This window comes from Protopterus annectens, chromosome 6.part0 (genome assembly GCF_019279795.1).
Source record: "Protopterus annectens isolate FY-2018-M chromosome 6.part0, PAN1.0, whole genome shotgun sequence".
NCBI classification, from domain to species: domain Eukaryota; kingdom Metazoa; phylum Chordata; order Ceratodontiformes; family Protopteridae; genus Protopterus; species Protopterus annectens.
The window spans coordinates 1,707,598,736-1,707,670,824 of record NC_056737.1 but is presented as its reverse complement, the minus strand read 5'-3'; positions in this window follow the sequence as shown (position 1 = coordinate 1,707,670,824).

Genomic DNA, 72,089 nt, shown 5'->3' with positions numbered 1-72,089 from the left:
TGCAACTTGGCTAATCATTTAAATTCCCGCTTAGCATCCCTCAGCAAACCTGTGATGGATGTCATTTTGGAGGCTATAAGATCTAGTACTAGAAAATCTTATGCTGACAAATGGAAAAGATTCTGTCTCTGGAATCAATCTCAAGGGATGAGCACAGCAGTGCCCAATTTACCTCAGAGTTTGCAATACGTAAATGAGATGCTTCACAAGGGCCTGTCTTTTTCCTACATTAAAATCCATGCCTCAGCCATTTCAGCTGATTACAACACAGACCCCCCCCCCTTCTCAGATCCTCTGCTAAAGCAGTATCTCAAAGGGGCCAAAAACTTGAGACTACCCAGGAGAGCTCTTGCCCCTACCTTGGACCTTAACTTTGTATTGGATAAACTCATTCTACCTCCTTTCGAGCCAGCTGCTACTGCAGACTTAAAATTCCTTTCATGGAAAACAGCCTTCCTTTTAGCAATCACTTCAGCTAGAAGGATATCTGAATTACAGGCCCTTATGGCAGTGGAGCCTTTCATCATTTTTCATGCGGACAGGGCGTCACTCAGGACCAATCCATCCTTCATGCCCAAGGTGGTATCCAGTGTGGCTCTTAATCAGTCCATTCATTTGCCAACTTTTCTTTCCCAATCCAGAGAACAAGGGGGAGCGATTCTGCATTTATTGGATGTACACAGACAATAAATTCTACCTGGACAGGACTAAATCTCGAAGAAAATCTGAACTGCTGGTAGCATTTGCTGCAGGGGCAGAGGGGAAGGCTATTTCTAAACAAACCATTTCTAAATGGATAAGCCATTGTATTCATTTCTGCTATAAGCACCATGGAAAACCTATCCCCCAGGGGATCAGATCTCATTCCACCAGGGCTGCATCTACTTCTACAGCCTTTCTCAGAGGTGTTCCTAATAGGGATATTCTAGAAGCTGCTACCTGGAGTTCAGTTCATACCGCATTACCACTTATCAATTTTCTCTAAATCCAGAGCTGGCTTTGCCACTGCTGTTTTGCAGGGCCTTATAGCTGGTCCTAATGCTGTATAAATCCATCCTCCCAACCATAGCTTTGGGAATCTACCCAAATGTAATGACTGCAGCAGTGAAACCCGAAGAACATAGTACAGTTGTGTACACTTACCATAAATGTAGATGTTCGAGTGTATTCACTGTTGCAGTCCTGGTTACCCTCCCTCCAGCTCCCTGGTTTTCTCTTACTATACCTCTGCTTTCTTTTACTATGCTTAAAAGCCTTTTTGGTGTATTTGCTTTTGTTTGGAGGTATATTTTTGTGTTTTTAATTACTTATATATATTTTGCTTCCCATTTGGGGGGCCACCTGACATCAGGGGTAAGACAAACTGATGTAATGGCGTCTGCATGTTTTATACCCCTGACGTCATGGAAGAAGGGACAACAACCGACGCAGAACCAAAGACTTTGTTAATCAGGCCAACTGAGGGCAACCTGCCAGCAGATTACCTAAATGTAATGACTGCAACAGTGAATGCACTTGAACATCTACATTTATGGTAAGTGTACACAACTGTACTTTTCCTTCCACCCTAGGGCCCTGGGCAAGGCAGTCTCCAAACCATCGCATGTTGGATTAGGAAAAGCTATTTTCCTCTGCTACTCGCACCATGGCAAAAAGCTCCCACAGGGAGTCGAAGCTCACTCCACCAGGGCAGTAGCAGCCTCCAAAGCCTTTATAAAAGGCCTGAACACCGCTTCCATACTGGAAGCAGCCCACATGGTCCACCATTCACACTTTCACCAAACACTATAAGGTCGACAATGTCTCCAGAGCATGGGCAGGATTTGCCAGGGCAATCCTGCAGGGCTTTGTGGAATCGGTCTCTTCAACCTCCATCCTTCCATCCAACTATGCTGTGGTACTCTCCCACACCAAGAATACTGCAACATAGGAATAGAAGGATATAGAATAGTTGTGTAAAATCTTACCATAACCATAGATGTCCTGATCCATGTTGCAGTATTCCTTCTCGCCACCAAAACCCCCTATTCTTTTCTCTTTCACTCAGTCACGCATATCATCAGGTCTCTGGGGTTCTACACCCTATCCTGTGACCAATGTAACCAAATAAGGGCTTCTTGACCCTATGACTGACATCACTGCCTACTCCTCCTGTGGGGCCTTCAAGTTCTGAGGTCTGTGTGTGCAGACATCACATTTAAGGTCCCCTGGTTTATGGCCCTATGTGTGATGTGCCATACAGCTACAACAGCCAAGCTGAAGCTTTTCTATAGGAGCCGATGTACGGGTCGCCTGAGGTGGAAAATTCCACACCAAGAATACTGCAACATGGAAGAGAAGGACATCTATGGTTATGGTAAGATTTTACACAACTATTCTTTCTTACTCATGGCTAAATCTTCGTGCAAAGATGTTAATACTTTTAGCCAGAACTTAGGTACTGCATCTCAGCCTGGAGTTTTCCAGTTGGAGGCTTTTCTTAACTTTGTCAATCTGTCTGGCTGTTACTTTATCCCATTTCATATCCTGTACCTTTGAACTTTTTATTCTTTCTTTTACTACTTCTATCCATTTAGCATCTTAAGTTATCTTCCATAGAATCTTCATAGATATTTCTCCAAAATGTATCTATTTCTTCTTTTTTAATTTCTTTCAGTTCTTTTTGCCTTGTTTCCTTATTCTCTATAGAATTTTTTGGTTCATCAATAAATTGCTTATTTGTACTTTTCCTTTATATATATATATATATATATATATATATATATATGTGTGTGTCTCCAAGTTTTTCGGTCTTTGCTGAGAGTTTGTTTATTTGCAATAGTGCAAGATAGATCCTGATCCATTATAATACTGCACATTGCTTTTATCATGTCTATCTGAGTTTTTTTGTTGATCTGTTCCCTCTTCTATAGTCTTCTAACAGTGACATTTCTCATCTTGTTTTATATTTTTTTCTATTCAATACTTCCCATGATGGCATTCAATTTATAGGTTCATAGGTTGGTACTAGGCTATCAGCCCTAGGGCCTATATAAGCCTAGCCATAACACTTCCCTGGCTATTTCTTCCCACACTATTTACTTCCCTGGACCCCTGTCTAGCAGGACGACTGACGTGATCCCCGGGGTGAATTTCCTTTCTCCCATCCAATCGTCAAGGTTCCTTTTGAAGAGGGCCAAAGAGGCACTCTGCTTGATATGTATGGGCAATCTATTCCAAAGTCTGGGGAGTCTCTTGGTCAGGAACCTATCCCTCCAGCATGTTTTGTTTATTGTGATGACAAGGTTTAGATCCCTGAAGCGTGTGGCTCTGAGGGATTGGGATTTCTTTAAGTGTAGCATGTCCAAAACCTCTGGGTTCGACATGGCCTTGTATGTTAAGCAGAGATCACCTCTGAGTAGATGATATGCGACAGATATTTCTCCCCTTCCTTTCCCTTACTACTCTGTGTTCTTGAGGTGGGATTTTATCTATTATTAAATAAAATAAAATAATAAATTTAGCTGCACAGTAATATATCCTGTTTACTTCTGTTATATCGCATGGATCTCTATGGACAGTCCTAATTACTGTGTTCATTTGTTTGATCAAACTTCTGACTTTTGGGGTTTTCTTGACCTTCTGCAGTCTATTTCTTTCATTGATCTTAATATATCTAACTCGTCTCGTAGCTCATTTTCTTGTAAACTGAGGGCACATTTTTTTGTTCTGCATTTCCTGCAGGCATTATATAGAGAGTGCTATAGCATCTTCCTGTGGCACATTCTCTTCAATTTTATCCTGTCATCCGTTGCTCTGCCATATGGGAACTCACTGTCAGAGTTGCCACGGTTTCCTGTTCTTTCCTTTGTTGTCCAGCTTCAAGTGAATGTTTGTATTGGTTTTCTGTGGAAGGCTCCAAAATATCTTCATATGGCAACTGCCCAGTTGCTTTCTACTGGTTTTTCCCTAATTTGCATGTCTGTTGTTCTGTCCTGCTGTGGTGCTTTCTGAGTTAGATTTTCTACGCCAAATCCTTCACTTCGCAAGTACTCCATAACCTCAGTTTCTATTTCTTTAACTTCTCCATTACTAATCTTCTTTTCTACTTTTCCTTTAAAATCTTATTTTTTGTATTGTAAAGTTTTCCATGTCCTCATTCCTTTGCCTGTATTTCTCTTCAAATATCTTTGGTGCTGCTCTTTATGTATTGAGTGATTTTGTTTTCTCCATTGCATAAATATTACACCATATTACATTTCTTTCCCATGTCCATATTTCTTCTTTAGATGTCTCCTGATCTTCCTGTTTCTCCTTAATTTGGGCACTCACTCCATCATGCAGTGATGTAACCTGTATTAGAAATTCTACACCAAGTCCTTCACTTCACAGGCACTCCATAACTTCAGCTTCTATTTTTTTAAATTCTACTTTACTGATCTTTTCTACATTCCCTCTGTCATCTTTTTTATTGTGAAAGCTTCCATATCTGGATGCATTTGCCTGTATTTCTCTGTGAATGTCTTTGGGGCTGCCTTTTTTTGTTTTGATTAATTTGGCTTTTGAGTTTGCATAAATATTGCACCATATCAAATCTCTTTTTCTTTCCCATGTCCATATTTCTTTTTTTATACTTTTAAAAACAATCTGTAGTTTTTGTTTATATTTTCTCACTTCCTGAGATGCTCCTTTTTCCAAACAGATCAAAGATGTCCTTCAAGGATGCATCTGCAGTCATCACATATGGGTTGTCCTGCCTCAGGCAGCCCTTCGGTCGGCCGGATTCCAAAGTTTGGGTCCGGCGTCGGCTGATGTCGCCCTTTCCCTGACGTCAGAGCGCCTGGGGTATAAAAGCGTCAGCCGACGCCATCTTCCTCAGTCTTTCTTGCCGCGTGGTGCCCAAAGCAGAAGCAGTTTGCAAGTGCCGGTCGGCCAGCTCCTGTAATTCAGCTACCGAAGACTTCAAAAGCTGAGTACCCCATTGGGGACTCTTTCTTGCCTCAGCCAATGTCAGATAAAATTAATAATTGCTTAACTTGTGGGAAACAAATACCTCATAAGGATTTCCACTCTTACTGCCTCCCCTGCCTAGGCCCTGACCATGACATCTCGGCCTGTGCAGCCTGTGCTTCCTTCAACCGACGCACTCTTAGACGTCGGGCGGAGTTTGCAGAGGAATTTTTTGGGGCTAGTTTTTCATACAGTATGCCGTCGGAGACTCCGACTTCTCATTTAACAAAGAAACGGAAGGACAAGGACCGACACGCGGGCCGCGGTTTTGGCTGAAACCACGGCCAGGCCTACTGCGAGTGTCTCGGTCTCGGCTGAAACCGAGTCCTTGGTACTTCCGACCCCCTGAAACCGCTCAACCGACACCCTCGGCCCCGGAGGCCCCTGCTGAGTTGGTTATTGAATTTCTTTCAGAAACTGGTGTCTTGGAAACTTCCGACACCATTCCTCTAGACAAAACTACACCAGCACATGGTGCAGCTAGGCCTCCTGCATCCATGTCCATAAAAGCATTCACCAGGGCTAAAGCTGCTAAACATATAAAAGCTATGCCTCCCAGGGTTATTCCTCAGGGACCCTCTACAAGTTCACATATTCTAACTTTAGCAGAGGACCTTATTTCCTTGATTAGGGGCTCTCAACCCCATCCGGACAGGGGCTGTCAACCTCCTCTAGACAAAAGGCCCAGGGTTGAGCCCTCTGATCCCCACTCCTCAGAGGAGGCCTCTGATGGCTCTGCTCTCTTGGACTACCAGGAGGAGGCTTTTTCGGCCTACGAGGACTCTGATGCAGAGGAATCAATCTCCTCGGCCTCCCCTCCTGAAGAACTGTCCTTCAGGGAGACCCTTCACACTATGAGAGAGCATTTCAAATGGCAGGGCCAGGAATTCTCTGATTCCAGGAAAAGATTAAGAACTTTTCTGCATTTACCTCAGCATAGACCTTTGGCTATTCCTCCTGTTTTGAATGTCATTGATGATGTGTACTCTGAGTCTAGCATAACCCCTGACACTCTTCCTCCGGCCCCTGTCAAACCCGATAGGTACTACAGGGTCCCAGACTCGCATCTTTTTCTTTACAAGGCCCACTCTGCTGATCCAGAAACTATTTCCCAGGGCCCTAAAGGGGTTGCAGCTGCCACTGCTAAAAATCCACTCCCCTCTGAAAGGGAGTCCAGGGCTTTAGAGAGATGGGGTAAAAAAGTGTATACTTCTGCTACTCTTTCTATGAGGGCATTAAATTGTCAATTTCATATGATACAGTACCAAGAGTATTTGTTAGATGAATTGCATAAGAAACTGTCTTCACCTGAACCCCTAGATCGCAAATCACTTCAGGATCTGGTGCATAACTCCCAGCAGGTTAGCAACCATTTCTTACAGTGTGGTTATGATGCATTGGAAGCTTCATGTAGGTCAGCTATGACAGGTGCAGTCATACGTAGGCATGCTTGGCTAAAGGAACAATCTGTGCCAGACCATGTTAAAGCTAAGCTTCTGGATGCTCCACTGGAAAAGCAAAGGTTATTTGGCTCCACTGCTCAGGAGGTCTTAAAGAAATTTGAGGAAAAGGCAAAATCTGTACAAACAGTCAAAGATTTTCTACAAGTCCAACCACCAAGATTCAGCAGAAATTGGCCTACCAAGAATTGGTCCTTTCCGGACACAGAAAGATATCAGAGAGTCAAGAACAGGCGTGCCAGAGGTAGAGGGCAAGCTAGAGGCTCCTACAGAGGACGTCAATGGCAGCCTCCCAACCAGAGAGGTAGTGCAGGACCCACAACTGCTGCACAAGGACAGACTCAATGACTTTGCTTTGACTCCGCCAACCAGGGCTCAATTAGAAGCACCTTTGGGCGGAAAGCTTTCTTTATTCTCAGAAAATTGGCACAGTATTACAAGAGACAAATGGACACTGCAAATAATAGACCAAGGATACAGGTTGCATTTTCACACATTGCCAAAAAGAAAAGGCATGCCAGACCTGCCACCAAATCAAAGGGCAGAGGCTTTGAAACAAATCTCCAACTTAATGCAAATGAAAGCTATAGAAAAGGTTCCTCTTTCAGAACAAGGCCAAGGATTTTATTCCAGACTATTCCTTGTTCCAAGAAAAGAAAATCAGTGGAGGCCTATTCTCAACTTGTTCACACTGAATACTTATCTCATTGTGCCAAAATTCAAAATGCTGACCCTACAGCAACTCCTTCCCATGCTGGGCAAGGGGTCTTGGCTGGTGACTCTAGACCTCAAGGAGGCATACCTGCATGTCCCTATCAGATAAAGTTGCAGAAGACACCTCAGATTTCTTGCAGGTTCAGAGCATTATCAATTCTCAGCATTGCCCTTTGGCTTATCTACTGCACCCAGAGTATTCACAAAATGCCTGGCATCAATAATTGCACACTGCAGACTTCAGGGGATTCAAATATACCCATATCTGGATGACTGCCTTATACAAGCGGACAGCCAACAAACTTTGGTAAAGGACTTGAATTATGCCATCCACCTACTGCAGACCTTGGGATATACAGTCAACATTCACAAATCAAGACTTGTTCCATCCCAAAGAATAACTTTTCTGGGTGCGGATCTAGACACAACCACCCAAATGGCTTTTCTCACAGAAGAAAAACAAAGACAACTACCGGATTACTTCAAGAATCTGACAAGACAAACTCAGCTGACTGCAAGGAAAATCCTGCAGGCCCTGGGTTACATGGCATCTTGCATTCTTCTGATTCCACAAGCAAGGTTGCATATGAGGAAACTACAATGGTACCTAAGGAGTTTATGGACTCTGCATAGTCACAGCTTAGAAATTTTCATCCCACTCATTCCATGCCTCCAAAAGGAATTTCTGTGGCGGGCTCAAGCAAGCCAGTCAAACAGGGGTCTGCCCTTCAGCAAGCCAATAGCCAGCCAAACCATTACAACGGACGCTTCAGACCACGGTTGGGGAGCACACATGGAGGGCAGATGTATTCAAGGTCTATGGTCACAAAGGGAGCTAAACATGCACATAAACCAAAAGGAAATGCTGGCAGTGATACATGCAATCGAGGCCTTCAAACCCTTTCTGCATCAAGGCCACCTGCTAATCAGGACAGACAACACCACAGTTATGTGGTACATAAACAAGCAAGGAGGCACCCATTCCTACCCTCTTTGCAGACTGGCAATGAATCTATGGGACCTTTCCTTGAAACTCAATATAGACCTGCAATCCCAGTTTGTGCCAGGAAAAGACAATATACTGGCGGACAGCTTAAGCAGAAATATCATGGATGCACACGAATGGATGCTGCACCCAGACATCTTCCTACAGATAACACAATCATGGGGAAGGCCAGACATAGATCTTTTTGCCTCCCCCCACAATCATCAGCTGAAGAAATTCTGCTCAAGGACATACCACCCACAAGCATGGAAAGTGGACGCCCTATCTTTCAGCTGGAGAACTCTAACAGTGTATGCATTTCCACCTCTTCCATTAATGACCAAGGTCTTACTGAAGATCAGGACAGAGCAGTCAAAAGCGATTCTGATAGCTCCAGACTGGCCAAGACAGCATTGGTGCCCACTGTTAAAGAGCATGTCACGCACGAAACCATGGCCTCTTCCTCAATGGCCACTTCTCCTGACACAGCACAATTACAAAACTCTGCATTCCAACCTGAAAACCTTGCAACTAACAGCCTGGAAAATACCTTGACTCCTCCTCAGGAGAAGCTATCCAAGAGAGTGAAGGATATCATCATGGAAGCTCGCCAGCCTTCCACAAGAAAGGCATATTCAGCAAAATGGAAAAGATTTCGCACTTGGAGCACCACAAAGGGCCTAGATGCGACAGTGATGAACATGGCACATATCCTGGAATACTTAGCAGAAATGCTCCACAATGGCCTGTCTTACTCTCCCATTAAAATTCATGCTTCAGCAATTTCAGCAGAGTACAATACTGATCCACCTATCTTTTCTCATCCTCTCCTAAGACAGTTTCTAAGAGGAATTAAAAACATCAATCCTCCAAGGAAACCTCCAGTGCCTACTTGGGACCTTAACTTCGTGTTGGAAAAACTAACTCTGCCTCCCTTTGAACCAGCAGCATCTGCAGAACTACAGTTCCTGTCTTGGAAGACCACCTTCCTTCTGGCCATAACCTCAGCAAGAAGAGTATCTGAGTTACAGGCCCTCATGGCAGTACAGCCATTTCTTATTTTTCATCAGGACCGAGTCTCATTGAGAACCAATCCTTCATTTATGCCAAAGGTGGTATCCAGGGTCTCATTAAACCAAGCTATTCACCTGCCTACCTTCTTTCCAAATCCACAAAACAAAGGGGAGAAACTTCTGCACACCCTGGACATACACAGACAGTTGCACTACTACTTGGACAGAACTAAAAGCTACAGAAAAACTGACCAGCTGTTGGTAGCATATGCTGCTGGTGCACAAGGAAAAGCAATTTCCAAACAGACAATTTCAAAATGGATAGGAATTGCATTCGTTTTGTTATTCCTTTCATGGAAAAACTGTGCCAGCTAACATTAGACCTCATTCCACCAGAGCCACAGCCACCTCCACAGCCTTCTTAAGAGGGGTGGCTACCAAGGACATTTTAGAAGCTGCTACATGGAGCTCAGTGCATACATTTTCCAAGCATTACAATTTACCTTTATATTCCAGATCCAGAGCAGGCTTTGCTACGGCAGTCCTGCAGGGCATTTTAGCTACACCATCCTTTTCATAGATCCTCCACCCCCAGATTGGCTATGGTATTCTACCCATATGTGATGACTGCAGATGCATCCTTGAAGGACATAGTACAGTTTTGTACCTACCATAAATGTAGATGTCCGATAGGTATGCATCTGCAGTCAGGTTTACCCTCCCTCCTTCCCCTCTTTGGTATTTATTGGGTACTTTTCCCTCTCATAGCTAGCTGGGGTTATCTATTATGGTGTATTTGTTTTATATATAGATATTTATATATATATATACATATATATTTCTGTGCATGTTTGGAATTTATTGCATTTCTCCAAATTTAGCCTTCCTTAGAGGGCACCTGGCATCTGGGGCAAGAAACACTGAGGAAGATGGCGTCGGCTGACGCTTTTATACCCCAGGCGCTCTGACGTCGGGGAAAGGGCGACATCAGCCGGACCCAGACTTTGGAATCCGGCCGACCGAAGGGCTGCCTGAGGCAGGACAACCCATATGTGATGACTGCAGATGCATACCTATCAGACATCTACATTTATGGTAGGTACAAAACTGTACTTTTCTTGGTCTGTGTAATGTTTTTCACAAATCTATTGTATTAATGAACACAAGTTTTTATATGAAGCTTCTGACAGTTTTTCGTGTGGAAGTATTTTTCTTTCCTCTAATTTCTCTCGGTCTTTTTGTATATCTAGTGTCTGGAAATTCTGGGCTTTTTGCATAATAGTAAAAATATATAATTTCTTTCTTATCCTCAATAGTCCACTCCATCGTCTTTATGGCTCTTCTTTGGCCTATCAGTTTTTGTGGACTGCTACTTCCTTCTACAACAGGGGGGCATCTTTCCCCTGGGCCTGGCTTGGCCCCATTGTAGCAATGTTTCCATATTTTGAGGATTCTGCACTGTCATTTTTTCCATTCCTGGCACCAGTGCGCCTACCAGGATTGGGTACTTTTGTATCCTGGGTCTTGTGCACCCAGCTGTTTTTTTTAATTTTTGACCTACTTGTGTCCATCATATACGTAGCATAAAATAGTGTATATATCCGTGTCATTTTGATGAGATTTTGTGAAAAACAGGGTCCACCTTGTGAAGGTACTCATCAAGACTTGAGAATTAATTCAGTTTCAGCAATAATACTCTCCCTTGCTTGCTGACTTAGCTGTCTGTTCAGACCCCGAATCTCCCTCTCCATGGTCTCCAAGGTCTTTCAAGAGCATGCCAGAAGTGGATCTAGACTGCCTGATTACCATTCTTAAGATGCAGATTGAGATGGGAGTTGTACATTCTCCTTTGGTCCAAAGGCAGTCTATTTCAGGCCATACCCCCCCCCCCCCCCCCACACACACACACACAAACACACACTTCCCAAGGTTCCATCCTCTGATCCAGTCATTTTGCCTTTGGGGGATTGGATCTGGTCTTTGGGGCCTAAAGTGATTTCTGACGGCTCCCTTTTGTTCAAGGCAACACTAGATCTGATGCTATCCATGTCATTATTCATCACAGATGGGTCTTGGATCCAACCCGGCAACTGATTGACAGATCCAGATGAGGGAGGCTAGGAAACCAAATACTAAGAAGTCCTACATAGCTAACTGAAAATCTTTCTCCCACTAGTGGCATGCCAAGAACTTTAACACAAATGAGGCTAAAATGGGAATAGTCCTGGAGTACCAGTCAAACCTGTAATAAATCTGTCCTAGTTTATATATCAGCTGGTTCATGCAACTGCCATTTCAGCCTGTCTAAACATGGATTCCCCTTGCACTCTAAACCCTCTAGTTTCTAAAATGGGTCTTCCGTCTCAGGCTGATTTGAAAGATTGCTCTGGCATATAATCTCAAGTACATGTTAAAAAAAAAAAAAAAAAAACTAACACTGACATTTTTAACCAGAGTCCGTGATAAAACAGGAAGTAGTGCTGGAAGACCAGAATGCTGTGGGTTTTATTCCCACTCTAGTTGATTGGATTAATTTTCAAATTGCTCACACTGCAGTGTAGCATTAGTAAGTGTTGTACTCATAGGTGTGCCATCCTTTGGAAGAGACTTTAAAAAGTCTCATCTGTTTGAGTTGTTGGTAGTTCAGGTGGATGTAAATGATCCCTCTGTACCAGGCTGTCGGAGAGAGTAAGTTTTTTATTGATATATACATTACATACTATTTACACCTATTTATAAAGCTCCATACATTACAAACTGCAATTTAAGCATTGCTCCCCACCTCTTATCCACAACCAAAACATTTTCTCCAGAATCTCTGTTAAAGTCCATTTTCCATTGTATTTAATTTCATTTAATCTCCCGTTCCATGTATTCCATGAAACATAAAATATTACTCTGTCCATTTTCTTCACTTTTTCCCGTTTTCATGCACCAAAATAACCATAATCCACATTTATTTGCTCAAATTTTAACAAACGTTTCACCCTATTATGTTTACATGTTTTTTTCCACAAATTAATAACTTTCACATTTCAAAAACACATGCTCACTAGTCTCAAACTCTCCACATTTATAACATATTCTATCTTACTTTTTCTTGTATGGTGTATTTGCCGTAACCAGCAATTTTCTAATAGACAATCTCCATAAGAAATCATTACATTCTTTTAACTTTGTATAGTTATATCTCATCATTATGACTTTTTTCTCATCTATTGCTACGTCTTTCTATGGATCAATGCAATAAAATGCTTTTATAATATATAAGTAACATTCCTGTCTATTTTTCTCGCATATATTCTTTATTTTCTCATAACACAACTTTGTTTTGGTACTCTTTCATTTCTTCATTCACAATGCTTTTACTTTTTTTTTTTTAAAACTTCCATTCCTTCCCACAGATGTTCTTCGTGTTTCACTGTTGCAGTCATCACATTTGAGTTATCTGCTTGCAGTAGCCCTCAGTCAGCCTGATTAACAAAGTCTTGGGTCCTGCGTCAGTTGCTGTCTCATCTTCCATGATCTCAGGTAGTCAGGGGTATAAAGCATGCAGCCGACGCCATTACATCAGTCTTTCTTGCCATGCGGTGCCTGAAGCAGAAGCAGTTTGCAAGTGCCGGTCGGCTAACTCCTGAAATTTCCATTTTCGAGTTTCAGAACCACAGTCTTCAACTAAGCTAAGTACCCCGTTGGGGAAACTTTTTCTTGCTGTAAACTGATGTCAGTAAAAGTCAATAATTGTATTTCTTGTGGAAAGCAAATACCTCATAAAGATTTTAATTTGTACTGTTTTCCTTGCTTAGGCCCTGACCATGACGTACCTCGCTGTCGGTTTTGTGCCTTATTTAAACAACAAACTTTTCGTCGTCGTTTTATTTATGCTTCTAAATATTTTGGTACTCTGTTCAATTATCCAGATATGGCTTCGGTAAGCCACCCAACTACCGACATTCAAAAAAAGCCCAAAGACAGAGACAGACCGCATAGGTCCAAAGCTGCCGATGAAGCTTCTCCTAAGCTAATCGCCAGTTCACCAGTACTCAGTGAGGTGCTTTCGCAGCCCCTGATACCCGCTACTTCACATTCGCAGGCCTCTACTGAGACCCATTCGGAGTACAGTATGCCGCGAGATGCTTCCACTGTGGAACCTGCGGATATCTCTACCCTGGATGGGTGCAGAGCCACTGTGCAGGCAACGGCTTCTGAGGGTGTATTCAGGCCTGCTGACTTGCATATTAAACTGATGCCATCTTCTTCTTCAAGGCCTAAAACTCGATCCATGCCCAGAAAACCGATGCCCAGACCACATGGTCAGACCTCTATGCCTAAAAAACAAATGATAAGAATGGCTGAAGACGTTATTACTTTAATCAGGGGAAGCCAACCTTCCCCCTCTAAGAGACCTAGGACCTGAGTTTGCTTATGATTCTCCTGATCAGGATTCTGAAATTTCTGTTTCCTCTGATGACCGGGATTTACCCTTATCTACCTATGAGGATTCTGATGCAGAGGACTCTATTCCCTCTGTTTCCCCTCCAGAGGATTTCTCTTTTGGTGAAACCTTGCATACTCTTAGGGAGCATTTCCACTGGGAAAGCCAGGATTACTCTGACTCTAAAAAAAGGCTTAGGGATTTCTTACTCCTGCCCCAACACAGGCCTTTAGCTATCCTCCCTGTACTGGACATTGTTGATGATGCCTTTTTGGAATTTAGCTTGGCCCCTGACTCTTTACCTCCTGCTCCCAGAAAACCTGATAGATATTACAGGGTTCCTCACTCTCACAAGTTTCTCTTTAAAGTCCTACTGCGGATCCTGAGACCATTTCACAGGGACCCAAGGGCATTAAGGCTACTACTGCCAAAAATCCTACCCCCTCTGATAGAGATTCCAGGGCGCTGGATAGATGGGGTAAGAAGGTATACACTTCTGCAACCTTGACCATTAGGGCCTTAAACTGCCAGTTTCATATGTTAAAATATCAGCAGCATATTATTGGATTGCTTAAACAGAAAATTATGTTGATTCCTGACTGCGCTGAAAAAGATTTACAGGATTTAATGCATTCTGCTGAACAAGTTGGAAAACATACTTTGCAATGTGGTTTTGATTCACTAGAGGCATCTTGCAGGGCTGCTGTCACTGGGTCTGTACTTAGAAGGCATGCTTGGCTTAAGGAGCAATCTTTGCCAGATCATGTTAAAGCTAAATTGCTGGATGCTCCCTTAAACCAAGAACACCTGTTTGGTAACAAAGCAGAAGTACTTAAAAAGATGAAGGAAAAAGCTAAATCTATGCAAACTGTTAAAGATTTCCTGCAAGTACAGCCTCCCAGATTTAGTAGGCATTGGCCCTCTAAAAAATAGGCCTTTCTTGCCTCTTCCAGGCCTTCTCAGTCCAAACCCAGGACCAGCAGAATACCCAGGCTTCAGTCCCAAGGTACTCACAGGGCTAAACAGCCTACTTCAAACTACTAGCCACAAAGACCCAGCTATCTTCAAGGAAAATACTGCAAGCCCTGGGGTTTATGGCCTCTTGCATTCTACTAATTCCATATGCAAGACTGCATATGAGTAAACTACAATGGTATCTAAAAAGCCTATGGTGTCAACATTTTCAGGATCTAGAAGCAATGATTCCTATCATTCCTTGTCTACAGATAGGCATCTGCCCACCAAAGGAACTCTGTCACTAAAACAAGGGACTGACATTAACTCTACCCCCTGCCGCCCAAACCCTAACAACAGACGCATCAGACTATGCATGGGGGGGGGGGTCTCACTTGGCAGGGAAGTGCATTCAGGGCAAATGGAACCCAAGTCAAATGCACCTGCACCTCAATCAAAAAGAAATGTTAGCTGTACAGAATGCTCTGACAGCCTTCAAGGACCACATCCTTCCAGGGCAATTAATGGTAAAGACGGACACCACTGTTAAGTGGTACATAAACAAGCAGGTGGGAACCCACTCATACCCTCTCTCTCTGCAGACTAGCCATGGCTCTGTGGAACACAGTCTTGAGCTACCAAGTGCACCTACAGGCTTAATTCCTGCCAGGAAAGCTAAACGCACTGGCAGACAACCTAAGCAGAAACCTCATGGAGCCACACGAGTGGAAACTGGAACCAAAGATATTCATCATGTTGAGAAACAAATGGGGAGCCCAAATATAGACCTGTTTGCCTCCCCCAAGAACTGCCAATTGGAAATATTCTGCACAAGGACTCCCCACAAACAAGCTTGGAAAGTGGATGCCCTATCCTTCACCTGGAAAAACCTATCCATGTATGCCTTTCCCCCTCTGCCTCTCCTATCCAAGGTACTACTAAAGATCAAACAGTACAGACCAAGGACGATACTGATTGCACCAGACTTGCCACACCAACACTGGTATCCCCTTTTGCGCACTGTGTCACTGCTGGCACCATGGCACCTGCCTCAGACCCCTGCCCTGCTGTCCCAGCAGGAGGGCCAGATTCTGCACCCGCAGTTTCAAACCGAGAACCTGGCAGCCTGGCTAATTACCTAATCTCTCCGTTACCATCCCTCGGTAAGCAAGTGTTGGATGTTATTCTGGAGGCAAGGAGGCCTATTACTAGAAAATCTTATGGTGAAAAATGGAAAAGATGCTGTTCCTGGAACCAAGCTCAGGGGATGGGGCACAGCAATGCTCAATTTACCTCAGATTCTTCAATACTTAACTGAGATGCTGCACAAGGGCCTTTCCTTTTTCTCCATCAAAATTCATGCCTCAGCCATTTCAGCTCATTACAACACAGAACCACCCCTCTTCTCTCATCCATTGCTGAAGCAGTTCCTCAGAGGGGCCAAAAACTTAATACCACCCAGGAGAGCCCCTACTCCACCCTGGAACCTTAGCTTTGTATTGGAAAAACTCACTCAACCTCCTTTTGAGCCAGCTGCAAATGCAGAATTGAAATTCCTTTCTTGGAAAACAGCCTTCCTTTTAGCCATCACTTCAGCAAGAAGGGTATCTGAATTACAGGCCCTCATATCAGTGGAGCCTTTCATCATTTTTCATGTGGACAGGGTGTCCCTCAAGACCAACCCCTCCTTCATGCCCAAGGTGGTATCCAGTGTGGCCCTTAATCAGTCCATTCATTTGCCAACCTTCTTTTCTAATCCACATAACAAAGGGGAGCAAATACTGCAGTCCTTAGATGTGCACAGACGACTTAGATTTTATTTGGATAGGACTAAACCTCTCAGGAAATCTGAACAACTGCTGGTTGCATTTGCTGCAGGGGCAGAGGGGAAGGTCGTTTCAAAGCAAACCATTTCTAAATGGATAGGCTATTGCATTCATTTCTGCTATAAGCACCATGGAAAACCTACCCCACACGTGATTAGACCACATTCAACCAAGGCTGCATCTACCTCTACAGCCTTTCTCAGAGGTGTGCCTACCCGAGACATCCTAGAAGCTGCTCCCTGGAGTTCTGTACATACCTTCACCAAGCATTATAATTTGCCAATTTTGTCTAAATCCAGAGCTGGCTTTGCCACTGCAGTCTTGCAGGACCTTTTAGCTGGTCCTAATGCTATCTAATTTCCTCCTCCCATTTTTAGCTTTGGGAATCTACCCAAATGTGATGACTGCAACAGTGAAACAATTAAGAACATAGTACAGTTGTGTACACTTACCATAAATGTAGATGTTCGAGGGTATTCGCTGTTGCAGTCCTAGTTACCCTCCCTCCCTCCAGCCCCCTGACTTCTATTGGCTATACCTCTATTCTTGCTTACTATATTTAAAGCTTTTTGGTGTATTTGCTTTTTTGTTGGAGGTGTAACCTTGTTTATATAATTGTTTTCCATTATGGGGGCACCTGACATCTGGGGCAAGAAAAACTGATGTAATAGCGTTGGCTGCATGCTTTATACCCCTGACTACCTGATGTCATGGAAGATGAGACGGCAACTGATGCAGGACCCAAGACTTTGCTAATCAGGCTGACCGAGGGCTACTGCAAGCAGATAACCCAAATGTGATGACTGCAGCAATGAATACACTCTAACATCTACATTTATGGTAAGTGTACACAACTGTATTTTCTTAGTATTTGTAATGTAGTATAATTGCTATTGAGTTTTCATTTTCCTTTATAATTCTTTTTAATACCCAAAATAAAATTAAAGATGCTATTTGTACTATTGGGTTTATTAAACCCAAGCCTCCTTGCTCTTCTTTCATATATAGAATCCCTGGATTCAGTCAAGAGCCCCACATAAAAGAAAATATAACAATAATTTGGTTCATTTCATACTTAATAAGAATCATTTCGATGTTAGCAACATAAGCAATTTTTCCTATTACCATGGTGTTCAACAAGTGTGCCTTTTTCTATTTGAAAATCTGTACGAGTTCCAAAAAAGTCATATGCTTTACTTCTTTGAGTACATTATCCCACTGTTGTCTGTATTCATTCCTTCCAAATATTATTCCTAATATATTTATATATTTTTCATTGAACCAAATACCTCTAATACTTTCAAAACCAAATCCTTTGCTTTTCTATTTATACTTAGACCATTCTTTTTTAAATTTATACTTAATTTTTCATGTACTTTTTCCATCCATACTTTATTTTTTTTTAACAATTAATACAATTTGATCGGCATAATTATACATTATCGGCAGTTGTACTTCCTTCATCATTTTGTATCCACCACTACTTGACATTTTATAAATTTCCTTCACTATTACTTTCATAACTAATGAGAAAATTACAGTACTAGCTGGGCAGCCCTGCTTTATTCCACATTCTATTTTTATTTATTCCCCAATCCAGCCATTTACATTTAGTTTCACATAGATGTTCTTCGTGTTTCACTGTTGCAGTCATCACATTTGAGTTATCTGCCTACAGGTAGCCCTCAGCCGGCCTGAATACCAGAGTCCTCGGATTTCTGCGTCGGATGCTGTCGCTTCTTCCTTGATGTCAGGTCATCAGGGGTATAAAATATGCAGCTGATGCCTTTACATCAGTCTTTCTTGCCATGCGGTACCCGAAGCAGAAGCAGTAGCAGTTTGCAGGTTCCAGTCGGCCATCTCCTGAAATTTTCGTTTTCGAGTTTCAGACCCAAAGTCTTCAAAAAAAATAAGTACCCCATTGGGGATCCTTTTTCTTGCTCCAACCGATGTCAGTAAAAGTTAACAATTGTCTTACCTGTGGAAAGCAAATACCTCATAGAGATTTTCATTCGTACTGCATATTCTGTTTAGGCCCAGACCACGACGTCCCTCGTTGGTTTTGTGCCTTTTTCAACGCCCGTACTATTCGTTGTCAGGCCATTTTTGCAGGCATTTACTCTTATACTCAATCTACGTACTCCAAAATGGCTTTAAGCCATCCGACTACCGAGCTTCCAAAAAAAGTAAGGATAAAGACAGACCGCATAAGTCCAAAACTGCCGAGAACGCTTCCGTGAAGTTAGTTGCCAGTCCACAGGTACTCAGTGAGGTGCTTTCGCAGCCCCTGATACACGCTACTTCAGATTTGCAGGCCTCTACTGAGACCCATTCGGAGTCCGGTATGCCACGAGATGCTTATTCGACTATGGAACCTGCGGATATCTCTATCTTGGATGGGTCCGGAGCTGCTGTGCAGGCACCAGCTTCTGAGGGTGTATTCAGGCCTACAGGCATTCATATCAAACCGACGCCATCATTTCCATCCAGAAGTTCCGAATTCCTCAGACCAAAAACTCACACTACGCCTAGAAAACCGACGACCAAACTGCAGGCTCAGGCTCATATGCCTCAAAAACAAATGCTTAGAATGGCTGAAGACCTTATTACCTTAATTAGGGGAAGCCAGCCTTCCCCCTCCAACAGACCTAGAACTGATTTTCTTTCTGATTCTTCTGATCAGGAATCTGATATTTCTGCTACATCTGATTACCAGGATTTGCCCTTATCTACTTATGAGGATTCTGGTGCAGAGGATTCCATTCCGTCTGCTTCCCCTCCAGAAGATTTCTCTTTCGGTGAAACCTTGCATACTCTTAGGGAGCATTTCCGCTGGGAAAGCCAGGATTACTCTGAGTCTAAAAAGAAACTTAGGGAATTCTTACTCCTGCCTCAACACCTCCTGTTCTGGAAATTGTAGATTATGCTTTCTTGGAATCTAGCCGTACCCCAGACACTTTGCCTCCAGCTCCCAGAAAACCTGACAGGTACTACAGAGTACCTGACTCTCACAAGTTCCTCTTCAGGAATCCTTCTGTGGATCCAGAGACCATTTCCCAAGGACAAAAAGGCATTAAGGTTACTGCTGCCAAAAATCCTACCCCTTCAGATAGAGATTCTAGAGCCTTAGACAGATGGGGTAAGAAGGTATACACTTCTGCTACTTTGGCCATTAGGGCTTTAAATTGCCAGTTTCATATGTTAAAGTATCAGCAGCATGTTATGGGACTGCTTAAACAGAAAATGATGCTGATTCCTGACTGTGCCGAACACAAAGAATTGCAAGATTTAATGCATTCTGCAGAACAAGTTGGTAAACATACTTTGCAATCTGGTTTTGACACTTTAGAAGCATCTTGCAGGGCTGCTGTCACTCTGTCTGTAGTTAGAAGGCATACTTGGATTAAGGAACAGAACTTGCCAAATCATGTTAAAACTAAATTACTGGATGCTCCCTTAAACTAAGACCACTTTTTTTGCAACAAAGCAGAAGTCCTCAAAAGGATGGAGGAAAAAGCTAAATCTATGCAAACTGTTAAAGATTTCCTACAAGTGCAGCCTCCTAGATTCAGTAGGCACTGGCATTCAAAGAACTGGTCCTTTCTAGTCCCTTCCAGGCCTTCAGTCCAAACCCAGGAACAGCAGACAACCTAGGCTACATTCTCAGACTACGCACAGATCTAAGCGGTGGGGGGCTCCTACTTCCAAAGCAGGGAGTAGTAAGCCACCTCCCTATGGAAAAATGGCATAATGACTTAGCCTTAACCCTTCCAAGCCCTGCTCAAACTACCTGCTCCTCTAGGAGGAAAGCTGGCCCTGCATGCAAAAATCTGGGAACTTACTACCCAAAACAAATGGGTTTTGAACATAGTTTCCCAGGGATACAGATTCCACTTCCACACACTACCAACCCCAAATGGTTGGCCAGACCTACCCCCAAATCAATGGGCAGAGGCCCAACAGCAGCTTCTCTCTGTTCTCAGTATCAGGGCTATTCAACCTGTCCCAGCAGAACAAAGGGGACAAGGATTTTATTCAAGACTTTTGCTGGTACCCAGAAAAGACAACTCCTGGCATCCTATCCTGGACCTCTCTATTCTCAACACCTTTCTGTTGGTTCCAAAATTCAAAATGCTAACTCTTCAACAGTTTCTTCCTATGCTAGCCAAGGATGCCTGGCTGGCAACCCTAGACTTAAAGGAAGCTTACCTACACATCCCAATAAGAAGATCCTGCAGACAATACCTATGTTTCAGGGCAAGCTTCATGCACTTTCAGTTCTCTGCACTTCCCTTTGGCTTATCTACTGCACCCAGGATGTTCACAAAGTGTCTAGCTCCAGCCATTGCATTTTGCAGGCAGAGAAATATTCAAATTTACCCATACATGGACGATTGTCTGATTCAGGCAGAAAGCCAAGACTTGCTATTACATCACCTGGCATTCATAAAGAAACTTCTAACCTCACTGGGGTACACCATCAACGAAACAAAATCTCACCTAGTACCCTGGCAACAGATTGTATTCCTGGGAGCAAGCTTGAACACAACTTCCCAGATGGCATTCCTCACTCTGGAGAAACAAGTTTATTAGACAACCTACTTCAAACTATTGGCCACAAAACCCCAGCTATCTGCAAGTAAAATACTGCAAGTTCTGGGAGTACATGGCCTCTTGCATTCTACTAATTCCATATGCAAACTCCATATGAGGAAACTCCAATGGTATCTAAAAAGCCTATGGTGTCAACATTCTCAGGACCTGGAAACGATTTCTATCATTCCTTGTATAAAGACAGTGTTCCTTTGGTGGGCAGAGGCCTGCTACAAAAACAAGGGACTCCCTTACACTCTACCCCCTACCGCCCAAATCCTAACAACAGATGTATCAGACAATGCATGGGGGGGCTCACATGGCAGGACAGTGCATTCAGGGCAAATGGAACCCGAGACAGATGCACCTGTATATCGGTCAAAAAGAAATGTTAGCTGTACAGAATGCTGTGACAGCCTTCAAAGACTATATTCTTCCAGGACAACTATTGGTAAAGACAGACAACACCTCAGTTATGTGGTACATAAACAAGCAGGGGGGAACCCACTCGTACCCTCTCTGCAGACTAGCCATGGATCGGTGGAACACAGCCTTGAGCTACCAAGTACACCTACAAGCACAATTCCTGCCAGGCAAACTAAATTCACTGGCAGACGACAAGCATAAATCTCATGGACCCACACGAATGGAAACTAGAGCCCAAAATATTCAACCTCTTGAGGAACAGATGGAGGACTCCAGAGGTAAACCTGTTTGCCTCCCCTCAGAACTACCAATTGAACAACTTCTTCACCAGAACTCCCCACAGTCAAGCTTGGAAAGTGGATGCCCTGTCCTTTGCTTGGGAAAGCCTCTCGGTTTATGCCTTTCCCCCTCTGCCTCTCATCTCGAAGGTTCTACTAAAGATCAAACAGGACAAGCCAAGGACAATACTGATTGCACCAGACTGGTATGACACTGCTACAACCATGGCACCTGCCTCAGACCCCTTCCCTGCTATCCCAGCAGGCGGGCCAGATTCTGCACCCTCAGCTTCAAATCCTGAACCTTACAGCCTGGCTAATTCCTTGAGCTCTCCTCTAGCGCATCCCTCAGTAAGCAGGTGCTGGATGTCATTCTGGAGGCAAGGAGGCCTAGTACTAGAAAATCCTATGCTGAAAAGTGGAAACGAGACTGTTCCTGGAGCCAGGCTCAGGGGATGGGCACAATGGTGCCCAGCTTAGCGCATATTCTACAGTACTTGACAGAAATGCTCCACAAGGGCCTATCCTTCTCGTCAATTAAAATTCATGCCTCTGCCATTTCAGCACATTATAATACTGAGCCACTCCTCTTCTCTCACCCCTTGCTGAAACAATTCCTTAGAGGGGCCAAAAAATTTAAGACCCTCCAGGAAAGCTCCCACTCCAGCCTGGGACCTTAGCTTTGTATTGGAAAAGCTCACTCTTCCTCCCTTTGAGCCAGCTGCAACAGCAGAGTTTAAATTCCCTTCTTGGAAAACAGCCTTTCTTCTAGCTATCACTTCAGCAAGAAGAGTGTCTGAATTACAGGCCGTCAAGGTAGTGGAACCCTTCATTATCTTTCATGCAGACAGGGTTTTCCTCAGGACTAATCCTTCCTTTATGCCCAAGGTGGTGTCTAGTGTGTCCCTAAATCAGTCCATTCATTTGCCTACCTTTTTCCCTAATCCACAAAACAAAGGGGAACGAATATTGTATTCTCCGGACGTGCACGGGTCTATATCAGCAAATCACAAAATATCGAACTGAAATGATCGAACTATTAAATTGTCGAATGCTGATACAAAAAAACAAAACAAAAACAAACTAATGGGTGTAGGCAGGGGGCAAGCCCCCCTGCACCCCCATACCCTCCGCTACTTAAATATACCAACTCCGAGACCACACTACATTGTAGTAAATGGAAATCTCCCCTTACAGAGATTTCCATTTACCCATTCGATGTTCTGCACTTTCGTCATTCTCACGTCGACAATATCGCATTCGATATTGTCAACATTCGAGATGCTGATAGGAACCCTGACATGCACAGACAGCTTAGATTCTATTTGGACAGGACTAAGCCTCTCAGAAAATCTGAACAGCTGCTAGTTGGCTTTGCTGCAGGGGCAAAGGGGAAGGCCATTTTAAAGCAAACCATTTCCAAATGGATAGCCCATTGCATTCATCTCTGCTACAAGCACCATGGAAAACCTAACCCCACAGGGGATAAGATCACATTCCACCAGGGCTGCATCTACCTCTGCGGCACTTCAGAGGAGTCCCTACCAGGGACATCCTAGAAGCTGCTACCTGGAGCTCTGTAATACCTTCACCAAGCATTACCACATTCCTATCTTTTCTAAATCCAGAGCTGGATTTGCCACTGCAGTCTTGCATGGCTTAATAGCTGGCCCTAATGCTCTTTAACTTCCTCCTCCCTTCCTTAGCTTTGGGAATCAACCCAAATGTGATGACTGCAACAGTGAAAGATGAAGAACATAGTACAGTTGTGTACACTTACCATAAATGTAGATGTTCAAGTGTATTCACTGTTACAGTCCTGGTTACCCTCCCACCAGCCCCCTAACTTCTCTTGGCTCTTCCTTTCCTTCTTGTTGGTATATTTTTTCTTCTTGTGTATTTGCTTTTGATGGAGGTGTACCATACCATATAATTGCTTCATATTGTGGGGGCACCTGACATCTGGGACACGGAAAACTGATGTAATGGTGTCGGCTGTATGTTTTATACCCCTGATGACCTGACGTCAGGGAAGAAGCTTCAGCATCCTATGCAGAAATCTGAAGACTCTGGTATTCAGGCCGGCTGAGAGCTGCTTGCAGGCAGATAACCCAAATGTGATGACTGCAACAGTGAATACACTCAAACATCTACATTTATGGTAAGTGTACACAACTGTACTTTCCTTTCATAAGCAGATTTTATTACTTGTAATATTTTTTTGCTTACATTATATACCTGTACAATTCCCCATAATGATTTATATTGAATATTATCATAGGCTTTACATATATCCCCTATCATAATATATCATCCGTTATTTCTCTTATTGTCCATAACAACGCTTGACTTCCTTTTCTTCCGAATACATTTGGTCATATATTCTATCTATTTTTTTTTGTAACCTTTGTGTTATTCTCATAAAAAAAATATAATCTGTATTGTTCAGTGTTCTAGGTCTCCAATTTTTTATCTCTTTATTTAATTTATTCAATATACATTTTATAACTCCTGTACATATCTCTTTCTCTCTAATTCCAGTTTCTAATCATTAACTCATAACTTCTATAAAAATTATTTGCCAGTCCATTTCTTTATACATACCATATTCAATTCTGTACAGTCCTGTTGCAGAATTCATGTTAATATCTTTTAGAATTTCATTCAATTATTTTCATAGTTATTTTTTGTTTTAAATACTTAACTATCACTGTTTAATTTTTTCAACTTTATAGATTTGTTCTGTTTTCTTCTCTTTTAACAAATAATTCCAGTACATATCCTTTAATTATTTTATCTATTCCTTCATGCTGTCTTATTTGCTTACATTGCTTATTTTTTTAATTCTCTCATCTTTCCTGCATTTATTATTTTACTCAAATGTGGTGCTACCTCTTCTTTCTTTCTTTGTAAACAATATTTTCTTTATATAACAGGTTAATTTTAATTTGATTCATTTTCTATATTTCTCTTTTTCATAAAAGGAATTTTTCTTCTCTAAGTCTCTGAATGTTTCTTGACTTAATGTCTTATATATCTCCTTTTCCTTTTCTTCTTTTCTTCCTTATACATTCTAAAAACATTTTTTATATTTATTGTTAAAATTAAGCCACCAAACAGTCCAGTTCTCATTTTATTTTTCCATAATCCCATAAATTATTTTTTTCTCTTCTAAATCTAATTCCTTTCGTTAATTCTCTTTATTCATTCCCCTATTCTTATATATTCTTTATTTTCCTGTACTTTAACCCATATAGCCTCATGATCTGAAAATCCAGCATGCTTGATTCCTTTTTTAAATTTTAAACTACCAGATATTAAAAAATAATCAATTTCTGTTCTAATTTCATTCCTTTTATAGGTCCAGTAGTTATTCTTCCATACACTTAACTTTCTACTTCTCATAATTTCTTTAACCACTTTGATGTCAAAAGTGTTTATTTTTACTTAAACTACAGTTAAAATAACCCACCACTATAATGCCCTTAGTTACACAAACATATTTGAGAATAGTTTTTTAAATTCATTTCTCTTTTTTTCTTACATATGCGTCTAAAGGTATAATTCTATACATACATTTTTTTTCCTTCTCAAGTGTATTACCATAATTCATCCTAGTCCCACTATGGTTGCATCTAATATTTTAATGCTTTCTTGACATAATATATATATATATATATATATATATATATGCCCGAGCACGTTTTTCCCCATCTTCCAAACTACCACACTATTCCAAAGTTTTTCAGTTTGTTCGTTCTTTCTCTCGCTCTGCAACCAAAGAGATAAGAGTTCAAATAAATAATTAATAAAAATCACTTTTAATAATGTATTAAAACAGCACTAAAGGAAAAAAATCCAATTTAAATCCAACAGTTCATCAAGCACTTTTGTCTCTGTAATCAAAGACTTTATCAAGATAAGGACAGTGAGTAAAGGAGTTAGTTTAAATAGCATGCCCAGAATCATTAGCCAATCACAGGTGGTCCTCACTAATGTTATTAAACAGTCCATGAAATATTTAAAGCTACAACCATTCACATCAATAATATAGCAGCAATTCATACAATTATTAAAGCCTTTCTATGAAAAAACTCTTTAAAAATCTTTTTAAAACATATATGAAAAGATACATTAATAAGTAATTTTACGTTCATAGGTAAGTACTAGGCTATCTGCCTGAACGCATTTATAAGCCTAGCCAGAATGTTGGTTTTCTCCGCCCCCTTATTTTAGTTCCCTGTGCCTCTGTCCAGCAGAGCCACTGAAGTGATTCCCGGGGTAAACTATTTCCCATCCACTCGTCAAGGTTTCTCTTGAGTGTTAGTGAGGAGCTCTGCCTAATGTAGATTGGAATCTTTTTCCAAAGCATGGGAAGTCTCTGAGACAGGAATCTATCCCTCCAGCACGTCCTATTCATTGTTGTGGTGAGGTTTAGACCCCTAGAACATGTGGCTCGAGGGGATAAGGTTTTCTTTAGGTTGGAGCATGTCCATCAATTCTGGCTTGGACATGGCCTTGTATGTCAGGCAGAGAACACCTCTGAGTAGGCGGTATGCAACCAAGTACAGCTGGAGTTTCTTCAGTCTAGCTGCATAAGGCATCGGTTTGAGGCCAGTGATCCTCTTGGTGATGTTCTTCTGTGATCTTTCCAGCTGTTGCAGGTGTCTTGTAAGGTACATCCCAAATGGGGCATTGTACTCTATGATGGGTCTGATGAGTGATGAGTAGAGGGGCACAATGACCTCTCTTGATCTGGATGTGAACCCTTTTGTGAGAAGGTGGGCCACGTAGAAGGATTTTCTAACCACTTTGGCAATGTGATTGTCAAAGGAGAGATTACTATCTACTTGGGTCCCCAGATCCCATATTATGTCTTCCGTATTTAGGGGACTACCACCTATGTGGTAGTTTGTGGGTACTTTGTTTTTTCCAAAAGGGTTGACTATGCACTTTTTGGCATTTAGCTTGAGGCCATGATTTTGACACCAGGTATCCGTCTCAGTGAGACCCTTTTGGAGGATGTCTGTCAGCCAGAGAGTCAATTATAGCCCCTAGTTTGCAGTCGTCTGCGAACTTGGTCAGCCATAGTCCTCCTGTGCTTGCCTGTACCTCTAAGAAGTATATGCCGAACAGGAGGGGTCTTAGGATTGAGCCCTGGGGAACGCCACTTGTAACCAGTTTAGAGTCAGACCTAGCTCCTGCAACTCTTACCATGTGGTTTCTGTCCATGAGCCAGTTGGCAACCCATCTTGTGACGTGTAGGGGTTTATGTTCAGGCTGGTGAGCTTGTCTATAATACCAGAATGAGGAATGGTGTTGAAGGCCTTTGTGAGGTCTAGGTAGGTTGTGTGTACCAACTTTCCCTCATCTATAGCCTTGGTAACTGTCTCAAAGAAGTCCACCTGGTTTAGGAGGCATGATCTGCCCTTAACAAAGCCGAACTAGGTAGGGTCCAGTGTTTGGAGTTTCCCAATGTGTCTGTTGATGAGTTCCATGATGATGCACTTCATAGCCTTGCAAACCAAGCTAGTCAGGCTTATAGGGCGATAGTTCCCGGGGTCTGTTGTGGCTCCACCTTTGTGGAGCAGAATAACTGTTGCTCTGCGCCACTCTTTGGGTACATAACCTGTGGAGAGGCTGAGTCTGAACAGTGTGTTAAGTGAGGGGTTAGTTCATCTTTGAGCTCATGTAGGACGCAGCCTGGCACACAGTCCGGTCCCATTAATGTTGTGTTTTTGGCTTTGGAGAGGACTGTTTTAACCTGAGTGTCTGTGATTTCAGGGGCTCTACATTCTTCTGGTATGGATATGGGCCCTTTTGGGGGTGAGAGGGGGTGAAGTTTGCGCTGAACCTGTCTGCCAGGATGTTGACGATATCTGTCGGTTCAGTGTATTTTGTGCCATTCTGCACTAACTTCGAGCAGATCTGAACATTGCCACTTAGATTCTTGACATAGCTAACGAATGCCTTTTGGTTATCTTTGGAGTCCTTGGCAATTTTTCTTTCGAAGCTCGCCTTGGATGATTTTATGAGGGATTGTAGATTCTTGCTGATACTGATCAGGGATGTCTTCTTTTCTTGGGATTTTACTCTTTTCTGTACTAGTTTCTTCCTTCTATTGTATAGCTTGTTTATGGCAGGAGTCCACCAGACTGGTTTCCTTTCCTTGGCGAGTGAGTCTTAGTTTTGCTTGGGATGGCACGATCCATGCATTCTTGTAGGTGCCCATAGAATGCATTAGTAAAGGATTTTGCAGCTTGTAAAGCGTTATCATTTAGCATGGGGGCTTTGAAACTTTCCACCTTGGTCTTAAGTAATGTGAAGTTTGCTTTTGAAAAGTTTTTCACGGTGGTTTCCTTGTTCAGGGGTGGGGGTGGAATGTGGATATCCAAAGTGATTTCTTTATGGTCAGATCTAACCAGCGAGGGGTTGACTTTTGGTGTGGAGCACTGGTCGCCCATGTTGGCAATGACCAGGTCCAATATGTTGCCATCTCTGGTGGGAGTGTTGACCAGTTGATCCAGAGTATTTGAGTTTATAAATTCTAGGAAATGTTGGGCAAAGGAGTTAGTACTTGAGGAGTTCTCCCAGTTAATGTTTGGGTAATTGAAATCACCCAATATTAGGGTGTTTGGTAGGACCTTTATATTTCCCAGTGTTTCCAGAAATGCGGAATGGGGGTCCTGGGACATGGTGGGTGATCTGTAGCAAGCTACAATTTGAATTGCAGTTTTGCCCGTTGTTAGTTGCACGTGGATGATCTCTGAAGCATCGTGCTGTGCCACTAACCTGGAGGTGTGGGTATCCTTGATGAATATGGATATGCCCCTGCCTTTTGTATTTCGGTCCGGGTTCTTTGGCCGAAATATATGGTATGAGTTGTAGCTTGGTAGTGCTGGGGTACTCTCTGGAGCCTTAAGCCAGGTTTCTGTTACTGCACATGTACTGATTTTTTCCATACTGAGGAGTGCCTAGAGTGCGTGCATTTTGAGGTTTAGACTTCTGGCATTGAGTAGCATTACCCTCAGTTTTTTGTTACTTGTGCTGTTTATGGTGGTGGGTTTGTCTTTTGAGCCTTGCCTGAAAAAGACACTATGGGGGTGACAAGAGCCTTGGCCAGTATTCAAAAGGCTAAGGGTGATTGGTACAAGGCTTCTCTAGCGAAGAAGCGTGGCTTGTCGAACATGTCATCCCAGGCGGACAGACACTGGATCCTCTTTGAATGGCACCAGAAACTTAGCCAATTGTTGAAATTGATCATTTTTTCTTTATACCGTGGTATCATTCTTGGTGAGGGCAGGATGCTACTCAGGATCATACCGGCCTGGGCTATGTGATCAGAGAGCTCTTTCTTGTCTCTTTTGATATAATCCAGGGAGGTATGGCTCAGGTCATTCACACCAACATGGACAATGACAGAGTCATATTTGTACTTGTTCTGGAGTGACCTGAGTGTTTGTGTTATGTGGCGGATCCGATAGGCAGCAAAAAGTAACCTTCTCCTTATTCAGCCTAGTGAGTGGGACGTCAGTGTGCCTGACTATAGAGTCACCTATTACTAGAATGTTGGGTATGTTATTTTACCTTAACGGCTGTGATTGCATGGCACATTGGTTTTGTGAAGTATGTGTTTCACAAAACCAGTGACCCCTTGGATCAACTTGTAGGGGTTCAATCACAGTAAATTTAAGAGTGTGCTGGTGCTTCATTGCAATGTTTTGCTAGTGCATTAGTGTCCTTTTTTATTCTAATGTCCCTCAGGTGTTCATAAATACAGTTTTTTAACCTTCTCTCTGTCTTCCCAATATAAAAACAGGGACATTTTGTGCAGAGAGCACAATAAATAACTTTGTCTGTATAACAGGAACATGTTTTATTAAGGCTAACTTTCATAACCCCATTTATATTGAAGGTTGATCCTTCCATTATGTAGACACAATAATTACAAAGGCCACATTTTTTCATATGGCCATTCATATGCCTATTACTGCTACTTTCAAAAATATTTTTAAGACATTGCCCTCTCCTGCAGACAATGATAGGTTTCTCCCTATACATTGTCTAAGCTCACCGCAAGAAGACAAAATAGTCCAATTTTTAAATAAAATGTCATTTGTTTACATGCTAAATTATAAGTTGTTATAAAAGTTGATCGAAAATTGATTTTTTTCTGGACCATTACTATTCCGTACCTCAAAAACTTTATTTAATATAGTACTCGCTTTATTTAGCGGGCCATCAATCCCACTTATCACCCTCACCTATTCTGACGCATTACAATTGTAGGACAAAATCTACTTTTTTAGATCAAGAAAATTGTCCTCCATTGAGGAAGTCCGAGAGACTGAGGGACGGTTGCAATCGAGCTGTTCACGGACTAGGGGCACGTCCCACGAACAGAGGCCAAGGGGGCCAAGTAACCTATCAGGAGTAGCAGTAATAGGCATATGAAGGTCCATATGAAAAAATGTGGCCTTTGTAATTATTGTGACTACATAATGGAAGGATCAACCTTCAATATAAATGGGGTGAAGGTTAGCCTTAATAAAACATGTTCCTGTTATAGGGACAAAGTTATTTATTATGCTCTCTGCACAAAATGTCCCTGTTTTTATATTGGGAAGACAGAGAGAAGGTTAAAAAATGTATTTATGAACACCTGAGGGACATTAGATTAAAGGAGGACACTAATGCCCTGGCAAAACATTGCAATGAAGCACCAGCACACACTCTTAAATTTACTGTGATTGAACCCTAGAAGTTGATCCGAGGGGTGGCCCATGGCCACTACGCCTTGAAAGACAGGAAGCCCTATGGCAACTTCGGACAAATGCAACCCAGTGGCCTGGTCTAAATTAATCTTTTTCGATCGCTTGCTTTTTGAAGTTAAAGGCACTGGATAGATAATGTGATTTTAGTATTGAATGTCCTTTTAGTTGTTCTTTTTAGGGTTATTTTAGGGATAGTTATTGTAGTATTTTATCTGTAGTGTATTTATATATTTATATTTGCATTTCTAAAATTACTTATTAATGTATATTTTCATATATGTTTTAAAAAGATTGTTTTCATAGAAAGGTTGTTTTAATTGTATGAATTGCTGCTATATTATTGATGTGAATGGTTGTAGCTGTAAATATTTCATGGACTGTTTAATAACATTAGTGAGGACAACCTGTGATTGGCTAATGATTCTGGGCATGCTATTTAAACTAACTCCTTTACTCACTGTCCTTATCTTGATAAAGTCTCTGATTACAGAGACAAAAGCGCTTGAACTGTTGGATTTAAATTTGATTTTTTCCTTTAGTGTTTTAAAAGTGATTTTTATTAATTATTTATTTGGACTCATCTCTTTGGTTGCGGATATTTTGATTTAGTTTATTGGATTTTTTCATTTCTTTCTCTGTTAATAATCTGATATCTTCTAAAACAGTATGTGTATCTACTGCAGCACACCTTTATAATATACCTTTTCTCCTCTTAAGATTTATCATACTGTTCACATTTAAAGCTAATTCTTTCAGCTCTTAAGAACAGTTAAGAAATAAAAGGTTTATCCATTTCCTTTCTTATTTTCTCTAATCGTTATATTTTTGAATTTTCTTTCCTTTCTTTAACCTTTTCCCTATCAATTTCTTTTTATTTCTTACTGTGTGCCAGCCAGCTTCTTCCTCACTAGTCTCTGTTTCGTTTTGCTTGTAGCTATGAATGAACATTATTGTCACATTTTTTGCACTTTAAATCACATTTTGTTTTTGCATTATGTCCTGTTTTACCACATAACACCTTTTTATCACATTCATTGATTAAATAATCATTTTTCCACAAAAAACAAGTCTTTGGTTGACCCCTGTATTTCACAAAAACACCTATTACCATGATCATTAATAATACTAGGTACATGCATAACATTATCATTATTACTCCACATTCCCATCCCCCAGTCCATAGTCCTCTTTCATCATATATTTTTGTAGTGTCTATTAGTTCGTTACATATAGTTAAATGCTCTTTCAGTTCTTTTGCGTCAACTTCAGTTCTAAACTGGGTCATTATTCTTTTTTTTTTTCAGTAAAAAGCTTGTACCACATATTCCGACAATGGATAAATATTTTTCTTTTGTTCATATGCACCCAAAAAATTTCCATGGCCTCCAAGTCTCAAATTTCAAATCACAGAAAGTTTCTATTAATTAAAATAAATGTGCTTACCTCTTTTGCTTTGACACCCAGAGGTGCTATGACAGAGTCCCAAACCTCATACCTTTTCAAACTTCCTTCTTCTTCTTTACTGCTCACATGTACTGTATACTTCTTTCTTGTATTTCTTCTTTCTTTTTTATTCTTTCTCCAGTAGTTTGTGAATAAGTTTTTGTCTCTGGATTTTTTTTTTTGGCAGTCTCTTTTTGTTCATGATGTCACTCCATGCAATTGCTGTTCCACTTTCTGGCTCACTTTGGTTTACCATTTCTTCCAGATAATATTCCAGCACTCCCCCCAGATTGGAAGGTTGTAATTATGCATTTTTCAGAGGTAGTCTGTCTCTCCTTCAAACAATCTCCTCTGAAAGTTTTCCTCTGAATTCATCTCTGTTTCAGCTATAGTCTGCTTTTTCTCCAACGCCACTGTTTTTTCTGCATCCACGCTGGTAGCGATTCTACCATTTCAACTACATTTTCAGCAACTTTCTTTCCAGTTTCAGCACAAGCTGAATCAACCATGTTATTTCCCTGTTTCTCTAGGCTACCTCCTTGCCTGGAACAGGAAGCCTGTTGTGTCATACACAAATTCTTCCCCCTACTACCAAGAGTAGGGAAAGTTCCCTGATGCTCTGGCCAAATTTCCTCTAGTAATACAAATACCACCTCAGGTCTCTCCTTAGAAAAGGCCATTAAACTATTGGGACTAACCTGGTCAGCAAAAAGTAAATATATGTTTGAACCATATGCTTCTGTCACATTCCTTGCACATTTTATTATAGCTATATATATATATATATATATATATATATATATGTGTGTGTGTGTGTGTGTGTGTGTGTGTGTGTGTGTTTATGTTTATAACGCATCAAAGACACTTCATCTAATCTAAAAAAATAATCTAACACACACTTAATCTAAAGCAAATTTAGTCAAATCATATATGTAAAACTTCATATACAGCAAATACTTCAATTTTTTTTTTTTTTTTTTTTTTGCAAGGGGGAAAAGCCATCCTGCAATACCCCTTGATTAAATATTGTAACTCCACAGTTGCACAGCAGTGGTGAAGAGAGAACTGTGGATCACTGCAGGCCCATGAACACAAATGTCTAGAGATTAGAGATATAGCATAACTGGATCTTAGTGAGACACAATTACTTAATATTAATTTGCACTGTGATTTCTATAATCAAAAACTACACCAACATTTTCTAAATTTTGGAGATGTAGTCTTTAAATGTACAAAGAACTTTTTGATGTTCATCATATTGCTCACTTCTGCAGTAACCTTAGCTATACGAGTTGTATCCTGCCAAGGATATAACAGCCGTCAGCTTCCAAAGTTTTAGGGTGCCTTACACGTACCCAAACTGTATGGCAGCTCAAGCTGAGCTGACTAAAAGACAAGTTTGGATGTCACATCCTTCAAACCTTTACTGACACTGAAGAGTACACTCCTCTGAGGCTTTGGATGATTGACAGCTTGTTAAATAAAGAAATAAAAACAATGAAAAACTCCACTTTAATATCTCAAACTCCAGTAAATGCTTTCATCTTGGACAAAGACGACTTCAGACTGAAGTAATTTAAAAATACACCAACATTTGTATGGTTACAAGTCACGTGACAGTATGATCAATGTTTTAACCCTTTGCGTTTAAAAAATCTTATAAAATCTTCCCTGTTTAAACCAGAGGGATAACAAGCATTTAGTTTCACTTGCCACCTGTGCTCTAGCCATCCCAATTCTTCTTCAGGGTTAAGAAATAATTCAACATCTTTAAAAGCTTCTATTACTAAAAACTTCAAATCAATTTTGCAAGACCCATGTTTGTAATGCTTTGCTAGTGCATTTTTCTCATCACCTATAGAGATGGCATATTTGTCCATTGTTAATTGATGTGGAAACTGTGGCGCAAGAAGAACGAGTCATAGCGGACTGATTTGCTGAAATAATATCTGTTTTTGTTTTCCCTTGAAACCTTTGCTTCTGTGACAAATGCTCCGATCTTCGTGGTGCGTTTGTCTCAGTGCTGTTGCTCCCTTCACTTCTTGTTTCTGCATAACCCGTTTCTTCTTCCTGCAGTGAAACACTGAACTGAGGCCACCCCCCCTTCATAATCTTGCCGATCCCTTTTAAACATTTTGTTTTTTCTTTTTAAGAGCACATCATTCAATTTGATTAAATGATTTTAAATCAAACACATTTTTGATTCAAAGTTATCAACTGATGTGCTTTCTTTCAATCTATTAAAGTCAGGACGAATTTTGTCATTAAAAAAGGGTTAAAAGCTTTAAAAACGTTTTTCAGGAAAAGCTATATGTGCCCAGGGTTAGGGCAGATAAAAGGGGAATGATCAAGTGTTACAACATTAATATGTGCAATCATTTGTACACTGATGAAATGTTTATGGTAATTAATAATGTCAAAATTAACATAAATGAGACTTTCACTTGCAAATCAAAGTTTATGATATACTTTGCTTTTTTTGTAGCCTGTAAATCCTTTTATATAGGGAGAGCTACTCATGAATGAAACAAGAGAATATAGGAGCACAAATATGCCATCTCTATAGGTGATGAGAAAAATGCACTAGCGAAGCATTACAAACATGGGTCTTGCAAAATTGATTTTAAGGTTTTGCTAATAGAAGATTTAAAATATGTTGAATTATTTCTTAACCCTGAAAAAGAATTGGGATGGCTAGAGTACAAGATTTAAAAGATGTTGAATTATTTCTTAACCCTGAAGAATAATTGGGATGGCTAGAGTACAGGTGGCAAGTGAAACTAAATACTTGTTATCCCCCTGGTTTAAACAACAGGGAAGATTTTATAATGTTTTTGAAATGCTTTGCATCATACTATGATGTGACTTGTAACAATACAAATGTTGGTGTATTTTTAAATTACTTCAGTCTGAAAAAGTCTTTGTCCAAGACGAAGGCGCTTACAGAAGTTTGTGATATTAAAGTGTTTTTTCATTGGTTTTATTCCTTTATTTAGTTTTTGGTTTAAGCCATTATTTTTGCTCACTGTTTTAACATCATTGATAGCATGTGCTGTTCATTTTTGCTGGGGAGATAAATTCCCTTATGGGGAAAAAAGCTTCAATTTAATATTTTTTGTTTATTATTAATGCATTCTTCCTTAGGAAAGTTAGCTAAGCGTTTGTTTTAATGGAGTGTAATGAAACTGTACTGTACTTTTAAATGGAAGCAGTCTTTTTTTCCTGTCATTTTAAAAGTTGATTAAAATAACTGAAAACCATTTTTTTTCCTGTGGAGGAACTGTATTAATTTTACTTTGTGTGGCTGGCAAAATGCTTTAAAGTGCAACTTACTACATTTGCCTTTGAAACAATGACTTTTAAAGACTTTTAATTTTTACCAGCATTTGCTGCTTATTTTCCTTGGGAAAGAGAAGCCGTTCTTTTTTTGGATTGACCATAGAAGAATCTGTCAACCCCAAAGATGGTCTTTCTTCCATCCACAAAATGAAGTTGTTAAGCAAGCAGTCTTTGCAATCTCAGCATGCTAGCAATTTGCCTCAGCTGCAGGTGGATATGTCTGCTGTCACCATTAGTTGTACCTCAGGTTGCTCATCTTTTACCCCGGATCCCATTGTTGTAACACACACAGCCACTATGGACTAGGGATTAGCCATTTCCTCTGTGATGTTTGGGTCCTTTCAGTGGGCAAGGGAAGAGTCAGTCTTGGGAGAGGGAACAGGGAAGACTTTCCCGTTTTGCCAGAATGTTGTGCCCATTCCTGTGGTAGGTGTTGTTGTTGCCATTAATACTGTTGGTCCCAGTTTTCCTGTCAAAAAGAAACAGAAAACTAAACCTGTATCTACTCAATTTTCTTCAGACAGCAGTAGTTTTTTTAGGGGGGTTTGACTCCAGGTTTAGTACAGGCTACTGATCCTCCTTGTAAAGTTGTTTCCCATAAGAGGAGGAGGATACCTCTTTTCCTGAAGAGTCAAGACTAAATCTGGACAGGAGGATGAAGGGTCATATACAGGGATTTCTCCTTTGATTTCTGATACAGACTCTGAAAGCTCAGTTTCTGACTGTTACTTTTGGGAGGTTGGGGTGTCTCTGAGACTATTTCTAGAATATACCAGTGTTTTCACTGGGAGATCACTGAGGTTTCTCAGTCCCTCAGAAAGTGCTATAAGCTGTTACAGAAGGAATTTCCAGAACCTGCACCCATTTCTCCAGTTCTGTCAGCTTTGGAGGATGTGTTATAGGTTCATAGGAAATTGTTTTGCTAACAGCTTTAAGAGCACTTACAAGCCTAGCCAATATAACCTGATTTTACCCTACATATGACCCATAGAGGCAAGATGAAGGCATTTGCATATTGCCCCTGTCCAAAAGGGACATAGGCACTACCCCAGGTGTAAATTTGCAATTCCCCATCCGTTGATCCAGATTGCATTTGAAGAGGGCCATGGGAAGGCTCTGCTTAATGTGAATACAAAGCCTGTCGAAAGAAGTGGTAATCTCTGAGACGCATATCTGACTCTCCAGCATGTTTTGTTTGAGTCCCTGACTAAGTTTAGATCCCTAGATTGGGTAACCCTCATGCTGTCTGACTTGCGGATGTGTAGCAGCTCCATCAGGGCTGTATTTGTGAATGCCTTAGAGGTCAAACATAGGTCACCCCTCAATATTTGGTAGGAGACGAGAGTAAAGGTTTAGGGGTTTTAGTCTATCCACACTGGGCATGTTTACACCCTTTATTTTCTTTATGAGGAACCTCTGCAGTCACTCCAGCTGCTTTTTGCCAAGTCAGATATATGCCAAATGGTGCATTGTACTCAGTTATTGTTCTAATGATGGGTTGAGTACAGCAGTACTATAATTTACTTGGATCTGGATACCATACCTTTACTTATAAGGTGTGCCATATAGAAGGACTTCCTCACCACTGTGGACACATGGTCAAAATTCAGGCTGTTTTTTATCTGTGTACCTAGATCTGTCACCTCTGACTCTACTCTTAGGGGTGTGATATTGATGATGTAATTTGCAGGGGTATTTTACTTCCCAAAGGGTATGATGTATTTTTTTCACACTTAGTTGTAGGCCATGGTTCTGGCACCAACCATTTGTCTGATCTAGACCCTTCTGAAGGAGGTCTACATCTCTGGGGGATTGATTATTTCCCCCAGCCTGTAGTCAGCAAACTTTGTCACCCAGAGGTCTTCCACATTAGCCTTCATTTCAGAATGGTCTCAGCACTGGGCCCTGTGGCACACCACTGGTAACTGGGTTCTTGTTTGTTCTAGATTCACCTGCTTTAATCACGTGTCCTGTGAGCCAATTGTCTATCCATCTGGTGATGTAGGGATTTATGATCAGTTTGCAAATTTATTTATAATATCCCAGTGGGGAATTTGTCAAATGCTTTTAGGTGGTATGTACTGTTTTACCCTCATCCATGGCCTTAGTGACTTTCTCAAAGAAATCCACCAGATTAAGTAGGCATGACCTGCCCTTGACAAAGCCGAATTGGGTCAGGTCCAGTGTTTGGAGGTTTCCTATGTCATAATTTATCAGGTCCATTATTATTCTTTCCATGGCCTTACATGTAAGACTAGTCAGACTTGTGTCTGTAATTTCTTGGGTCAGTAGATGGTCCCCCTTTATGCAGAGGGGGATGACTGTTGCTGTCCTCTACTCTACTTGAGACAAAGCCAGTTGGGAGGATGTAGTTAAATAGATATCCTAATAAACCTGATAAGTCCTGATTTAAGCTGTTTAAGAGGCAACTTGTTATATTGTCAGACCCCACTGAAGCTGTGTTTTTATATTTAGAGAGCATAGTGTTAATCTGTTCTTTACTGATAATTGGTGGCGGACGGTATTTCTTGGAGGAGAATTGTGGATGATGGGGAGGTGAAATTTGAGCTGAATTTGTCCACAAGCAGATTTTCTATATCTTCTGGCTGAATATAGGTGATGCCATCTACAACTAATTCTGCACATTGTTGGGTATTGCTGTTGCTGGGGTGCCTTCTGTGCGGAGTCTGCATGTCCTCCCTGTGGTCGCGTGGGTTTCCTCCGGGTGCTCCAGTTTCCTCCCACATCCCAAAGACATGCTGTAGGTGGATTGGGCACAGTAGAAAATTGGCCCCAAGTGTGCGTGCGTGCGTGTGCCTTCTGTGGAAAGTTGGGCGCCGGGCTTCCAACTCGACACCATATAAACTCCACTGCCAATCATGAGCAGACAGGTGATCTGCTGTGGTGACCCCTAACTGGGAAAAGCCGAAAGATGAAGAAGAAGTTGGGTATTGCTGTTAAGATTTTGGACATAACAAAAATGCCTTATGGTTGTCCTTAACTTTGGAAGCTAGTTTTATCTCAAAGTCTGCTTTCAGAGACTTGATTAGTTCCCCTGATTCACTTGTTTAGACTAATGAAGGACTTTTTGCTGTGTTGTGCACATTCCCTCTTATTTCTCAACAGGATTTTTCCTTCTTTTATACAACTTAATACCAGGGGGTCCACCAGGGTGGCTTGTTTTTGCAGTTTGACATGGGTTTATTTTGGTCTGGTACTACTGTTTCTATGCAGTTGTTTATATGGCCATACAGGGCTTTTGTTTATGCCTCTTTGTTTTCTAGATTTGGGGAAGGTTGAAACTAGCTATGCCATCCCTTAATAGGGGTAATTTACTTTTGAGAAGTTCTTACAATTTTTGGGGTTAGGTGGGGGGACTAGTTTTGCTTTTATTTCAAGGGAGGCCACTTTGTAATCTGATCTTGTCAGTGAGAACATCACATTTGTGTGGAGGGGAGGGGTACAACGCTGTCCAATATTTGTGAGTACTAGATTTAGGATGTATAAAGTTCCTCAATCTTTTAAGTTTTTATGCACTCTTCCCAAACCTGATCCGGCAGCTATAACTTTAGTTAGTCTTTCTGCTGCTAACACTTTAATTACAATCCTACTCTCTCTGATATGGATAGGAAGAGTATTGATAAGTCTGGATAAAGTGTGCAGGCTTCTGCAACTCTGATTTTCAGTATTTTGAATTGTCAGGATTATATGTTAAGAGTTGTTCTGACTGTGAAAGTATGAGGAATAAACAAATTAATAAAATAAATGCTTTATCTGCCGTTTCTTGTGAGGAAAAATCTACATTACATTTAATTTATTCTATTCAAGTCACTACTCATTATACACGGTATGTGTATGACTGATTGTTCAAGGGCCATGGCCACTGATGCTGTTTTGAGAAGGTTTGCATTCTCAGAACCACCCAGATGACGTTAAAAATTAAATTTAAATTCTCCTTTAGATCATTTTTGGCCCCTCTGCCGCAGAGGTGATCAAAAAGTATTTTGAAAGGGGTAAGCTGACACATGGAATCTCTTAAGATTTTTCAGCCCTCCTTTTCCAAGTTTTCCAAGGGATTTTCTAATGGGTCATCCAGTTACGAAACTAAATAAACAGTGTCTAGAAAATACAGGTAAACAGACATTTAAGGAAAAATGTCAAGGGGGTTCCAAACAGAATTCTGGTAACTCCCAAAACCAAGGACAGTCCCAGTAAGTCAGAATGATTAAGACACCTTGTCCCCTTCCACCCTGGCAGCCCCTTTTTTCTTCCAGAAAGGCTGAATCTCCACCTTTTTTCTTTGGCAACAGTTTAAGACAAATGGATTCTGAAGATAATTCATCAAGGTTACAGATTACTGTGTGAGGAAATTTCTCCTTTCTAGGGGTTAATTCCTCATCCTCCAGAACAGATTCTTGTTTCCTCCTGCCCATTACATGCAGTCCCAGGGAGTGATATAATCTGTTTCCCCTTCCCACGTGGAAAAGACATTTTATTACAGGATGTTTTAATGCCATAGACAGTTACCACACGCTTCCTTATAGACTAGATATACTCGCATGAGAACAGGACTGTTTGATATACCCCAGCAATAATCAACTTCAAGTGACTGCCTGGATAAAAGGATATTAATTCCCTTTAGGCACCTGTTTACTGAGCACAGCAGGTACTAATGGCAGCAAGAAAGCCTGCTACTAGAAAATCATATATTAGCAAATAGAAAAGTTTTTTTTTTTTTTTTTTTAGTTGAACTAAACAAACAACATGACTAGCACCCATTAAGGGCTAGTTGTTCTCCAGTTTTACATTTTTTGTGTCAGTTGCTATCCTATGGCTTTTCTTACTCTTCAGCATATCTAACCATTGATCCCCCTCTTTCAGTGCAGTGTCTTGTCAAAAATGTTTTTGAAAGGGTTTTGCATAAGAGGCCTCAAAGAAAACTGGTGGCCCCTCCTTGGGAATCATAATTTTGTGTTAGAGAAGCTAACACTTGCTACATTTGACTCTGCTAACCTTTCTGACTTGCGGTTCTTAACATGGAAAACAGTTTTACTGATTGTTCTGACCTCTGCAAGAAGGGTGTCAGAGTTGCAAGCTGTTATGAGTCAACCCTACCATATTTTTCACATGGACAGGGTTTCTTTGAGAACTAATCCTTTTATGCCTAAAATGGTATCAGAGTTTACTTTAAGCCAAACTATTCATCTCTGCATTTTATTTCCTGAACCTAAAATGAGGGAGAAGTGGTACTCCATACCTTGGATATCTACAGACAACTCGGGTACTATCTTGACATAATTAAATTAGATTACTTGCTCATTTCTTTTAAGAAGTGACAACTTGGGCCAAAGCAGACTATTTCCAAATGGTTGTTTGAGGCTATTGCCTTTTGTTATAGTCACCAAACAAAACTCCAAGCAAGATCAAGGCTCACTATATCAGGGCCTTGGCTTCATTTATGGCTTTTTGCAGAGGGTTGAATTCTAGAAGCTGTAACTTGGTCATCTGTGCATAGTTTTCAAAGCATTATAAGCTTGATTCCATCCCTAGGTCTAAATCAGGCTTTGCAAGGACCATTCTCCAGAGTATCCTGGACTTTTCTCCTTCCACCTCCAAAATGTGGGAAACTCTGGTAATCTATCCATATAGCCAAAACTAATGTAGCAGTGATCAATATGATGAATGTAGTACAGTTGTGTAAGTAAACTTATCATAACAGTAGATGTTCAAATGATCACTGCTGCAGTAGCTGCCCCCTCCCTCCATTCTCCATTGTTTTTGTTGTGTTTATGCTAGGGTGAGGTTATTTATTTTTTGTTCTTCTTGGCATTATCCTTTTGGAACTCAGCCTCCCTCTTTCTGTTGGTAGGAAAGCTCTGAAAGACTTCACACTTAAGCTTGTCTTTTAGTCAGCTCAGCTTCAACTGCTAGCCCATTTATTTGCATGGAAGGTGCCCAGAAGCTTTGGAATCTGGCTGGCTGGCTGTTATACCATTGGTAGGATATAGCCCCATATAGTTAAGGCTACTGCAGCAATGATGATTCTAACATCTACTGATATAGGTTTACTTACACCACTGTATGTACTTTTTCATCATGATGCAGTATTACTTCTCACTGGTTTCTGATATGTTTCTTAACCAAGCCTTTAATTTACTTGTCTTCTTTCCAAAGTCTCAGAACAGAGAGGAAATTACCCTACATTCCTTAAGTTTGCACAGAACCAAATCAGAAAGTCTGATCAGATGTTTGTCTCCTTTGCAAAATGAAGAGGGAGTAAATTAATAAACAAACAGACCCTTTCCCAATGATGTGCTAAATGTACCCTTTCCTGTTACTCAGTCCATGGGAATGCTATCCCAGGACACATCAAAGGACATTTCAGTAGAGGCACTACAGCCAACACAGCCTTCTTCAGGGGCATCACCCAACACAGCAGATTCATAAAGCAGCAACCTGGACTTGTGTCCACTTTTTTTTTTTTTTTTTTACAAACACTCCAATTTAGTAGTAGCTGTCAAGGCAGTATTTTCCTCTGCTATCTTGCAGGGCCTTATGCCTTATTTGCTGGTGTCTACCTCACATTCTGCCCCAGCTTTGGGAATCTTTCCTAAAGTGAGGACTGTGACAGTGAATATTATGCAAGTATACTGCATTTGTATTATGAACTTAACATAACCATAGCCAAGTAGCTTCACTGTTGCACATCAGATACCCCCCCTTCTCAGGATTGTTTGAATAATAGGTTCATAAGTAGATTCAAGGCTTTTGTAACCCAGAAGACCATTGAAGTGTGTAGTACAGTTTCCCCGAAATATCGTCTGGTTAAGCGACTTGCTCAGGGGCACACAGCAGGCAAATTGAGGATGAAGGAATCAAATAATATCACCAGTTGTCCAGTGCTCTGATCAGTTATTCCTTGTAGTTTTGGTTGGAGTGGCACACTAGTCCCTTCTGTACCTTTCCTCTTGCTTTCCTATTTGGCTTCCTTTTCTCATTATTTCTCGGAGTAGTGAAATTGGGGACATCTAGGGTGGGTGTGGGTTACACAGGACTGTTCCACTGGAGTAGTGGTGATGAGATCTTCTGCCTGACTTATTTGCCAGCAAAAAAGATCAGATGGTGGCATCCACCAATGCACCTCATATCACTGATGTCTTTCCCTCTGGTTGAGGGGCTCCCCCCAAGCCCTTGGGGATGGTAACACTTTGAAGTCAAGCTAGCCAGTTGGGCTGCATGTACACAGACTATTCCAGACATGAAGATTGCAGCAGTGAATCTACTGGACATCTAGATTTATAGTAAATTCTTAAGTCAACTGTATTTTTTGAAGCATTCTTCATAAATAAGCATTTGTTTGGTTTTTATAGTTATATGTTGTACACTTGTGTAGAGTAATAGTATTGAAATTAGAGTTACTGAAAACACAATGGTATTCAATTTAATTTCCACCAAAACCTACAAAAGTTCCTGTTAGAATGCAGCAATTTAAACCATCTCTATCTGAATTTCTACGCACTCACTATCTGAATACCAACATATGTAAAGATAGTCCCTTTCCCTGAACTGGCATTGACATTAGCCCTGTTTCTTTCTTGTCCTGTTAAAAAAAACAGCAATAATTCAATGCAGTAGCCTTCCGTTACAAGATGGTATGGTAATACATCTGCCTTTCTTCAGGAAATGATATATTAAGATTGAATAACAAATACTGCTGTTTATAAAGAGAACTGTAGCTGGACTCCTCAGAGTACCTACAGCTAGCTTGACTTCTGAGTTTGGTCATTAAAACTGTGAGCGGAGAAGAACTTGCAGGTTCAGAACATTCTCAATAGTATTAAAGGATACATTCTGATAGCCCACGTTTAATATTGAAACCATTAATTTCTTTAAATAATGATTTGACCAAAAAGAGGACTTGTGTGTAAAATATAAGTACATATGACTAGTGCTATTGCCTGCTGAAATGGTGAATAAGGGTCACTTGATGAATTACTTTGCACTATCCCGATTGCACTGGTGTATAATTTCTGTTTAACTAGCAGGGTATTTTATATAAAATTTTCTAAGTGAGCTTAAGCCTAAACACTCACATTATAACTGCTTTAAGGTATTGGTAGTATATGTATAAAATGAAGTTTTTTTCATCTGTGATGGGATGAAATTCATTATACTGGAGTGGTGTTCCAGGTGTTTTTTTTTTTTTAATATAGTGTTCTCTGATTGTAAAGCACACACATCTGTGACAATTGTCTAGTAAAATATTAGACCATAAGTAAAATATAAGTAAATGACATCACAACTGATTTAGCATCCTTCCTTGGTGTGTGTGAAATATACTTGGGCCAGGATGACTCAGGGTGCTGTCTGCTGGGATGCAGCCCCCCCCCAAAAATCATTACTATGGATATGTATTTATTTGATCACTGGTATATATCCAAGATGTTAGAAGAAATCTAGTGTGGTTGTATTTGGTGGGCATGTCTGCTTGCGCATAGGATGCTGAAATTTATGTGACAAGTTATTTGTATTATATTACAGTGTGATATCTGACATGAACACAAATTACTGCCAGGGTACTGGGACTCTGAATGGAAATGAGCCAGACTAATACTGCTGTCATTTGCTTATGCTGAGCAGTCATCATTCTAGCTTTGCAGGATGACTAATGTGAATTTGTGTGAAGCAAGTTGGAATACTTACTGTGGCTCTATGTATATGAAACTAAGTTGAAATACATTATGGTGGCCACTGTTCTGTCACATACAGACATCTGAAATGTACACATTAAACTAAGTGGTAATTGATGAATATGGGAGTTCTTTATGGATGAAAGTGCCATTACTGTTTTTTTTGCTAATACTGAACATCTATTCAAACTTTACTAGACTAATGTGTATTTGTGTAAAGAAAGTTGAGTACTTTGCTGTGGGTACTGTTTGTGTGAAATAAAAAACTATTGTTGCCCATTTTTCTTCACAGTCTGACATCAGAGGGGTGCACAGCTGGCACTGTTTATTTGCTGAATTCCTTGGATAGAAGTGGGTTGGCTCTGTTAACATTTGTTAAATAAACTCTCATTATTCTGGTTTTGAAGAACTATTGTGCATTTATGTGAATTCAGCTGGGAATACTTTACTGTGTCCATTGTAACACAATCAGACAAATGAGGTTTTTATAAAGTGGTTATAATTGATTGGTACTGAGGCAGTCTGTGGATGAACATGAATGCGTGCATGTGTGGAGGTGGTATGGCATTGCATATAAAAATAAGTTGCCCATAATTACTTTCACAGTCAGACTTTAGCAGTGTACAAAATAAGTGGGTGTATTTTAGAGGTTGGGGCAGTATGTATTTGATAGCAACTGATCATTAACACAGGTGCTACAAGTATCACTCCCACCTATTTGTTTAAATCTATGTTGAAGCCAAAATGGGTGGGGAGCAGGGAAGGGACACTGGGATGCAGGGTGCAACTTTGGGGAATGTCATGGAGTCCATTATTTAGGAATCTAGTTCCCTATGGCCAGCCTGGTTGATCACAGTCTGACATCTGAGGTGTATATAATCAATCAAGTGGCTGACCCATTCTGTGGAAGAAAGTCCCTGACTTAAGGTGTCGTATGATCACAGGTCAATGGTCACTGACCTACTGTATTATATCCCACACATTCCATTTAGCCCTACCATTTCAGTTACTTCCTTTACTTTGACGCCATGAGCTGTCACTGATTTGGATGTTTGTAGCAAGATATTATTCATGTTTTTTCAGAGTTTTACAGTAATGCATACAAAATGTTTTGAACCAAATGACTGGGCCACATTCATAGCAACATGACATTATTTCACTGCATAGAGGTGGTGTAGTTTACCGCGATAGACAGTGCCATTCAAACTGGGTTTTGCCACTTGTTCAAAAAGTTATTACAGAAGTTAGAGGAGAAGTGTATAACTTTTTCCAGAACAGAAAGATTTCATTTGATAGACTATATACATTTATTAATTTGGAATACTTGGTTCATTTATTTATTAATGCACATGGTGTCAAATAGATCTGCATTATGAAGAAAAGTCAGTAAATTTAGGTGAACCAATGCTACACCCCCCTAGGCAGTCCTTTATTTTATACAGGACCTCTCTGCCACACCAATTTTATTTCCTGTTCATTTCTCTGTCTGCAATTTCTGTTTCCCGTACTTCTTTTGGTAGCTGATGCTTTCCTTCTGCTATCCTATTCCATAAAATTGATTCTAATTAGTCCCTCCACACACTCATCCCAAAAGGTGTTTGTGAATTCCTGTTTTCCTCTTCTTGCACTATACAACATACAACTTAATAGACCAAACTCTGAATTATGTCTTCTCTATGCTTTCTTATTATACCCCTATAGCGCCTTCTCTCACACACACACACAAACAACACTCCATTAAAAAGAATTCTGTAGATTCTTCAAATCCACATATTCATTAATAGCCTCATTGAGGAAGATACATGCTGTACAAGTGTTCTTTTTCATTTTTTTCCCCTGGGGCCAAGCCTCTTGCACCCATTGTATTAGCACTGTAATCACAGAATACCAGGGAAAAGGGGAAACTCCATTAAATCCGATTAATAAAGCCACAACCTGTGTACTAACTGTGCACAACATCCATACAGTCTAACCTAATATCTTATTCCCTTAGTGCAGTCCCTGCCTTTTTCATAACAAACCTCAGAGAACTGGACATTACTGCAAATTCATAGTTTCTGTTAATAAAATCATCTGTCTTATACAGGCTAACAAATTAAGAATTATAACTTGTTTTCCTTCTAAGGATTTAACTAATATCTGTTGTATTGCAATTTATGCCAGAGCAGTCCCTGGATTAATAAAGCCACAACCTATGTACTAACTGTGCATAGTATCCATACAGTCTAACCTAATATCTTATTCCCTTGGTGCAGTCCCTGCCTTTTTCATAACAAACCTCAGAGAACTGGACATTATTGCAAATTCATAGTTTCTGTTAATAAAATCATCTGTCTTATACAGGCTGCTTGTTTAGACAGGCTAACAAATTATGAATTATAACTTGTTTTCCTTCTAAGGATTTAAGTAATATCTATTGTATTGCAATTTATTTTCTGAGCCCCTTTTAGTTTCTCCATATGTGTCAGAGCAGTCTCTGGAACTGTTATCTTTGCTACTAAATGAAGAGTGACTCTAATGCAACATGCAGTGGCAATCTTTAGATATTCATTTTTACCATTGCAATACTAAGTTTTTGGAATTTACTGCTTTGGAAGCCTCAGCGGGCCCAAATTCCAGAGATCTCCTCCAAGTTTGGCAGATAACCCACCCCTCTGACATAAAGACGTTGAAGTATGAGTCATCTGGTGCCAATTCTTCAATACTTTCTTGCCATTGGACCCCAATGAAGTCTTTCTCTAGTCTATTGTTCAGTCAGAAGCAAAAAATAGAGCATCTAAAGCTAAGTACCCTATTGGGAAATTCTTTTTGTATTACAGTCTTCTGCTTTTCTTGTTAGATGTCTGTTGCTAACACTAATGTTTGCTTAGAGTATGGGAAACAGACTCCTCAATGGGATTTCCACTTCTCTGTTTATTCAACTTGGACCTGGAGCACTGTATACCCAACTGTCCCCAGTGTATTCATTGTAATTCTAGTGCCATTAAATTCAGAACTGAGTTACTAGAGAAATTCTTAGAGAGGGAAAGCGTGTTGGTGTCTTTTTCATGCCATGGTAATCAGTAGGCATGCTGAGTCAGAACTTCATCAAAAAAGAAAGAGCATCTAAAGGCAGACAAGGTGCTGGATGACATCTTAAAAGTATCATTCTTCCAAGGTCCATTATAGTCCAAGAGGGACAAACTTGTTCTCAGTCTCCTCCAACAACTCAGTGTACATCTGAGGCAGCCTCTGAAAAGACCCTTAAGCAGTCTGTTATGCTGCCAGCCCTCTCAACATCCACACGTGCCAAAGTTCTTTACGCATCTGATGACTCTCGAGTTGCACATATTCCAGTTCCTGACTTCTGCTTTAGACCTACCTATGGGAGGGACATTTTTCTCCATGGCATGAGAGGAGTCTGAATGCAGGCTGCTGTCACCTGCACAGGGCCTGGGTTTACCACAGCAGGTGCCATACCCAAGACCATATCAAAGACCAAGCACTAAAAGGCTACTGGTACCTTACCCCAGCCTAGGCCTTTTGGGTCTTAGTCCCTTCAGGCCTACCCACAGGATCTGGTCAGAGTAGCTGAGGATTTAATGTATTTCGTCAGATCTAGACAGCTGAGCCCTGGCAGGACCCCTGCTCCAAGAAGAGAGATCTTTCTCCACATTAATCATCTGATTCCTGTGACTCTGATGAAGATGAGGTGGCATTTGTTGACCAAATTCCCTAAGGGACATATGCCAACTCTGAGTCAGATGAAACACTTGCATTTGTCTCACTCCTGAGGACTCTTCTTTTGGAGTCTCTCATACAATGAGCATGACTTTCCATTGGGAAGCTCAGGATTTGCCTCCAGTCTAAAAAAAAGAATGAATTTTATATGTTTTCTGAGCACAAACCTCTGGCCATTCCTGAAGCCTTAGAGGTTGTAAATGTTATTTAGGACACACTCTTGCAGACTGCTTTCCTCAGGAAACCTGACTGTTTCTACAAGGTTCTGGATAAACACAAACATCTCTTTAGAAGTCCTGAAGTGGTTTCCTCGGGTCCCAAGGGAGATAAACACATCACCAGTGATGGTCCATTACCTAATGACAGAGAGGGGGGAGAAAGCTAAACAGATTTGGCAAGAAATTTCCACATCAGCTACCCTGGACAAGAGAGCTTTGAATTGCCAGTTTCTTATGATAAAATGTCAGGAGTCTCTCTTTGACCAAATTAAACAAAAGTGGGTGGAGGATAAGGCTGTCCAGATGGAGCTGATGGACCTCTGCAACTCTTGTTCTCAAGTTGCTGAACACTCCTTACATTGTGGCTGTTGCCCTGAAAGCATCTAGCAGAGCAGCTGCTTCAGGTTCTGTTATTAGTTAACACTCGTGGGTTAGAAGAGCAGTCTTGCTTGATCATATCAAAACTGAAATTCTTGATAGACACAAAGCACAGAATGTATTTAAAAAACTGGAGGAGAAGGCTTAGTCCTGGCAAACTGTCAAAAGACTTTCTGCAGGTGCAACCCTCAAGGTTTAGTAGGAACTTTCCTACTAAATCCTGATCCTTTCCCAGCCTCTCAAACATAACAAAGGAGCAGAAGAACCGGGAGATGGAGGCAATTGAGACAACATGAAGGTGGCAAGCTGATCAGGAATACAAGCCTATAGGACCTCATACCCGCAGGACTACCAGGGTGCAACTATGACTCAGCACCTCTGTAGCCACACCAACCCTCCCTCTTGTCCACAAAGCTAGGAGGCACACTTTTCTCCCTCTTAGATCAGTGGTTAAACATCACCCAAGACAAATGGGTGCTACTAATTATAAGAACATTGTATAGGATATAGTTTGCATCTCTTCCAGGGCTTCTTGGGATTCCCACCATTCCCAAAGCAACTCAGGCTCAAATAAGATGTCTGCTGGCACAAATGTCCACAGAACCAGTGCCCCTGAAAGACTGGACAGCAGGGCTCTATTCAAGACTTTTCCAAATTAAAAGAAAAGGATGGAGACCAGTCGTAGCTCTTTCAAGGCTAAGCAAGTTTTTGATTATTTCAAAAGGCAAGATGGTTAATCTTCTAAAGCTTTTACTCTGTGATTTCCCATCAGGCTTTCATGGCCACTGTATATCTAAATGATGTGTCCCTCCATATCCCCATAGTGAAGTAGCACAGAAAATACCTCTGCTTCAGGGCAGGTAGGAATCACTTTCAATTTATATGCATTGCCAGTTGGTTTATCTACTGCTTTTAGAGTATTTACAAACTATCTGTTTCCAGTACTTGCCTTTTACAGAACTAAGGACAAGATTTACTCTTAACTACAGAATTGTCTGATCCAAGCAAACACTGTAGAGGAACTTACATCTGTCAATTTGCCCATGGCTTGCCTGTCTCTCAACCTAAAGTCTAGTCTGACACCTACAAACAAAATAGTGTTTTCAGGGACTCTGATAGACTCAGACTCAGAAAAACAAATGGCCTTCCTCTCACTGGGAAATATTGTGTTTCAGAGTAAGTACTTCAGGGCCGTTGCTTAGGAAGAAACCGTCTCTATCAGGGAACTTCTTCAGAGCCCTGGATTACATAGCCTCCTGCATTTTAATAGTTCCCTTAGCAAAGCTCCACATGAGGAAAGTACAATGGTGTGTGAAAAGTATGTGGTCCCAGCGCAGCCATCCCATCAGGTTTAAATTAAAACTGCTTCACTGACTAAAAAGTGAGCTGTGTTGGTGAATAGAGGTTTGCAACCAAAACATGGGCGTACTTTTTCAATTGGGTAACTAAGCGACAACAACAGATGCCTCAGACCTAGGGTGGTGAACCCATTCATGCAATCTGCAGGTTCAGGGCAGATGGGAGAAAGCTTTCATAAATACTCACATGAGCCTAAAAAGAAATAATGTTAGTCCTCAGAGGCATGACAACTTTCAAACAGAATTGAAACCAGGAACTTTGCTGATCAAGACAAACAATGCCATAGTTACATGGCACATAAAGAAGAGGGTACCTACTCTTACTTGCTCTGCCTCTTAGTCATGAAATTTTGGGAGGTAGCACAGATGATAAGGTTACATTTGCTGGTACATTACCTACCATAGGTAAATAGTACTCTGGAGACTACCAAGATCTGCAACAAACTCTCACTAGCAGATGCTAAAAAAAAAAAAAGTCCATTTTAAAGAAATCACAAATGGGTATGCCAGAAGTAGACCTTTTTGCCTCAAAACCAGCCAACAAATAAAGCACTGTTCAAGGGCACCAGGGCACAGGGCCTGGAGGATGGATGCCTTCTTCTTCCAGTAGACATGTCTATTTCTCTATGCTTTCATCATCACCAGGTTACTTGTGAAGATCAGGGAAGAAGGGGTGACAGTGATACTGATATAACTTTTCTGGCCAACGCAACATTGGCTTCCCACTGTTACATAGTATGAGCAGGGAAAAAAAACCTTGAATGCTGCAACAGGAGATAGGCCACTTAACTCAGAATCAAGAAGCCCCCATTAACTTCATTTTGGGCACTCTGTAGTTGGCAGCCTGGATGATATGATTCTTATTCCATAGGGCTAGCTGTTGAATAAAGACATCTCATAGAATCCAGAAGACTAGTACTAGAAAATCATACATCTCAAAATAGGAAAAAAATTATCAATATATTGCTATGCTAAAGGTCAGCAACCATTGTTAGCCAATGTCCCTTTGGTACTTTATCTGGCAGAACTGTTCCTTAAATGCTTCTTTTACTCCTCCATTAAAATCTTTGCCTCTGAACCATCTCTACCTGGCTGCCTGCATTAAGTAAAGTAAGTGATGTATCAGTGGAAAACCCCAGAACTTCTTTGCTGCCAGTCCGGACACAGTGTTTCATATTCGGTCTATAGGTAATACGTCTAGGTGTAGATAACCAAGCCTTGGGCAGGTAAGTACCCCCACTAGGGACTCTTCTTGTTTCTTTTAGCTTACTTCATTGATGTACATGATATCCATAAAGGGGAAATGTGAATGTGGGAGGCAAATTCCCCATAAGGACAGGAACAATAAGTACTTTTTTGTTTGTGTGTGGAACACAGCCATGAAGAGGGTTCTATTTGCCAGGACTTCTTTCCTAAGATCCTACTCAACCATATTTCCTGCCTATTGGTCTAGCTGGAAAATGAGTGTGTTAAACACCTTGCTTAAGGAACCATGGTTTTGGGATCTTCCTGATGGATGTCCAGCTGACTTTGAAGAAGTTGAAATTAAAAATGGAGACTTCTGTTGTCTAGCCTCTGCTAGACATATCCATCTGATGAAGAGACCACAGACTGTCTGGTTCAGATGCCTGAATTCCTTCTACTTCTTCAAAAATGACTGAGGATACTACTGCTTCTGAAGAAGATTTAGATTTTTGGGAAAGACTTTAGCTGATGCTTCCCAGATACATTTGTACTCTTGTTTGTGTTCTGATGAGAAGAACTGTCTTTCCCCTGATTCCCCAGTGGAAGAACTTTCTTTTGTGGATACTATCCTTAAAGTGATGGAACATTTTAAGTGGAAAACTCTCAGATGCCTAAGGTTCAAAAAAGGTATGATCTCCATCAGATGGATTCCCCTTGACCTACTGCAGTGCCTACTGATGTTCTTCGTGTTTCACTGTTGCAGTCATTACATTTGGGTAATCTGCTGGCAGGTTGCCCTCACTCAGCCTGATTAACAAAGTCTTGGGTCCTGCGTTGGTTGCTGTCCCTTCTTCCATGATGTCAGGGGTATAAAACATTAAGCCGATGCCATTACATCAGTCTTTGTTTTTGCGCGGTGCCTGAAGCAGAAGCAGTTCCCAAGTGCCGGTCGGCTGACTCCTGAAATTTTCGATTTTGAGGTTCAGAACCAAAGTCTTCAACTAAAAGCTAAGTACCCCATTGGGGAAACTTTTTCTTGCTCCTTACCGATGTCAGTAAAAGTTAATAATTGTATTACTTGTGGGAAGCAAATACCTCATAAGGATTTTCATTTGTACTGTATTCCTTGCTTAGGCCCTGACCACGACGTACCTTGCTGTCAGTTTTGTGCTTTATTTAATCAGTGCACTATCCATCATCGGTACATTTTTGCTTCTAAATATTTCGGTTCTCGGTTTAATTATCCAAAAATGATGTCAGTTAGCCACCCAACTACTGGAATACCAAAAAAACGCAAAGAAAAAGACAGAGACAGGCCGTTGAGGTCCAAAACTGCCGACGATGCTTCTCCTAAGCCAGTCGCCAGTTCACCGGTACTCACTGAAGTGCTTTCGCAGCCCCTGATACCCGCTACTTCTGATTCGCAGGCCTCTACTGTTACCCATTCAGAGTCCGGTATGCCGCGAGATGCTTCACCTATGGAACCCACGGATGTCTCTACCTTGGATGAGTCTGGTGCCGCTGTGCAGGCACCGGCTTCTGAGGGTGTATTCAGGCCTACAGATTTGTATATTAAACTGACACCACCTTCAATATTAAGGTCAAAATCTCGATCTATGTCTAAAAAAATGATGCTAAGGCCATATGTTTAGGCCCGTATGCCTAAAAACAAATGATCAAAATGGCTGACGATTTATTTACTCTAATCAGAGGTAGTCAACCCCCCCCCCCCCTTCTAAGAGGCCTAGGGCTGAACTTGACTATGAATCTTCTGAACAGGACTCTTGTTTCTTCTGACTCTGCTAATGAACAGGATTTGTCCATACCTACTTATGAGGACTCTGATGCAGAAGATTCCATTCCTTCTGCTTCTCCCCCTGAGGATTTTTCTTTTGGGAAAGCTTTACATACCTTAAGGGAGCATTTCCACTGGGAAAGTCAGGATTTTTCTGAATCCAAAATGAGGCTTGGGGATTTCCTTCCTCTTCCTCAGCATAGGCCTTTGGCTATACCTCCTGTACAAGATATTGTTGATGATGTGTTTTCAGAATCCAGTATGGCCCCTGATTCCCTGCCTCTGGTCCCTTGTAAGCCAGACAGATATTACAGGGTTTCTGACTCCCACAAATTCCTTTTCAAAAATCCTGTTGCAGACCCTGAAACAATTTCTCAGGGGCCCAAGGGCATTAAGGCTTCTACTGCTAAAAATCCTACCCCTTCTGATAGAGACTCCAGGGCGCTGGATATATGGGGTAAAAAGGTTTATACTTCTGCAACCTTGGCAATCAGGGCTTTAAATTGTCAATTCCATATTCTAAAATATCAACAGCATATCATGGGATTGCTTAAACAGAAAATGATGTTGATTTCTGACTGTGTGGAAAATAAGGATTTACAGGATTTATTGCATTCAGCTGAACAAGTTGGAAAACATACTTTGCAATGTGGTTTTGATTCTTTGGAGACCTCTTGCAGGGCTGCTGTTACTGGGTCTGTGCTTAGAAGGTATGCTTGGCTTAAGGAGCAATCTCTGCCTGATTATGTTAAAGCAAAATTGTTGGATGCTCCTTTGCAGCAGGACCATCTGTTTGGCAATAAGGCTGAAGACGTTCTGAAAAAGATGGAAGATAAAGCTAAATCTATGCAAACTGTGAAAGATTTCTTACAAGTACAACCTCCAAGATTTAGTAGGCCCTGGCCTACTAAGAACTGGTCCTTTCCAGAGCCACTCAAGACAAACCCAGACATTCCAAAAGCACCAGGTTTCAGTCCCAAGGGACTTTCAGAACTAAGCAATGGGGTGCCTCCACTTGCAAATCTGGAAATAACAAGACACCTCCCTATGGTAAACAGTCTCAATTACTTCCCTTTAAAATTACCAAGCACTTACCTCTTAGCCTCTCCTTTGCAGAGAAAACTGGCTCTTCATGCAAATAACTGACAACTTATAACCCAGGACAAATGGGTTTTAAATATAGTGTCCCAGGGATACAGATTTCATTTCCACACGTTACCAACTCCAAACAGATGGCCAGACCCAAATCAGTGGGCAGAGGCTCAGAAACAAGTACTTTCCCTCCTAAACCTGGGGGCAATTCAACTAGTACCAGAAAAGGAAACGGGGCAAGGTTTCTATTCCAGACTTTTCCTGGTACCCAGAAAAGACAAATCATGGCGTCCAATTCTGGACCTGTCTACTCTGAACACATTTCTGGACATTCCAAAATTCAAGATGCTGACTTTTCACCAGTTACTTCCTATGCAAGGCAAGAATGCCTGGTTGGTAACTCGATTTAAAAGAGGCTTACCTGCATATCCCAATCAGGGAATCTTGCAGAAGATACCTCCACTTCAAAGCAAGCTACTTGCATTATCAGTTTTCTGCACTGCCCTTTGGCTTATCTACTGCACCCAGGGTATTTATAAAGTGTCTGGCTCCAGTATTTGCATTTTGCAGACCAAGAAATATTCAAATATATCCATACCTGGACGATTGTCTAATTCAGGCAGAAAACAAGGCCATTCTTCTAAAACATCTGGCGTTTGTACAAAAAGGTTCTAATTTGTCTAGGGTACACCATAAACAAAAATAAATCACAACTGGTACCCTCTCAAAAATTACATTCCTGGGTGCAAGCTTGAATACAACTGCCCAAATGGTTTTCCTTACACCAGAAAAACAACTTCATTTGGTGACTTACTTCAAACAGGTGGCCACAAAAACCCTGCTATCTGCAAGACAAATACTGCAAGCCTTGGGGTTCATGGCCTCCTGCATTCTTCTAATTCCATATGCAAGACTGCATATGAGGAAACTTCAATGGTACTTAAAAAGTTTATGGAGTCAACATTGTCACAGCCTGGAAACAATGATTCCTATCATTCCTTGCCTGCAACTAGAGTTCCTATGGTGGGCAGAGGCCTACCACCAAAAACAAGGGACTGCCATTCACACCACCCCCTGCTGCCCAAACCCTAACTACAGATGCATCAGACTATGCATGAGGGGCTCATCTGGCAGGGAAGTGCATTCAGGGCAAATGGAGTCCAAATCAAATGCACCTTCATATCGATCAAAAAGAAATGCTAGTTGTACAGAATGCACTGACAGCCTTCAAGGGCTACCTTCATCCAGGACAACTAATGGTAAAGACGGACAACACCACAGTTATGTGGTACATAAACAAGAAGGGGGGGTACACATTCCTACCCCCTCTGCAGACTAGCCATGGCATTGCGGAATACAGCCTTGAGCTATCAAGAACAACTACAAGCTCAATTCCTGCCCGGAAAGCTGAATATTTTGGCAAATGAACTAAGCAGAAATCTCATGGACCCACACAAATGGAAACTGGAACTACGGATTTTCAACATGTTGACATGCAAATGGGGGAGCCCAGACATAGATCTTTTTGCCTCACCCCAGAACTACCAGTTGGACAACTTTTGCACAAGAACTCACAAAAAAGCCTGGAAAGTGGATGCTCTGTCCTTCAGCTGGGAAAACCTATCACTCTATGCCTCCCCCCACCCCCTCTGCCTCTGCTCTCCAAAGTTCTACTAAAAGTCAAACAGGACAAACCAAAAATGATTTTGATTGCTCCAGACTGGCCTCGCCAACACTGGTACCCACTCCTACGCAGTCTGTCACAAATTTCTCCATGGCACCTGCTTCAGACACATTCCTTACTGTCTCAGCAGAACAACCAAATTCTGCAATCCAAACATTGAATCTTGCAGCTTGGCTAATCACTTAAATTCCCCCTTAGCATCTCTCAGCAAACCTGTGATGGATGTCATTTTGGAGGCGAGAAGACATTGTACTAAAAAGTCTTATGCTGATAAATAGAAAATATTCTGTGCCTGGAACCAATCTCAAGGGATAAGTACAGCAGTGCCCAATATACCTCAGATTTTGCAATACTTAACTGAGATGCTTCACAAGGGCCTGCCTTTTTCTTCCATAAAAATCTATGCCTCAGCCATTTCAGCTCATTACAACACAGAACCTCTCCTCTTCTCTCATCCGCTGCTAAAGCAGTATCTCAAAGGGCCCAAAAACTTGAGGCCACCCAGGAGAGCTCCAACCCCTGCCTGGGACCTTAACTTTGTATTGGAGAAACTCATTCTCCCTCCTTTCAAGATAGCTGCTACTGCAGACTTAAAATTTCTTTCCTGGAAAACAGCCTTCCTTTTAGCAATCACTAGAAGGATTTCTGTATTACAGGCCCTTATGGCAGTGGAGCCTTTCATCATCTTTCATGCGGACAGGGTGTCACTCAGGACAAAACCCATCCTTCATGCCCAAGGTTGTATCCAGTGTGGCTCTTAATCAGTCCATTCATTTACCAGCTTACTTTCCCAATCCACAGAACAAGGGGGAGCGGATTCTGCATTCATTGGATGTAAATAGACAACTTAGATTTTACTTGGACAGGACTAAATCTCGAAGAAAATCTGAACAACTGCTGGTAGCATTTGCCGCAGGGGCAGAGGGAAAGGCTATTTCAAAGCAAACCATTTCCAAATGGATAAGCCATTGTATTCATTTCTGCTATATGCACCATTGAAAACCTATCCCCCAGGGGATCAGATCCCATTCCACCAGGGCTGCACCTACTTCGACAGCCTTTCTCAGAGGTGTTCCTACCAGGGATATTCTAGAAGCTGCTACCTGGAGTTCAGTTCATACTTTCACCAAGCATTATCATTTACCAATTTTCTCTAAATCCAGAGCTGGCTTTGCCACTGCTGTTTTGCAGGGCCTTATAGCCGGTCCTAATGCTGTATAAATCCATCCTTCCAACCATAGCTTTGGAAATCTACCCAAATGTAATGACTGCAACAGTGAAACACGAAGAACATAGTACAGTTGTGTACACTTACCATAAATGTAGATATTCGAGTGTATTCACTGTTGCAGTCCTAGTTACCCTCCCTCCAGCCCCGTTTTTTTTTATCTTACTATGCCTCTACTCTCTTTTACTACACTTAAAAGCATTTTTGGTGTATTTGCTTTTGTTTGGAGGTATATTTTTGTGTTTTAAATTATTTATATATATTTTGCTCCCCATTGGGGGGGGCACCTGACATCTGGGGCAAGAAAAACTGATGTAATGGCATCGGCTGCATGTTTTATACCCCTGATGACCTGATGTCATGGAAAGGAGGGACAGCAACTGATGCAGGACCCAAGACTTTGTTAATCAGGCCGACTGAGGGCAACCTGCCAGCAGATTACCCAAATGTAATGACTGCAACAGTGAATACACTCGTACATCTACATTTATGGTAAGTGTACACAACTGTACTTTCTAGAGGCCCTGTTAAACACCTTTACATTTTCTTCTCAAGCCCCTGAGTCTCAGCCTTCTGCACTTAAAAAAAAAAGTCAGGTTTTATAAGGTTCCTAAGGCTCAATTTTTTTTTATAAGAATCCCTCATCAGACCCTTCTGTCATTTCCCTCTCAACTGACAAATCCACTATGGTTCTAGCCTCTTCAAAACTCTTGCTATCTGACAAGGACACCAGAGTCATGGACAATAATGGCAAGAAGGTATATACCTCTGCTACACTGGCTTTTAGGGCCATCAGTTATCAGATGCATATGACCACACAGTTCATAAGCATATACTCGGTTAATGTCCAGAGAGGCTTTAAGCCTAGCCATGCATCACAGGATAGAATCAAACCCTGTACCTTTTGTCTTTGAGGTAAGCACCCCAACCATTATGCCAACCTTCCCAGTGCATATATGTGCTTTTCCTTCTCTCCAAACTGCTGGGAGTGTTAGCTGATATGTTTCTGCCCTTTATTTGCTCAATTCTGCTTCCCAAGTAATCAGGCATTCAAACAAGTGTAGATGTGATGCTTCATTTAGTGCGGCTGCATCAGGGTCAGTTATTAGAAGTTACTCCTGGCTTAGGCTTCAATCCTTTCTGCTGGATGTCAAGGCAAAATTATTGGATTCCCCTCTGTATACACATCATTTGTTTGGCTATGCTTCTGTAGATCTCTTTAAAGTTTTGAAGGACACTGGTAAGGTCATGCAAGATCTTAAACATAACCCCCCCTTCCTAAGTATCAAAGAAACTACCTCCAAAGTGAGTCTCTCTGTGTGTAAATATCCAAAACAGTCCTTAAAGGGTAAACAATAATTTAAGTTTTTTCTAAAAGGAAGCAAAAATCTTCCTTTTGAGACATGCCTGATTCCATTTGATGATCTTGTTCTTCCCCTAGGCCAGATTTCTGTTCAGTCCCATTTGGCAGATGTTCACAACAGGCAAATGGGTTTTGTCTATTATTCACAGTGGCTACCACATGGTAAGTTCCTTCCTCCCTTTTCAGATATTCCTCAACCTCCCGTTTGCCATTTGCCTAATTTTCCACCACTAATTCGAGACCTTTTGGCACAAGGTACTATCCAGCCAGTGCCTCCTTGCCAGAAGGGCAAGTGATTTTATTCCAGGATATTTTAGTTCCCAGTAAGAAGGTTTCTTGGAGAACATTTTTAGACCTCTGCACTCAAAACTTTTCAAAAAATTCCCTCTTTCAATATGTTGACTTTTCACTCTCTATTTCCAGTGCTTCTACCTCAGGCCTTTCTGGTTTGTATGGACTTGAAGGATGCCTATCTACATATTCTTATTCTTCCCCTTTTAGGTTCATTGGTGTGTACTAGGCTAATGGCCCATAGGATTACCCTGGCATCGTGCCATCTGACCTTAGTTCCCATTGCCTCTGTCGAGTAAAGCCACTGGAGTAATTCCCGGGATGAATTTTCTATTTCCTATCCACTCATCAAGAGTTCTCTTGAAGATGGCCAGTGAGGTACTCTGTTTGACATGTATGGGAAGTCTATTCCATAGCATTGGCAGTCTCCAGGTTATGAACCTGTTTCTCCAGCACGTTCTATTGATTGTGGTAATGAGGATGAGGTCTCTGGAGCATGTGGTGCAGAGGGATTGGGATTTCTTTAGATGTAGCATTTCTAACAGAGCTGGGTCAGACATAGCTTTATAAGTCAGGCAGACATTGCCTCTAAGTTGGTTGATATGAGACAGAGAATAGTTTAGTTTTTTTTTTTAGTCTGTCCATATAGGACAAGTGTTTAAGGCCTAGCATCCTCTTTGTGAGGTACTTCTGTAGCCTCACCAGTTGTTGCAGGTGTCTAGTGAGGTACATGCCAAATGGGGCATTGTACTCGATGATTGGCCTAATAAGAGAAGAGTAGAGGGAGACTATGACCTCTTTCTTCCTGGATGCAAAACCCTTAGTAATGAGATGTGCCACATTGAAGGACTTTCTAACCACAGTGGCAATGTGATGCCCAGAAGAGAGGTTGCTGTCAACCTGTGTTCCCAGATCTCTTATAACACCTTCTGTGTTGAGTGGACTACCATCAATGTGGTAAGTCATGGGAGCTGGGTTTTTCCCAAAGGGGATGATGACACATATTTTGGCATTGAGCTTAAGGCTGTGGTTCTGATACCAGTCGTCTGTCTCAGTGAAGCCTTTCTGTAGGATGTCAACATCACTTGGGGAGTTAATAATGGCTCCCAACTTGCAATCATCTGCGAACTTTGTCAGCCAGAGTCCCTTCTTGTTGGCCTGGACTTCTGAGAAGTGGATACCAAACAGGAGAGGACCCAGGACCAATCCCTGTTGGACTCCACTTGTGACTGGTTGGCAGTCTGACTTGGAGTCAGCTACTTTCATAATGTGGTTTCTATATGTGAGCCAGTTTTCAACCCACCTAATGATATAGGGGTTGATGCCTAGCTTGGTGAGTTTTTCTATGATTCCTGAGTGGAGAATGGTATCAAAGGCTTTGGCCAGATCAATGTAGGCTGTATGAATCACCTTGCCTTCATCCACAGCTCTGTTGACTGACTCAAAGAAGTCAACCAAGTTGAGTAGGCCTGATCTACTCTTTACAAAACCAAACTGTGTGGGATCCAGAGTTTGGAGATTCCCTATATCCTTGTTTATTAGGTCCATGATGATGCCTTCCATAGCTTTGCATATCAGACTTGTCAAGCTAATGGCTGATAGTTCTCAGGGTCTTTAGTCACTCCTCCTTTGTGAAGAGGGACGACTATAGCAGTGCGCCATTTGGTAGGGACAAAGCCTGAGGTGAGGCTGTGATTGAATAGGGCACAGGTGAGGTGCCAGTTCACAATGTAGTTCATGTAGAACACAGCCAGGGATATTGTCAGGTCCCGTAAAAGCTGTATTCTTGGCCTTGGACAGTGCTGTTTTAACCTGTGCAGCAGTAATACTGGGTGCCTAGCAATCTACTGGTATTGTGATTGGTCCTTTGGGGGGAGGGGTCAAGTTGGCACGGAATTTGTTGGCCAGTATATTGGCAATATCTGTTGGCTCGGTATAGGAGGTACCATTGTACAGTATCTCAGAGCAAATCTATGTATTGCCATGGAGCTTCTTTAAATAATTATACAAGGCCTTGTGGTTGTCTTTACTATATTCTGCAATTCTGTTTTCATAGCTAGCTTTAGAGGATTTGATGAGGGACCTCAACTTTTTGTTGAGGCCGATAAGAGAGTTTTTGCAGTCTTGGGACTTCACCTTATTCCGTATCAGTTTCCCCCTTCTGTTGTAGAGTTTGTTTATGGCAGGGGACCACCAGGTTGGCTTCCTTTTTTTGAAGGAGAGCATCTTAGTTCTATTGGGTATGGCGGGATCCATGCATTTGTATACGTATTCGCACAGCGCATTGGTATATGATTTGGTGGTCATGCAACTATTCTCCTTTTGCATGGGTGCCATGAAGTTAGCCTCCTATGTTTTTAGAAGCCCAAAGTTAGCTTTGGAGAAGTTTTTCATGGTGGTTACCTTTGTGGGGGGATGTGGATTTCCAAGGTGATTAGTTTGTGGACGGATCTAACGAGGAAGGAGTTGACTATTGGTGTAGCGCAACGGTCGCCCATGTTAGTAATGACCAGGTCAAGGATGTTGCTACCTCTAGTGGGGGTAAGTACAAGCTGGTCCAGGGCATTGGAATTAATGAATTCCAGGAAATGTTGGGCAAGTGTATTGTTACATGAGTAGTTTTCCCAGTTAATGGAGGAGTAGTTGAAGTCACCCAGTATGAGAGTGGTAGGTTGGACCCTGATAGTCTCCAGGGTGCTTAGGATCGTGGAGTGTGAGTCTTGGAACATGGTTGGGAACCTATAACAGGCTACAACCCAAATCGCTGTCTTACCCAATGTTAGCTGGAAGTGAAGTATCTCTGATGCGTTATGTTGGGCTGCCAGTCTGGAGGTGTGGACATCCTTTATGAATATGGACACACCACCACCTTTCGAGTTTCAGTCCAAGTTCTGCGGCCAAAAGGTGTGGAATGCGTTATACCCTGGTAGTGCAGAGGTGCTTTCTGCTGCCTTGAACCAGGTACCAGGTCTCTGTTACAGCACAAATGTCGATGTCCTCCATTTTAAGGAGTACTTTGAGTGAGTGCATTTTGAGAATTAGACTTCTAGCATTGAGCAGCATGATCCTCAGACTGCATTTGTTTGTAGCTGCTATGGTGGTAATTTGGTCTTTGGAACACTGCCTAAAAAAGGCACTATAGGGGTGGCAAGAGCCTTGGCCAGTATGTAGAAGCTCAGGGGTGACAGATGCAGGCCATCTCTGGCAAAGCATTGAGGTCTGTCAATCATGTCATCCCAGGCAGACAGATACTGGATCCCCTAAGAATGACACCAGAAACTTAGGCAATTGTTGAAATCAATCATTTTCTGCTTGTACTGTGGTATCATTCTGGGTGATGGTAGGATGCTGCTCAGGTCTAAGGTCATACCTGCCTGGACTAGATAAGCTAAGAGCTCCTCCATATCTCTTTTCATGTAGTTCACGGAGGTACATCTCAGATCATTCACACCCACATGTACAATGACAGAGTCATATTTGTACCTGTTCTTGAGGGACCTGAGTGCATGCATTATGTGGTGGAGCCTGGCACCTGACAGGCAGCTGACTGTTACTTTCTCTTTATTCAACCTAGTGAGTGGAACATCAATGTGCCTCACTATCAAGTCACCTATGACTAGTGTGCTGGGTATGCTGTTTTGCCTTAGGGGCTTTGGTTGAGTGGCACACTGTTTAGAAGAGTTGTGTGTCTCATGATTAGTGTTGTGTTGTGGTGGTTGAGTGCGTTTCTGCCCTGGAGATCTCTGCTGTTTGGGTAGATTTTTATTGATAACCTCCACAAAGGTGGGTGTGTGGTTTGTGTTTTTATGTGAAGGCAGTGTTGATGTGTGTTCTGGAGGGCTGTGTGTTCCATGTGGTTTGGTGCAAGTGTTGATCTCCTCCTCCTGACCAGCTATTCTGGTCTTGGCTGGAGAGTGCGTGGCTTCCAATTTGGATATATAAGTGCATCTCTCACAAGTCTGAGTGTTGGGAGTTAAGAGGAGAGAGTTGTTCGGTGTACATGATGCAGTTACTACATTGCCTCAGGATGCCCAAGTTCACCAGGTTAATAGGAGAAACCACAGGGAACTGACCTTTAGACATGCCTGGAGGGGTGGGCATTAGTAATAAGTACAAGAGCTGTTTCTTTCTAGAATGTTTAGTGTTGGTAGCACTTTTGTGCGCTACAATAATTGCTACAAGAAGTCTGGTATGGTAAAGTGGTAGACTAATAAGCTAGTAAAAGTGCAGGAGAGGAGAGAACTAGCAGATCTAAGGGAAATTTTGAAAAACAGACTTTGGCACCTCTCAGAAGCTTACAAACAGTCCTGGATACAGCAAATCTGTATCTGGACTAGACTAGTTACAGGAAAGGGAGGAAACGAGCACAAATGTGGGCTTTTAAACCAGAAAGTTGAAAGAGATGGAAAAACTGCCCAAATGGCCAATAAACTGAATTTCTGGGCCAGAAACCACTCCTCTTGTGGTAGATAGGCTACCTAGTGTTTACCACTCCCACTAACAAGCTAGAAGGCTTCCCTCCAACACAGAAGGGCTGGGGAGTGGCTCAGAAGCTTACAAACAGTCATGGATACAGCAAATCTGTATCTGGACTAGACTAGTTATAGGAAAGGTGGGAAACAAGCACAAGTGTAGGCTTTTAAATCAGAAAGTTGGAAAATATGGGAAAAACTGCCCAAAAGGCCAATAAATACAATTTCTGGGCCAGAAACCACTCCTTGTGGTAGATAGGCTACATAGTGCTTACAACTCACACTGATAAGCTAGAAGGCTTCCCTCAACACACAAAGGCTTGGGGGGCTCAGAACCTTACAAACAGTCCTGGATACCGCAAAACTCTGTATGGACTAGACTAGCTGCAGAAAAGGCAGGAAACAAGTGCAAATGTGGTGTTTTAGACTAGAAAGTTGAAAGAGATGGAAAAACTGTCCAAACATCCAATAAACTAAAATTTCTGGGCCAGAAACCACTCTTGTGGTAGTTAGTTTACCTAGTGCTTACCACTCCCACTGATAAGCTCGAAGGCTTTCCTCCAACACAGATAGACTTGGGGGGCTCAGAAGCTTACAGTCCTGGATACAACAAATCTGTATCTAGACTAGACTAGTTACAGGTAGTAAGCTTAGAATTTTTTTTTACAGAAGAGCAGCTAAAATAGCACTAAAACCAATTTAAGTGCAGTGCAAGCTAGCACACTTGAGTGTGAGGCAATATTAAAGAAAATACAGTTGACATAAATGCAATTTATTCAATCTGTATTCTGAACTGAATTTAATTATTGTTTTATTCAACTCTGAGCAGTTAAAAAGTGCCAAAAATACTTATCAGCTGAGAAGCACACTCAGTCAGAATACGAGGAGATTATAACAAATATATATTTTTTAGTAAAGTGGAAAGGGAGAAGGGAGAAAGAGAAGATAATTCAAGGTTAAGGACCTAAGTGGGTTGGCCTTCTCAATTGTTCTCTCTGTATTCGGTAGAATGAGCTAATGACACTATACTGGGATAGAGCTGGACAGATGGGACTGGTAGGGGTGTCTGAAATCAAAATATGATCTTCTGAAATCAAAATATGATCTTACTGTACTTGGTTGAGTGAGCAAATGAGATGGACCCAGGAGGAATGTTCAAACATAAATTTACAGGAGGAGCAGGAAATTCCAAAACCACCAAGATTAATACCACACCAAGAATGGGGGGAAGGGGGGAAACTAACTGCAGAGAGACCACAATATTCAGTGAAACAAATAAACAGAAAAATAAAATGCAGTACTGTCTTTAACACTGCAAGTCTGTACATCTCAGTTTGTAATACAGTTGATGTAGGTATATAGCAGCCAGCAAAACAGCTAAGATATTCAGCAGAAATAAATTCACAGATAAGTGACTGACACTTAAAAGCACAGAGAAACCCTCTAGGCTAAGAGAGTGCAACACCGAATATCAATGAAGTGAAAACAATAACCCCCACTTACCACAGGGAGCATAATATTCAGTGAAACAAACAGAAAAATAAAATGCAGTACTATCTTTAACACAATATTCAATGAAACAAAGAAAAAATAAAATGCAGTGCTATCTTTAACACTGCAAGTTTGTACTTAACTCAGCTTGTAATACAGTTGATGTAGGTATATAGCAACCAGCAAAACAGCTCAGATATTCAGCAGAAATAAATTCACAGATAAGTGACTAACACTTATAAGCACAGAGAAACCCTCTAGGCTAAGAGTTTAACACCGAATATCAATGAAGTGAAAACGGTAACCCCAACTTACTGCAGAGAGACCACAATATTCAATGAAAGAAATAAACAGAAAAATAAAATGCAGTGCAATCTTTAACACTGCAAGTTTGTACTTATCTCAGCTTGTTATAGAGTTGATGTAGGTATATACCAGCCAGCAAAACAACTCAGATATTTTCAGGAAGTTTTTGCAGTTCTCTGTATCTTCCTTATATTATCAGTTTTCCGGCTTGCCATTTAGCCCTTCTATAGCCCTGAGAGTATTTACCAAATGTCTAGCAGACTTCATATCATTCAAATATTTGACCTTCACATTCATGCTCCTCAGCTAGCTCTGTTCAGATATTTCCTTACCAGGGTAACCTCATTCAAACTCCTTTTAATTAGGGTAATCTGCAGGTCTTGGAATTCACAATTCTTGTGCTTCATAGTATAGGCCTCACTCTAAATCTAAAGAAGTCATTTTTAAAGCCTTCTCAAGACCAGGTTTTCTTGGGTTGCAGAATTCAGACTTTTACTTTGAAAGCTTTACTTCCTTCTCACGAGGTCCTCTCTTTGGCAGCTTTATTTCAGTGCCTTCATCATTTGCAAGACACCTCAGCAAGAGAGTTTCTAAGAGCTCTGGGGTTCATGATATCCATTATTTGTGTGGTTCCATTTTCCAGACTCCATATGAGGAAGTTGTGCAAGTATCTGAAGATAGTTTAGCATCATTGTCATTCCCTAACTTTCAAATTCCTCGCTTGCCTATAGAAGGACTTTCTTTGGTGGATCAACCAGATATTTCTAAATCCAGGTCTTCCTTTTCTGGTACCTCCACCACTCAGGAGCTATTCACAGATGCTTCAGACCTAGTCGGGGAGGGGGGGGGTGAGAGTTTTTTTTCTGGACATTACTCATCAGTGAGGTATTCCTCAGGTGGATTTATTTGCCTCATCTAAGAACAGCCACCTCCCTAAGTTCTGTTCCACAGTGCTAAGTCTTCTGGCTTGGAAACTGGATGCCATGTCTTTCTCTTGAGGTGGGATGTTCCTGTATGCATTTCCCCATCTTCCCCTGTTGCCAAAGGTCTTGTACAAAATCAAGTTGGACAGGCCTAAAATCTTGTTGGTGACTCCCTTTTGGCCCAGATAATATTGGTTTTATCCCTTCTTTTTCACCTGGCCAGGGGCAATTCTCACAAGTTACCCCATTGGATTGATCTACTCACACAGGACAAGGGCTGTCTAATTCATTCTTATTTTCTCACCACACAGTTGACTCTCAGGGTGATAGGGTTTTGATTCCTTTTAGGCACCATTTTTATGAGGATGTGCTTTGAGTTTTGCAGGAGGCAAGAAAACTCACTACTAGAAAATCTTATGTAAGATAAGTGGAAAACATTTTCTTCTTTGTGTCACAACAATGAATAGGACCATCTTTTGGTGGGTATTCCTACTGTTCTTTCCTATTTGTGTGAGTTGCTCATTTCTGGTCTGGCATACTCTTCTGTTAAAGCTCATTTGTCAGCCATTTCTGCATGTCTTCCTCTGGATCCTCCACTTTCTTCTAAATTTGAAGTCAAACAGTTTCTAAAAGGCATCTATAATATTAGGCCTCCAAGAAATCTCATTCCTCCTCCTTGGGATCTGAACTATGCTCTTGAAAAGTTAACTCAGCCACCTTTTGAATAAGCAGCTACTTCCACTTTGCAATCGTGTACCTGAAAAACTGTCTTGTTGATGGCCTTAACTTCTGCCTAAAGAGTTCCTGAGATTCACTCTTTTATGGCTACTCCTCCTTTTCTATTTTTTCACAAGGACTGGGTGTCTATTAGAACCAACCCTTCATTAATGTCTAAAGTGACCAATGGTGTCTCTTATCCATCTTACCTCCTTCTTTCCTTCTCTACAAAATCAAAGTGAGACGATTCTTCAGTCATTGGATTTGCATTGAGAACCCAGGCACTACATGGATAAGAGTAAAGATATTAGAAAATCTATGCAGGGTTTTGTTTTCTTTTAGGATAAGAATTGGGTTTGTCTGTTTCCAGACAAATTGTTTCTTCTTGGATCTGTAAAATTATTTCCTGTTAACTCTTTTCATGGGAAAAAGCTTCCTACTTCTGTTCAATCTCATTCTACCATGGTATTGGCCTCTTCTGGAACTTTTAAGGGTCTCGATGATAGATCCATTTTGTGAGCTGCTATTTGGTACTCCATATACACTTTTACTAAACATTATAAGCTGGCTGTATGTTCCAGGGCCAGAGCAGGTTTTGCTAGGTCCATCGTCTATGGGTTTTTGAAAGGTTCCTAAGTTCCTTCTTCCTCATCCCCTTATTTACATTAGCTTTAGCACTCTCTCTCTATAGTAAGGAATACTGCAACAGTGATTAAGGAAGGACATAGTACAGTTGTATAAGAACTTACCATAACGGTATATGTCCTACTTATCACTGTTGCAGTATTCTGTCCCTCCCTCCTTTCCCCTGTTGCTTTCTTCTTCTCCTCTTTGGCCAAGTGGCTCTTTGTTGCCTTTTCTGGATGCAGATGTACCTCATTCTTTTATATGCCTTGTCTGCTGTTCGTGTTCTTTGGGGCAATTCTGTTTTGGGGTGTTGCACTTGTACATCACTTATGTACTTCACACTTTCTTACCTAGGACATACATCTGTTGTACAGTGCATGGAAGAGCCCAGGCTCTGCTAGTCTGGCCTGATGTATAGCTACCCTTGAATGGATAACCTGTAGGAAGGAATACAGCAACAGTAATAAGTGGGCTATCTACTGTTATGGTCAGTTCTTACACAACTGTACTTTCCCCTGATACCCTGGCCAAATTTCCTATAGTCAGTATGACTAATGCTTTAGGTCTATCCTGACAAAAGGCCAGTGGGACTAACCTGGTCAACAAAGTATAAAGAAACATTGGTAAGCCTAATATACAGTATCTGCTGCTGCTGCTGCAGATGGTTGCTGACTTTTGGCTGGTGACCAGTCTAGAAATTATAGTGGCTATGGTAGTTTCTTCCAGATCCTCTGTTATTGTGCTGTTGACTACATTGAAACCAAAACTGAGATAGGCACTACTATATTGTATAGAATGTGCTCTGGGGAATTTTATACTTTTAGCCAAAAGCCACAAGGGTCTTGCTTTCCTTCTCCCAATTCTTCAGGTGAGTTTTCAGTGATGAGCCAAAAAGCATACACCCTTCAAAGGGGGCATTCAAAATGTCACCATTGTATCCTTGGTGAAGTTTGCAAGCTGCAGCTAGGCACAGTGGCGAAGGTCTATGCTGGCATCCACTACCCTGTCTGTAGTATCTGCAGAACTATGGAACAAACCATGGCTGGGGATTGCAATAGATGCCATGGTTGCCATCTGAGATTACAACTTCAGCTTTATGTATCTCAAGCATCCCTTTCCAGCAGATGCCTCATTCCATTACAATAATCCCAGTGGAAACATAGCATATGTGACAAATAGTTTGCTATCCTCAGATCAGACATGTAAACTTGATTTGTAACCCTGTTCATTGCCTTGAATACTGTATCTGGAGGATAGACCACAGGACTCTGCAGAGTAGGAGCCTTTTAAGAGCTGCTGCCACAGCAGTGGTGTCTAGCTTTGGAGACTGTCTAGTAGGTCCAGTTTTGGGGGGGGTCAGAAATTCTTGTTTGGTCTCCTCAGGATAGGTACAATAATATCTGGGTTTTCCCTTTGCTGTCTTGACTGCCAGCCACACCATTTTGTTGGAAAACCATCCAGGACAAAGGTTGTGGGGTACAGAAGGTCTCCTCCATGATGCTTCAAGGAGAGTTCAAGGAGTCTGCAGGTCATCAGCCTGTTTGCCTCATCACATCTAGAACCTCCCCAGCTTGGGGTCATTAATAAACAATCTACACTACTGTATCCATCAATATGTGGGGAGGAGACACTGGAGGGGTATCCAAGTTCTACTACTTGCACTTATTCACTTGATGAATCTTGGCTGGGGGAATGCTGAGAACAATGAAAAAGCTTGCAAAAAAAAAAAAAAAGAGAGAGATAAAGACATATAGGGACAATCTTTCAAGGGCACACCCACCCCCTCTATCCTAATTAAAAGATGGTGTGTGGCCAGAGTGCCAAGCAAAAGGATGTCTCTTTTTGAAGATGGTGTTACTATGCGTATAGGCTCTGAGAGTGGAAAATGCAGCTGACTCTGCATTGTTAGCATTGAGTTCAGTGCCAACACTTCTGTGAGACCCTACAGGACCAACCCCACTTGCCTACAAAATCCATCTAGGGGGTTGCTGGGAGTGACACAGACAGCCTAAAACATGACTGAAAGATTTTACCCTGACCACTGGGACTAGGACTACAGCTGACCTCAGAGTCAACGTCAATGGCATTAAATCCAAAGGCTAGAAAGCCAGCCTTTGAGACATCAGCGATGATACTAACAAAATCAGTGACAGCAAGGACCTCAGCAAGCTGAACCTGCACCCTGAAGCTAAAAGCTGTCCTAACATCAGTGGCATTGAAGTCAGTCATCAATAACCATGGTGTGGTTGTTGCTGATAACGTCATCCCGAAGGGCTGTGATCCCAAGGTCAAGAAGGTGACATTCCCATCAATGAGCTCTGATTTCAGGGTCAAGATTACAACCAATGCTGACATTTCCTTCAGTGTTGACATCGGTATATGGAAGGTCTGTTTCAGCATTACTGTGACTAGAACCTGGATAAGAGCTGGAAGAGGAAGAAAAGGCCAGAAAGGTTTTTGGCTGTACTTTGATAAAAGCTTTTGTCATCCTTCTATAATTAATCTAAATAGATGGACAAGAAAGGCACTGTTGTGGCTGTTAAGATTAGGCAGATGAAGGCCTGGAAGGAAAAATCATTTTCTTTCTTCAGTATCATAAATAATCAAAGCACTATTCTGATTAGGTTCCTGGGAAAATGCTTCTAGACAACTTTTACTTATAGCCTAGCAACGACAGGAATTCTATCTTTGGCTTTTTTCAGTGTGACCTGGAGAGGAATATTGTCAACTCTACCTGTCTAGTTTATACTTCCTCCTATACTATTTATTCTTATCTTTTTCCTTTAGTTTCTAAACAGAAGTCTCGTCCCTTGACTCTGAAACAATTAGCCTCAGGTGGGATCAAGTATTTGAAAGTCTTGTTGGAAATGGACAGATAAATCTGTTTATACTTAAGCAACCTCATTTTGATTTTCCTTTCCCTTATAGTAACAGGTTCACATACCTCTCAACCTCTGAATGCAATAAATCTGGACAAAGCCTAAAACAGTGGGGTCAAAAACAGAAACATGGGAACAGATTTTAAATATTACTCTTATAAACTTGCAAAGTTGCTGGAGTAATGAGATTTGTGTTAGCCTGCATTTTCTAAAGGCTGTGAAGTTTGGGTGAAACTCAAATGTATGTTATTATTTAGTGACTTCATTCCTCAATGATTTGCCAGAAAACTGCAAATTTTATGGGGAGATAGAGCAAACATATCCATACCTCCCAACATCTTAGAGCAAGAAATTTGGAAAAAGCCATAAATATTGGGGAGGACAAAGGGCCAAAAATAGAAACACTTTTTGAATATTACTCTTACAAACTTAGAAAGTTGGTAGAATAACACGTTTTACACTAGCATGCATTTTCTGAAGGTTATGACATCTGAAACTCAAATGTCTGTCATTATTTTCTGACTTCAGCCCTCAATGATTTGCCAGAAAACTACAATTTTATAAGAAAAAGACCAACAATATGAGCCAAAAATCTGGACATTCTGAAAAAATCTGTACAGTTGAGAGGTGTGTATAATGTGGCAAAAATCTGGACAGTTATGAGATATGGGTGTTCACATTGGTGTATACTAGGCTAACAACCAACAGGGCCTTTATAAGCCTACCCATGCAACCCAAATATATAGGGGGTGATTGCTTGCTAAAAGACTTGCATATGTCACACACTGAAAAATGCTATTCATGCAACTAGATGCTGAACATTTTTTTTTTCTTTTCTGTGGCGGATTCATATGTCCACATTTGCATTTCTTAAAGGCTTTATTTTCCATGCTGACTAACTAGTAGATCATTGAAAACATCTCCAGCTAGAAGGAATAACAACCAAACAACAGAAAAAGCAGTATGTGACCTAAACAATTTATAAGAGCAAAGAGAAATAAACAGAAGCACCAGACACTCAAAGACAACAAAAATGACCCAGAAGAAGGGAAAATAATATGGCTAGTTGAACCTGTTAAAAGCAAGAAAATAAAACTTTGAAGTTTAAAAAAGGGGGAGAAAATCAAGAGAGTTCATAGTTCAGGCCCGAACATAGTTTCTCTTTCTGCAGGTCCTCCCCACCCCGAACATAATTCCTGTTTCCCCGCTCACAACAGCCAGGCCAGCCATTTCTGCAGGTCCCTGCTCACAACAGCCAGGCCAGCCATTTCTGCAGGTCTCACTCAGGAATCGTGGCACCCCTTCATTTGGATCCCAAAACTCAGTAAAAAACAAGTAATTCGGTACGGTTGGGAGGTATGATACACACACAGATTTTATATATATATAGGTCTATATTACATAGTCGAAGTTCCATAACACATGTCCGAAGTTACGGAACTTCGACTATGAATAAAAACATAAAAAAAAAAACGTAAAAGACAATAAAAGGGTGTATACAGGGGGGCAAGCCCCCCTGCACCCCCCACGTGGGTTGGCTTGCCCCCCCCTGTATGTAGTCTTTTACTTTCTTTTTCCTTCTGTTTTTATTTTTTTATTTGTATTCGAAGTTCCGTAACTTCGGACATTTGTGTTCGAACATATGTCAGTCGAAGTTACGGAACTTCAACTACAAATATATATATATATACACACACATGGATCTACTTTCAAATATTGATGCCCATAAGATTGATGGTTAAAAGTCCGAGATGAAACTAACAAAACTGAAGAAACCCGAACTTTGACTTTTTCTCAGAGTAAGTAAACACTTGCCCAAAAGTAAACAAAACTCATGTCGTGGTAAGTAAAACTCACCTAATTGGGAGGCTATGCCCCTGACACTACCCGTAACTATATATACCAACTCCAGGATCACACTACAATGGAGAAAAGGGCATGTTTGGCAAGTGTTTACTTAGCCTGAGAAAAAGTCGAAGTTCGGGTTTCTTCAGTTTCGTTATTTTCATATCAGGCTTTTAACCGTCAATCATATGGACATTGGGATTTGAAAGTAGACTCATATATATATATATATATATATATATATATATATATATATATATATATATATATATATATATATATATATATATATACATACATACATACATACATATGTATATATGGGTCTATTTCAGTAGACCGACAGCCCACTTGACCGACAAGCAAAATATCGACACCAGAAGACTGACAGCACAGAATGCTGAAATGCCAGAATAGCAACATGGCATTTCACTGACAAGTTCCCCACATGCAGCAGTTGCCTAGTGGAGTCCAGGAAGTCTTGCTGGTAAGTCTAAATGGTGAGATTGTGATACAGTGAGGATCGGGAAATATGCCCTTTCCTCACTGTAGTGCGATCTCGGAGTTGGTATATATAAGTAGGGGGGGTGTTGGGGAC